General features: G+C 45.6%; 2 protein-coding genes across 6 annotated transcripts; one reads left to right on the top strand and one right to left on the bottom strand.

Annotated features, from left to right (window-relative positions):
* The first annotated feature begins 4,533 nt into the window (after window positions 1-4,533).
* LOC132388241 (NACHT, LRR and PYD domains-containing protein 12-like) lies at window positions 4,534-24,199 on the top strand. Of its 3 annotated transcripts, XM_059960587.1 has the most exons (9): window positions 4,534-4,682; window positions 7,772-7,864; window positions 8,437-8,603; window positions 9,515-9,686; window positions 9,783-9,848; window positions 21,179-22,916; window positions 23,510-23,596; window positions 23,753-23,920; window positions 24,057-24,199. In XM_059960587.1, exons 2-9 carry the CDS (start codon window positions 7,804-7,806, stop codon window positions 24,142-24,144), a joined length of 2,547 nt encoding a protein of 848 aa, XP_059816570.1. In that variant the 5' UTR covers window positions 4,534-4,682; window positions 7,772-7,803; the 3' UTR covers window positions 24,145-24,199. The 3 variants fall into 3 exon arrangements, 2 of the variants coding, with proteins under 2 accessions (XP_059816570.1, XP_059816569.1); XM_059960586.1 differs by lacking the exon at window positions 4,534-4,682 and having other exon boundaries at window positions 6,458-7,864; XR_009510192.1 differs by lacking the exons at window positions 4,534-4,682; window positions 24,057-24,199 and having other exon boundaries at window positions 6,448-7,864; window positions 21,179-22,908; window positions 23,753-23,812.
* Window positions 24,200-46,472: 22,273 nt separating this feature from the next.
* On the bottom strand, window positions 46,473-54,449 carry LOC132388240 (zinc finger protein 229-like). 3 transcript variants are annotated; one of them, XM_059960582.1, is made up of 2 exons: window positions 54,415-54,449; window positions 46,473-48,179 (listed from the first exon to the last, which is right to left on the bottom strand). In XM_059960582.1, exon 2 carries the CDS (start codon window positions 47,779-47,781, stop codon window positions 46,576-46,578), a length of 1,206 nt encoding a protein of 401 aa, XP_059816565.1. In that variant the 5' UTR covers window positions 47,782-48,179; window positions 54,415-54,449; the 3' UTR covers window positions 46,473-46,575. The 3 variants fall into 3 exon arrangements, with proteins under 3 accessions (XP_059816565.1, XP_059816566.1, XP_059816567.1); XM_059960583.1 differs by lacking the exon at window positions 54,415-54,449 and adding an exon at window positions 53,916-54,106; XM_059960584.1 differs by lacking the exon at window positions 54,415-54,449 and adding an exon at window positions 50,052-50,866.
* Between the last annotated feature and the right edge of the window lie 17,640 nt (window positions 54,450-72,089).

The raw sequence follows: 72,089 nt of genomic DNA on the forward strand, positions 1-72,089 counted from the left end.
TGACATTAAGGTAGAAGTGATGCAAAGTGGGCGCGATTTTAAATCAACTTCAGCAGGGAAGTCATGCTACGAGAAGAATAAACACCAGAGAGACTGCAACAGATGGTTGAGATTAGGAACAATTATCTAACCCAGTATTACAATTGCAAAGCAAGTGTGCGAAGAGCTGTTCAGGCAACAAGAGTTCCCTTTTACCAAAATTGCCGTTTCGGATGTAGATATTTTGTTTTCTCTTTGAGACTGTGTATATTGTGGGTGTTTCTGACTGATCTCCTGAAAGTCCTGTTGCAGCAAAGACTTTGATTCTGTTCATGGGTTCGATACATCGTGAATAGTTGGGGTGGCCAGTTACATAAAGCGGCAGCCGGCATAGTGGATGGAAAGCCATCATTTCACTACTTAGGGCAAAAGGCTTGGTGGACGAGAGGCGAATTTTTCATGGTATGTTTAAAAGAAAAGCTGTGGCAAACGCGAGATTCTGATCATTTTAATGAGGTCCTATCAAGCAAATAGGTATCCATATGGAAGCCTGAGTAGTTTATTTTACTATTCTGAAAGCGTCGTCTTTGAGACCGGCGTGATAGTGGTTACAGAGAAATGGTTGTAAGATGACCGGGTTGGGTGTTCATTATTACAGCATGTTAAAGAACAAGAGGCAGCACAGATGTTCAGTGGGAAACCCGAACAATCTTCATTGTTGATAGAGACGTAGCTGTAATGCAGAATATGTGTGATTTTATAATCAGACAATGGGAATAGTAAACACAAAAGAGTCTGCAGAACCATTTGCTGGAAAAACCCAAATCGTCGGACGCGATCTATGGAGAGGAATTTCTTGACGCGAAACGTCGTATGTTTATTTCTCTGCATAGATACTGCCCTACCTCCTAATTCGTCCAGTATTGTTATGGATTTTTCCCAGGGCTGAAAAGGCTAACATGAGAGGGCACAGGTTCAAGGTGCTGGGAAGTGGGTACAGAGGAGATATCAAGGGTAAGTTTTTTTTTACGCAGAGAGTGGTGAGAGCATGGGAAGGGCCTCTGGAGATGGTGGTGGAGGCGGATATGATAGGGTCTTTGAAGAGACACTTGGATAGGGACATGGATCTTATATAAATAGAAGGCTGTGTGTAACCATGGATAATTTCTAAAGGAAGTAGAGGTTCGGCACAAAATTCTTTGTCTGGGATATCACAGAGTCCTGGGATACACCAGTTTTAGATTCAAGTGCAATGGACCCGGGATCAAGTAGCACATGTTTATAAGATGTTGAGCTACTATTTATTTTCTAAGCTCAGATTTTTGCTTCTGGAGTTCCTTTGTTATTGCTGGAAATGTTTTCAGTACACTAGTGTCCACACAATTCACAAGAGTAATCTCAGGAATGAGAAGGTTTATGTACGGGAAGCATCTGATGACTCTGGGCCTGAACTCTAAGGAGTTCAGAAGTATAGAGGTGGACGGGATCTTATTTAAACCCACAGAATGCTGAACAGCCTGGAGTCAGGGAACATGGGGAGGATGTTTCCATCAGCCGGAGAGTCTGTTATCTGAGAGGACAACCTCAAAATGAAGAAGTTTCCCTTTAAATCAGAGATCAGAGAAACTTCGTCAGCAAAAGAGTGGTCGGCCTGTGGAGTTTGTTTGCAACAGATGGTGGTTGAAGCTGTCATTTGGTATAAAACTGGCAATATATTATTGATCGATAGAGTAGGAATCATGTTTTGTTAGCCAGAACAACTATAGGATTAATTCAATACAGCACGAGGCATGGCTAAAAGCAGCCTTTACAAGCTTAGATTCATCATTTCAAAATGGCTACAGTCTTAACCTTTGTCACAATGTAACTCAGAGTGTGTGCTGCTGACTTTGTTATTTCCTTTTTCAGTTACTGTTGTTGAGCCACTTCCTCCGTTTCCACGGTAACAAACCACAAGAACTGCAAGAAGTGTTCCACAATTTCATCGTTCTGTGTTCACTTCCTCTTTGCGTAGAGTCAGTAACCCCTGGAGCAACTTCAACGGAATGATAGTGGGAGGAAAGGATTCTGTAAGCATTAGCAGTGTGGAGTGAACATAGAAATATAGAAAACCTGCAAGCCCTTGGCTAACCCTGCTGTCCGAAACATGTACTTACTTCAAAAATTTCCCAGGGTTAGCCATAGTCCGCTATTTTTCTAAGATCCAAGAGCCTCTTAAAGGACCCTACTCTGTCCGCCTCCACCACCGTCGCCGGCAGCCCGTTCCACGTACACACCACTGTCTGCGTAAAAGGAAAAAAAAATGTAGCACTGACATTGCCTTGGTACCTACTTCCGAGCACCTTAAAGCTGTGCCCTCTCGTGTTGGTCATTTCAGCCGTGAGAAAACGCCTCTGCCTACTCGCACGATCATTGCCTCTCATCATCTTATACACCTCTATCAGGTCACGTCTCATCCTCCATCTCTCCGAGGAGAAATGGACAAGTTCACTCAACCTATTCTCAGAAGGCTTGCTCTCCAATCCAGACAACATTCTTATATATCCCCTCTGCCCCCTTTCTATAGTTTGCACATCGTTCGGTTAGCGAGGTGACCAGAACCGAGCACAATACTCCATGATGGGTCTTAACTGGGTCTTATATAGCTGTACCATTACCACTCAGCTCTTAAACTCAGTCCCACGGTTAATGAAGGCCAATGCACCGTAAGCCTTCCGTACCACTCAGCCAACCTATGCAGCAGCTTTGAGTGGCTTATGGACTTGGACCCCTGGATCACTGTGATGCTCCACACTTTCAATAGTCTGACCACTAATACTATATTCTACCATCATATTTGACCTAGCAAAATGAACTACCTAACACTTATCTGGGCTGAACTGCATCTGCCACTTCTCAGCCCAGCTTTGCATCCTATCGATGTCCCGCTGTAACCTCTGACGGATCCTCCACACTATCCACAATACCTCCAACCTAGGTGTCATTAGCAAATTTACTAACCTATCCCTCCACTTTCTCATCCAGGCCATTTCTAAAAATTGCTAAGTGAAGGGGTCCCAGAACAGAAGCACTAATCGTCGACTTGTATGCAGAATACGTCCCATCTGCAACCACTGTTTGCCTTCTGTGGATAAGTCAATTCTGGATACACAACGCAAGGTCTCCTTGGATCCCATGCCTCCTTACTTTCACAATAACCCTTGCATGGGGTACCTTATCAAATGCCTTGCTAAAATCCATATACACTACATATACTGCTCTACTTTCATCAATATGTTTAGTCACATCCTTAAACACTTCAATAGGGCTCGTAAGTCATGATCTTACTTTAACTATTCCTAATCATATTACGCTTCCACAAATGTTCATAAATCAGGATCTCACAGGATCTTCCCCATCAATTTCCCAACCAGTGAAATAAATATCGTTGGTGTATAATTTCCTGGGCTCTCTCAATTCACTTTCTTGAATAAGGGAACAACATCCGCGAAACTCCAATCAGTTAATATCTGTCCAGTAAAGATAAACAAAACCTGCTCTTACAGGTAATTTAAAGTAGAAAAGAGAGAATTCTGGAAACTTACAGCAGATCTGCAGCATCTTGGATAGCCCCAGATCTGAAACTGTGTCTTCACCATTTCCCCTTTCACAGATGTGGCCTGATCTACTGCGTTCCCAGCATTTTCCATTTTAAAATTTTACATTGAGTTTCTGCAACCCTGAGGGAAATGTCACAGCCAACTGTGCTGTGCAAGATCCCACACAGCAAGAAGATAGTGATCAAATGTCCACAGTTTAGCTGCTGGAGACAAGCTGAAGTGTATCCGCATCCTCCCACAATCTACAGACCGGTGAACCATCCTGAGCAACAGCGCAGGCAGAAGACCCTTAGGTTAGGTTCCCGTCCCACCTCAGTCTGTGAATCGAAAATGGCAGGAACACAACGTCAAATAGCCGGCAACAAGTCGTCTGTGTCTGGCTGATAATCAGACGTACGGGAACAGACAGAGGCCGGCAGACGTATGGAGACCGAAGGGATTGAAGAAATGAGGATCGGGCACAAACATGTGGCTGAGATTGAAGAGCTGCCGTCATCTTGTTGATGGTTTAAGGGACAGAATGGCCACCTCCTCCTGTTTCTCACTTGATGTTTCACTGTTCCTGTCCAGTGAGGCTCCGGAGGAATGTAAATAGAAACTAGTGTTTATAAACATAGAAGTGTTTTCAATTAAACCTGCATAACTCCTGTTGGAGTGGGAATTCTGTATCGGACCGGGATGAGAATTGATCCCGTAACTCTTAAGAACCGGGTGGTGGAGTGATCGGGACATGGAAGATGCAGAGGGAAAAAATGAAAATAGTAGTTGGTGTAAGTACGAAATAAGGTGTAAAATGCGGCAGGTAGGTCGGGCAGCGTGTAAAACCGGTTCAGATGGGAGACCCTCCTCCCGTCACATGATCCTGTTTCTCACTCCCATTTCATACGCCAATCTGCAGCACGTGAGGGTTCCACCGTCGAAGCTCCGCCCCCGCTCTCACAGTCCCCGGATGGGCGGTGGTTTTCTTTCCGTTCTCCGTTGAAGCGGATCATCGGCTGGGAGCCGGAGGACCGATCTCTGTCTGGGGAACAATTTGATCAAGTTCTCATCGGTCAGTATTGAGGCCGGTCACTCGGGGTGAACGCGACCGACAATTTCCCAACGGTGAGTACTGAGGCCGATCCCGGTGTGGGGGGGGGGAGGGGGGAGATGTTGGGCAGTGAGTCTCGTTCTACTTCCTGGACACAAACCGCAGGGGTCCGTCCGGGTTGTAGGTCCTTCACACTGAAACGCCTGACAGGAGCCGCCGCTCAGCCCCTGGTGTTCTGGTCCCAGGAGCGGGGTGAGGTGGTGATGCCGAGATTGAACCCATCCATTGAGATGTACCTGGGGAACTTTACTTCCAAAAACTGGCCAGTTATCGGCTCCAAGCTCCAGATGGATCGAAGCCTGGGGTCGATAATTGCTTTACATATTCCCATCACACAGAAAGCGGCCATTCGGCCAGCATTGATCGTATGGAGTGTATTACACCAGGGTCAGAATGAGCTGATAACCAACAAACATTTTAGCGTGTTGCTGGTATTTTACAATCAGTTACCATCTGTGCATAATATAAAGTGGGGGGATAAAGCTACAGTTGCAGGAAATTTAAAGTAAGAAGACGAAAATACTGGAAAAGCCGATCGACAGCATCTTGGACAGTTGTAGTTCAGATGTTGGATCTTCCACCATTTCGCCTTTCACGGATGAAACCTGATGTACGGAGTTCCCATATTTTTCTACTTTATAATTTCACATTTTCTTCCTGCTACACTGAGCGGAAGCATGGCAGACAGGTGTGCTGGGCAAGATCCCACACAGCAATGCCATTGTGATCAAACCTGCTCAGTTTAGTTGTTGGAAACAAGCTGAAGTGTATCTGCATCTTCTCACAATCTACAGACCGGTGAACCAGCCTGAGACCCGACCCCGGCAAAGGGTCCTTAGGTTCCAGTTCAACATCAGTTTGTGAATCGGAAATGGCAGGAACACCACGGCAAATCGCCGGCACCAAAACGTCTTTGGATGGGTCATAATATTGGGTTAGTGACTCTGAGGGTATGGAACTGGCAGTATGGAAGCTTCATTCCAGGTTGGCAATTCTACATCTGGATTGGAATTTTCTCAGTCTGCCGTGAAGCTGAAGCCCCGGTCGGCTGGACATTGATTGTGGGGAAATTGTCATCTGCACCACTCAGTGGGACATCATATCTGACAAGTATTCTGGAAACTTTTGAAAAGCTAACTGAAGAGAGATAAAATAGAGCAGTGATGTTATGTACCCGTGGGTATCTTATACCAGTCACGTGACCATGATGTAATTGAAACTATGCTGGAGATGAGGTAATGGTCTTGTGATGGGGGAGTGATGTCATTTTCCCCCCAGTGAGAGGTCATGTGATAGTTTCCCCCCCCCCAACCGGGTATTAAAGGAGAACCCCATCCTGTGACGTGGGCAGTTCGTGGTTGAAAATGGTAGTGACTCCACACTTCCGTTTATTCGGATGTTATGACGCAGATTCATTTAAAAGTGGAGTTTTACTTTCTGCCTTAAGTCAAAGGTTATTGCCGTCAGTTTTGCCATAATACTGCCAGTCCAGTCATTGGAGAGTGAAGATTTAAAGTTCGGTAAGTTAATGATCGAGGAAAGTTGATTTCGACGGTCAAGCAGGTTCGACCTTGTTTGATTCTCATTCAGAAGGAATTTGTCAGCTATGCCCATGATAACTCCTGTTCTGTCGGTAGAATAGAGGGTTGGGTAAAGTTTCGCCAAAGAATGCTCAGTGCCTTTAAGCCGTTTCATTTTCTTCATTATGAATCCTTCGAACAAATCATACTTTGTCTGGGAACAGCAGTAACACGACGTGAAAGAGAATTTAAATGGTTTCAAGAAGTGTCTCCTAAGCGACTGGGTAAAATTTTGGATTTTCGTATTACTACTTATGAGAACTGTCTTTGCTTTACCGTTTTAAGGACTGTTTTTCGGATTCTCGCTTTAAGAACTGTTCGAGCTGCCACATCGTAGCTGACTTCCGGTTGTTAGTCGTTTGTTTACTTTTTGTTTTTTTTTAGCAGTGTTTAATAAATGTTTTATTTGTTATAAAAAGCCTGTTTCAATCATATATTCATTGTTGCTGGATTGTAACATATTCATCTGAACTTTAGAAAAGTCTATAACAAGATCCCTCATGGCAGCTCACCTGGAAGGATAGGTCACGTGGGATTCTCGGGGAGCTGGTGAGCTGGATTCACACCGGGTTCAATGACAGAAAGCAGAGGGTGATGACTGAAGATGGATTTAACGAATGGATGTCCGTGACGAGTGGGAAGTGCATGTCAGTGTCGAGGCCTCGTTAATTAGATATTCATGACATTGGTTTGTAGATGAATGTACATGGCATGGTTAGAAAGTTTGATACTAAATTCAGGAGTCTGCTTCATATTGCAACAGGTTACAATGACTTTTCCCAACTTGCTGTTTCGGATGCATGGCGGGTCTACATTGTGCTTAACAAGGTACCATATACCTATCTGATAATAGACAGGTGATATGTCCAAAGGAATCTTGACCGAGTTTAGATGATAATCATGGTCTTAAAGTTCTGCCGGAGATAGCATAGTGGTTCAGAACAAGATGTCATGATGCTATGTGTGAGATTGCATTGTTCAGGATGTCAGAGTGATTATATATAGACTTAAACCATGGTATTGCCACTGTTGTCAATGCCAGGGGATGTAAAACTGAAAGGAGATGGTGAGAATCAGGTGTGACTGAGAAATCTGTATAATTCAGTGACGAGAGGAATGGATGTCTCATTAATCGGCAGAAATGTTTCAACCCACACTGCTGTAACAGCTGTCCATTACTCACCATAGCGCCACCAGTGGTAGGAGGACCAAAGCAGTGGGTGCTGTCTGCTCAACCTGCCTTGCCATTGCATTGACACATCACTCCCGGTCGAGGACACAAGATTGGCTCCGAAAAGGGAATTGTGTGCAATATAGCACGTAGGTACCCCGGAAGTCCCGGCACGTTGTACAATAGATGGAGAGCGCGGAAATCGATGGGCTCAGCTGGATCAGGCCCTGTCAAGGCTTCAGTGGACAGGCCCAAGATGTTTGGAAGTGTTTGCCTCAGTTTAAAAACAAAACAGTGTTCTACTGTAAACCCCAATTAATGTTTGACCCTCCTGTTATTTGTTTTGTTACAGAGAAACAAAAGCTGATCACACTTGTCCTCACAATGGGTCAATGCGCGGGCAGGGGAGGACTTCCAGTGCCTTCAACATCGGGAAAGGACACGGGTATGTTGGCGAATTATTTTAATTTATAAATACTCTGCTGATTCTGCGGCTGTATTTAGTTCAATATTGGGAATTCACAAAGTGTTTGTGAAAACTGATCAGAGAGATAAGAGAGAGAGTTAACATTTCTGGGTGAAATACAGTCAAACGTAGAAGGTGTACAATTACCGTCTGCTGCTGCTCCTCTAACAGATCGTGATGCACATTGAAATAGCGAGTTACTCTATAAGAAATGACATTCTGCAGATGCTGGAAGTTTTGGGCAATAAAAAGACACACGAAATATTGGCAGAACTCAGCAGGTCAGGCAGCATCCATGGAGAGGAACAAAGATTTGACATTTCGGATGAGGACCACAATGAATGGAAAGTAATGTGGCAATATCTAGAATTTCTGTTCCCTCATTTCCAGTCCGATGAAGGGCCTTGGCCCAAAACGTTGATTGCTTATTCTCCTCCATCCCCATATACATTTACTTCGCATTGTGTTTGGTGATCTTTAGGTTCCAAAGTGAAGTTACTGTCCAGTATGAGGTCAGTAATTTCTTTAATGCTCCTCATTTTCCTTCACAGGTCCGGGCTCAGTGATCAGCGAGCTCCTGGCAAGCTGGGACGATTTCCAGCTGCTGCAGTTGACGGACTTCTACCGGGACAGGCTGGAGCAGGCGATGGAAGGACGGGTTCCCGGAGTGAGCCTGGCGTTAAAGGCTGAGAAACAGTTCAGCAGAGAGGAACATCGGGTGAGTGGGAGGGGGAATGGGTTTGAATTTTCCCACATCACTGGACTGCTGGCCGTAGGATCTCTGACTCAACGGATATTAAATAAGATCAAAGAATAACTGGGAAATAAATACTCCACATGCGATCCGGAACATGTGAATCTGTACCAGAGATGGAAAGAGGTGAAAAGAACCCGCGGACTGGTAGGGAACTGCTCGATCTTCAGAGAGAGTTGAGCAAGTAACAGCATCAATGGCAAATATGACAGGAAGTTTCAATCTGTGAAAAATGTACAGAGTGACGGCAGGATGTCAGTGAGAACCGGGACATCATCAGTGAATGCCACAGGAGCCTGGGTGTGTTCAGTTCTGGGTGGAGATAATTCTGTTACAATCTGTAACTGCAAACAGTGTGAATCAGGGAACATTGCCATGTTGTAACGTGTAATCACTGAGAAAACCTCTACTGGAAAAGGGAAGCGAAAGGTGTCAGATGTCAGCCAGTAATCCGCTGTCATTTTAGACACTGGCGGACTGAGGAGATGAATCACATCATAAATTCTGCAACTTCTCTGAGGCTGTTCAGTCTGTTATATAAAATAAAATCCTCCAGTTTTATTTCTTCCTCTGTGATCGTTATTTTATGATTTCTGTTTTACACCGTCAAATCCGGTGAGGGATTATTTATGGAATTGGAGCCACGTCAATGAAGCGGTCATAGACCAGCCAGGATCTCATTGACTGGTGGACCAGGTGCACAGTGAATGTCCCTCCCTGTGCTCTGCACTCAGAGTGTACACTCCATGTCCAGACAGGATCGGCACCCGTCCGGGTGACTGCTCAGTCTGATCCCGTTACACAGCACATCATTTACTTCTCATTCTCTGTGTAAAACTGTCAGTCCCCAATATGTTCACCGTTACTCTTCACAGAAAATCTCTGATCTCGCTGATAAGGGAGAGCGGGCGGACAGTTCTAAATTCCTCCTGAGCCTGGTGATGGAGAAAGGCTCCCACGCCCGGAGGGTGATGTGGGAAACCTTTGTGAAAATGTGGAATGATGTTCCAATGTTGGACAAAATACTGAACGAAATACTGATATATGGTGAGAAAATATCAGAGATTAACTCAAATTTGGATTGAATAGAGCACACTTTAAAATCTTGCACATCATTCCCTCAATGTGTTTAAATTCAAACAGGTTGTGATCCCTCCCATCGATCAAATACCGCTCAAGGTTTAATCAAGGTTCTCAGTGAGCTAAAAGGTAAGTGAATGTGCATTGAACATTGAAGAGTATAAAACAGGAATAGGTCATTAGTCATATAATATTGTGCCGAACCAGCTGAGAGGTAAATCTACATAACCCAACTCTAATCTCTCCTTCCTGCACCATGTCCATACTCCTCCATCTTCCTTACATCCATGTGTCTACCCAAACGTCTCTTAAAAGCTTCTAATAATTTGTCTCTATCACCTTACCGGGCAGTGCGGTCCATGCAGCCACGGCTCTCTGATGAATAAAAAGCTCTCCCTCACATCATACTTCATTCTACAGCATCTCACCTTCAATACATTCCCTCTGGTAATAGACATTTCAACCGCGACAAACTGATGATCGCTGTCCACTCTATCTCTGCCTCTCATAATGTTCTCAACCTGTGTCAGAGCTCCCCTCGGTCTCCGACGATCCAGAGCAAGGAATCTAATTTCATCCAGCCTCTCATCATAGCACAAGCCCTCTGAACCAGGCAGCATCCCGGTAAACCTCTTCTGCTCCCTCTCTAAAGCCTCAACATCCCTCCGGTAGTGGGGCGGTATGCAATAGCCCAGAATGGGCTGCAGCAGAGTTCATTAAGTTGAAACTTGACCTCTGTTTCCACCAATGGTTGTAAGTTGCGTACGGCGGTTAGGTTGTTGAGCCACAGGGATCTGACCAGGTAAATATGGGCACTGTGACAGAGAACACAGTGAGACACATGGAAGCATGTTTCTTAGAGCAAATGTTTTCAAAGGTCATTTTGAGGAAAGAGGCAGAGAGCCTCGTGGAGAAAGGGAGAGGGGGATATGGAAAATGGAATTAAAAACTTATATTTCTTCACACAAGATGTCAAAATCTTCTCTTGACAGCCACTGCCCTCTCCTGAACAGACTCTTTCTTAACCGTTTTCTAAACTACCCCCAGCAGATTATCTTTTCTTAGAGTTGGGCGTCCACTGAAGTTCCAGTCACAGAATAGTAATAATAGCATCACTTTAATTAGAAAATCAGGTGACATCCTAACTGGTCTGTTCAACCACAGAGCAGAATATGAACACATTGTGTTCACATCTACACCCCCTAGTGCAAACACTGCTACGGTGTTAGAGAGGGTGAGATTGGGGGACATATTCCTCAGCTCTGTCCACAGAAGCTGAAATTCATGTCTGCCGGTGTTGTGCGCTGGACACTGTGGAAGGGTGAGAGATGGGAATTAGGACAGAGAAACCAAGGGTTATGGGATCGCAGCAAGGAAGGTGAAAATGACTGAAAATATCTCTAAATAATATTGCAATTAGTTAAACTATGACTGTCTGGATGGAAAGCTCAATACATCTATAGGCCCATCATGACTGTGAAAACGGAGCCCGGGGCAGTTCCTGGGCTCAAGAGATTGTGAGGCTTCATCACTGCAGACTGAGGTAGATCACTCAACTGCACATTTAACAGAGGAGAGAGCTTAGGAAAGACAAACATCACAAAACTTATTAATATTGCATCAGCCCATGTTTTACCTGATTATTCAAAGCTCTCAACAGAAATATAAGGAACCTCTGCCAGAACCCTGGTACTGTCTCTCTCAATTACAAGAACAAATTCCAAAGATGATAATTTAAATATGGGACCAGAGTGAGATGAATCAGGATGTTTACAAACTACTCACCTCTGTTAATGCTGTTCCAGTCCACATCATATCAATGAAACCCCTCAGTTTCTCTGCACCATGGGTTTGGTAAATCGCTACAAGCTTTTTGTTCACTATTCCTCATGTTGTTTGCCGAGGGAACAAACAAGACAGTGAAATTCCTACAGCCATTTCTGTACATGTAACAGAATCTCTCCATGACTATTGAAGAACACCATTTCTATCACTGTCATATTCTCTAAAGAAAATATGTCTACAATTAATGTTTTCCTACGCCCCCAATTACAGCCGAACACTTTGAATGGAGACCCCACACACCCCTGACAGGGTTCAGATACACTGCGAGACCCCACACATCTCTGACATGGTCCTGACACACTGTGTCACCATCACACCACTGATAAGGTCTTCTCACATTATGAGACCTCACAGATCGCTGGCAGGGTCCCGAAACTCTGTGAGACCCCATATATCGCGAACAGGGTCCTGACACACTTTGAGACCACACTCATCGCTGGCAGGTCCTGACACACAGCCAGACACCAGACAACCCTGACAGGTTCCGGGCATACTGTGGGACCACACACACCCCTGACAGGATCCTGACACATTGTGAATCCCCACCCACTAAAGACAGGGTCCTGACACACAGTGAGAACCCACAAACACCTGGCAGGGTCCAGACACATTGTGAATCCCCACCCACTAATGACAGGGTCCTGACACACTGTGAGACCACACACCCCTGACAGGGTCCTGACACATTGTGAATCCCCACCCACTAATGACAGGGTCCTGACACACAGTGAAAACCCACACACCCTGGCAGGGTCCTGACACATTGTGAATCCACACACACTAATGACAGGGTCCTGACATACTGTGAGACCACACACACCCCATGACAGTGTCCTGACACATTGTGAATCCCCACCCACTAATGACAGGGTCCTGACACACAGTGATACCACACACACCTGACAGGGTCCTGACACATTGTGAATCCCCACCCACTAATGACAGGGTCCTGACACACTGTGGGAACCCACAAACACCTGGCAGGGTCTTGACACACAGTGAGACCACACACACCACTGACAGGGTTCCGACGCAGACACCCCACACACCCCTCGCAGATTCCTGACACACTGTGAGAACCCACAAACACCTGGCAGGGTCCAGGCACATTGTGAATCCCCACCCACTAATGACAGGGTCCTGACGCACTGTGAGACCACACACCCCTGACAGGGTCCTGACACATTGTGAATCCCCACCCACTAATGACAGGGTCCTGACACACAGTGAAAACCCACACACCCTGGCAGGGTCCTGACACATTGTGAATCCACACACACTAATGACAGGGTCCTGACATACTGTGAGACCACACACACCCCATGACAGTGTCCTGACACATTGTGAATCCCCACCCACTAATGACAGGGTCCTGACACACAGTGATACCACACACACCTGACAGGGTCCTGACACATTGTGAATCCCCACCCACTAATGACAGGGTCCTGACACACTGTGGGAACCCACAAACACCTGGCAGGGTCTTGACACACAGTGAGACCACACACACCACTGACAGGGTTCCGACGCAGACACCCCACACACCCCTCGCAGATTCCTGACACACTGTGAGAACCCACAAACATCTGGCAGGGTCCTGACACACACTGAAACCCCACCCACATATGACAGGGTCCTGACATACTGTGAGACCCCACAAACACCTGACAGGGTCCTGACACACAGTGAGACACCAGACAACCCTGACAGGTTGCGGGCGTACTGTGGGACCACACACACCCCTGACAGGGTTCGGACACATTGTGAATCCCCACCCACTAATGACAGGGTCCTGACACACAGTGAGAACCCACAAACACCTGGCAGTGTCCTGACACATTGTGAATCCCACCCACTAATGACAGGGTCCTGACATACTGTGGGACCACACACACCCCTGACAGGGTCCTGACACATTGTGACTCCCCACCCCACTAATGACAGGGTCCTGACATACTGTGAGACCACACACACCCCTGACAGGGTCCTGACACATTGTGAATCCCCACCCACTAATGACAGGGTCCTGACATACTGTGAGACCACACGGACACCTGGCAGGGTCCTGACACATTGTGAATCCCCACCCACTAATGACAGGGTCCTGACACACTGTGAGACACCAGACAACCCTGACAGGCTCTTTGACACACTGTGAGACCCCACAAACACCTGGCAGGGTCCTGACACACTGTGGGACCACACACACCCCTGACAGGGTCCTGACATACTGTGAGACCACACGGACACTCAGCAAGTTGCTGATACATAGAGACACCCACGCACTCCTGACAGGATCCTGTCACGCTGTGAGACCCCACACGCAGCTGACAGGGTTCCGACACAGACACCCCACACACCCCTCGCAGATTCCTGACACACTGTGAGACCCCACAAACACCTGGCAGAGTCCTGACACACAGTGAGACCACACGGACACCCAGCAAGTTGCTGATACATAGAGAGACCCACGCACTCCTGACAGGATCCTGTCACGCTGTGAGACCCCACACACACCTGACAGGGTTCCGACACAGACACCCCACACACACCTCGCAGATTCCTGACACACTGTGAGACCCCACAAACACCTGACAGGGCCCTGACACACTGTGAGACCCCACAAACACCTGGCAGGGTCCTGACACACAGTGAGACCACACACACCCCTGACAGGGTCCTGACTTACTGTGAGACCCCACAACATCTGGCAGGGTCCTGACACATTTGTGAATCCCCACCCACTAATGACAGGGTCCTGACATACTGTGGGACCCCACACACCCCTGACAGGGTCCTGACACATTGTGAATCCCCACCCACTAATGACAGGGTCCTGACATACTGTGAGACCCCACAAACACCTGGCAGGGTCCTGACACACAGTGAAACCACACGGACACCCCTGACAGGGTCCGGACACACAGTAACACCACACACACCCCTGACAGGGTCCTGACACACTGTGAGACCACACGGACACCCAGCAAGTTGCTGATACATAGAGAGACCCACGCACTCCTGACAGGATCCTGTCTTGCTGTGAGACCCCACACACCCCTGACAGGGTCCTGACACATTGTGAATCCCCACCCACTAATGACAGGGTCCTGACACACAGTGAGACCACACACACCCTGGCAGGGTCCTGACACATTGTGAATCCCCACCCACTAATGACAGGGTCCTGACACACAGTGAAACCACACGGACACCCCTGACAGGGTCCGGACACACAGTAACACCACACACACCCCTGACAGGGTCCTGACACACTGTGAGACCACACGGACACCCAGCAAGTTGCTGATACATAGAGAGACCCACGCACTCCTGACAGGATCCTGTCTTGCTGTGAGACCCCACACACCCCAGACAGGGTCCTGACACATTGTGAATCCCCACCCACTAATGACAGGGTCCTGACACACAGTGAGACCACACACACCCTGGCAGGGTCCTGACACATTGTGAATCCCCACCCACTAATGACAGGGTCCTGACACACAGTGAGACCACACACACCCTGGCAGGGTCCTGACACATTGTGAATCCACACCCACTAATGACAGGGTCCTGACACACAGTGAGAACCCACACACCCTGGCAGGGTCCTGACACACTGTGAATCCCCACCCACTAATGACAGGGTCCTGACACATTGTGAATCCCCACCCACTAATGACAGGGTCCTGACACACTGTGAGACCACACGGACACCCAGCAAGTTGCTGATACATAGAGAGACCCACGCACTCCTGACAGGATCCTGTCACGCTGTGAGACCCCACACACCCCTGACAGGGTTCCGACACAGACACCCCACACACCCCTCGCAGATTCCTGACACACTGGGAGACCCCACACACACCTGACAGGGTTCCGACACAGACACCCCACACACCCCTCGCAGATTCCTGACACACTGGGAGACCCCACACACACCTGACAGGTTCCAGGTACACTAGGAGACCCCCACACACCTCTGAAAGCGTCCTGATACACTGAATCCCCACACACACCTGACTGGTTCCTGACACACTGTCAGACGGCTCATACCCCTGACAGGGTCCGGACACACTGTGAATCCCCGCCCACTAATGACAGGGTCCTGACATACTGTGGGACCTCACACACCTCAGACAGTGTCCCAACACACCGTGAGACACCACTCACCACTGACAGGGTCCTGACACATTGTGAAGCCCCTAAAACCACTGACAGGGCCTTGACACACTATGACACCCCACACACCCCTGACAGGGTCCAGACACGCCTTTAGACACCACAGAACCTTGGCAATGTCCTGATGCACTGTGAGTCTCCACACACCCCTGACAGGGTCCAGACACGCCGTTAGACACCACACAACCTTGGCAAGGTCCTGCTGCACTGTGAGTCTCCACACACCCCTGACAGGGTCCAGACACGCCGTTAGATACCACAGAACCTTGCCAAGGTCCTGATGCACTGTGAGTCTCCACACACCCCTGACAGGGTCCAGACACGCCTTTAGACACCACACAACCTTGGCAAGGTCCTGATGCACTGTGAGTCTCCACACACCCACGACAGGGTCCAGACACGCCGTTAGACACCATACAACCTTGGCAAGGTCCTGATGCACCGTGAGTCTCCACACACCCCTGACAGGGTCCGGACACGCCGTTAGACACCACAGAACCTTGGCAAGGTCCTGATGCACTGTGAGTCTCCACACACCCCTGACAGGGTCCAGACACGCTGTTAGACACCACACAACCTTGGCAAGGTCCTTATGCACTGTGAGTCTCCACACAGCTCTGACAGGTTCCCAGTACTCTGTGAGACCCTACACATCCCTAGCAAGTGTCCTGAGACACTGTGAGACCCCACACGTCCCTAACAGGTTCCCGGCACTCTGTGATAACCTACATGTCCCTGACACACTGAGATCAGATCTTATCAGGGAGATTATTGTAATGGTCCCTTATGAGGCAGCTAGGGACTGCATAATAGAATAGGATACGCAAAATAATGTAGCAGAAGTGAGAGGAAAGCTAGTTGATTTGGAAGCTTCTAAAATCTAACAATAGGTAACAAAAAGAAGCATAAAGAAGGGATGAAGACAAAAGAAATAAGTTATAGTCTATCACACAGAAAATGATGGAGAAACTCAGCACATCTATGGAGAAAGTACAGTAAACGTTTCGAGCTGAGAACATTCGATGGGACTGGAGATAAAACTCTGGGGAGTCGATTTGAAAGCTGGCGGGCGGGGTGGGAGGGGAGAGAGAAATTCCAAACGATAGGTGAAATTTGGAGGGGGAGGGATGAGCAAAGAGCTAGGAAGTTGGTTAGTAAAAGAGACAGAAGGCATGGAAGAAAGGAAAATAGTGGGTGGAGAGAGCAAAAGAGGGAGGCGTAGTTGATCTCGGTATGGTCTGTTGTCTCTCGATGAAACCAGTGCTGACTCGGATCCTGTTACTGCTATCCACATTTACCGTTATTTCATCTTTTATAATTGACTCCAGCATCTTCCCTACCACTGATGTCTGGCTAACTGGTCTATCATTCCCTGTTTTCTCTCTCCCCTCTTTGTTAAAAAGCGAGATAACTTTAGCTATCCTCCAATTCTCAGGAACCGATCCTGAATCTATAGAACATTGGAAAATAATTACCAATGCGTCCACGATTTCTAGAGCTACCTCCTTAAGTACCCTGGGTTGCAGACCATAAGGCCTTGGGGATTTATCAGCCTTCAGTCCCATCAAACTACCCAATACATTTTTCTGCATAATGTGCATTTCCTTCAGTCCCTCCATTATCCTATGTCCTCTGGCCACTATTATATTTGGGAGATTGTCTGTGTCTTCCCTAGTGAGGACAGATCCACAGTATCTGTTCAACTCGTCTGACGTTTGCTCACTCTTCATAGTAAATTCACCTGTTTCTGCCTTCAAGGGCCCAACTTTAGTTTTAACTAATGTTTTCCTCTTCACATACCTAAAGAAGCTTTTACTATCCTCCTTTATAGTCTCCGCATATTGTCTTTTTTTTAGTAATCTTTTATTGTTCTTTAAATGTTCCCAGTGCTCTGGCTTCCCGCTCATCTTTGCTATGTTATACTTCTTCTCTCTTATGTTTTATACTCTCCTTGACTTCCCTTGTTAGCCACGGTGAGAATCACTGATCCTGCCGCTCCCTCTCAAATTGTAGATTAAAACTTAACATATTATTGTCACAACCTCCTAATGGCTCCTTTACCTAGAGTTCCCTTATCAAATCCGGTTCATTACACAACACTAGATCCAGAATTGCCTTCTCCCTGTTAGGCTCCAGCACAAGCTGCTCTGAGAATCCATCTAGGAGGCACTCCACCAACTCCCTTTCTTGGGGTCCAGTACCAATCTGATTTTCCCAGTCTACCTGCACGTTGAAATCCCCCATTACAACTGTAGTATTACCTTTGCAACATGCTAATTTTAGATCTTTATTCAACTTGCACCCTATATCCAGGCTACTATTTGGGGGTCTGTAGATAACTCCCATTAGAATCTTTTTGCCCTTACAATTTCTCAGTTCTACCCATACTGACTCTGCATCTCCTGATTCTATGTCACTCCTTGCAAGGGACTGTATTTCATTCCTCACCAGCAGAGCCACCCCACCCCGTCTGCCCACCTGTCTGTCCTTCCGATAGGATGTATATCCTTGAATATTCATTTCCCTGCCCTGGTCCTCTTGCAGCCATGTCTCTGTTATTCCTACAACATCATACTTACCAACTTCCAACTGAAATTCAAGCTCATCTATATATAATATTTTTAATCCATTACTCCCCTTCTTGTCACATTGGTCCTATTGCACTTGGCCATACTCTCCGATCCCCTCCGGAGCTTTCTGCCCCGTAAATTCTGATGTCTTTCTTAACTTTTCTTATTCACTCTTTCCCTTTAACTCCATCCTTATATTTCCAGTTCGTCTCCTCCCCACACTTATTAGTTTAAACACACGCGTGTTGCAGTGGCAAACCTGCCTGCCAGAATGCTGGTCCCCTGACTGCTAAGGTGCAACCCGTCCCTTTTGTACAATTCATCCTTACCCCGAAACTGATCCCAGTGGTCTAAGAATCTAAAACCCACAGCTCTGCCAGTCGTCTGTCTCTTTGGCTTTGCTTCAGTGCCAATTTTTGACTCGCAGACCCGTCCACCTCTCAGACTGGCAGTGTCTTCTGTCCCAAGCTTCCAAGAGGGTGAACATGATTTCAAGAGGCACATCCCCCGGGGTCTCCTGTACTTCAAGCTTCCATCTCTTCCTCATCGTCGCCCCCGTTCTCTCCTCTGTTATCTTCGGATGTAACGATTTCACTGTAGGTCCTGTCCAGAAAACTCACGTTTTTCCTGGATGAACCTGAGGTCATCCAGTTGCCTCTCCAGTGCCCTAACACGGTCTTTCAGGATCTGAACCTGGACACGCTTTTCACAGTTGTAGCAGCCGGAAACACCATCAGTGTCCCTGACCACCCACATCAGGCAAGCATCACACTGAACCAATTTACCTGTCATCTCTTCACCACCTCTCACCCTCACCAACTGTGGCGTAGTCTCCTCCCTCAGCTTCCTCGCCAAAGACTCGCTCTTTCCTCACAAGGACCTTTCCTCAACAAGGCTGCTCCCCGAGTCAAAGCCGCAAAGCTCAACTCCTTTACTGGCCGCTCCACTTGAGCTACCCCTCTATTTATTTGTCTGAGTTTTTCAAGCTGCTTGGTCACCTGAGCTCGATTGCTCAATCAGCTGCTTTCTGCTGATTCTGAGCTATTCAAATCTTGAATTATCTAATTAACTGCTTTCTGTTAAGATATTCAAATCGTAATTGACTTGATTGCACAGTCAAACTGCCAAAATCTCTCAAGCCAAAGACTCGCAGTTCCCTCACAAGGCTCTACCCTCGACAAGGCCGCTCCATGAGTCAAAGCCCCAAAGCTCCAGACCTCTACTGGCAGCTTTGCACTGGCCGCTCCACTTGAGCTACCCCTCTATTTATTGGTATCAGTCTTTCAAAACCGCTTGGTCACTTGACCTTGGTTGCCCAATCAGTTGCTTCTGCTGGGCTCCTTTACTGACCGCATTTGTTGATGATACAAAAATTGGCGAAGGGGCAGATAGTGCTGAGGAAGCAATGCGATTGCAGCAAAACTTCGACGAATTGGAAGAGTGTCGCAAATGGATTACAATGTTGGGGAATGAATGGTAATGCATTTTGGCTAGAGAAACAATAGGGTGGACTATTATCTAAATGAGGAGAATGCTTAAACATCACAGTGTAATGAGACTTCATGCTGGCTGCTACCAAAATTCCTCGGTCTCTGCTCTCTTTAACTCCCGAGCTGTAAACAACATGGTTTTCAAACGTGTATTTAAAGCCATAGACCAGTGGTCTCTCCCGTTTCCACAGACGTTGGCTGACCTGTACTCACATCTACATTAGCGTCCTTCGACAGCTGTGATGCAGAGGGCAGGCCAACATGCTGCATAACTGTGGCTAACAGGACAACGGGTAGTCAAAACTGTCCAAACGTATCACCGGCACCCCCATCCCACCTCTCATCAGGGACGTATATACAGAACGGCTCTGGAAAAGGGCCAGCAGCGTTAGGAAGGATCCCACCTATCCTGCCTATGGGCTGTTTGCCCCGCCCCATGAGGGAGGAAGCTACATAGCATCCACAGCAGGACCACCAGACTCAAAATCAGTTACTTTCCTCAAGCAGTAAGACAGATCAACACATCCACAACTAACAACCGCACCCCACCACCAGAACGATTGAAAAAAAAATACTGAGTTTTCCATTGCATACACTATCTGAGTTTGAGCTTCATCAGAGCCAGAATAACAATTATTTCCTTCTCCTTTACACTCGTGTATATTCAATCTTGGATCTGTTGAGCATTTACAACACAGACTCTTTAAGAGACCCGGTACTGCAGATCTGCCGTCTCGAACCATTTTCTGGACGAACCCAGTGAGCTGAGCATCATCTGTGATGATGGAAGTGGGGGGTGGGTGGATTGTCTGTGGTTTGTGTCAAAATGCTGACTGTCTTAATCTCCTGAACAAGACATTGACATTTTCTCCCCCAGCCACCCAGCCACAGAGCAGATGCTGATCAGCGAATATACTTCTTTGCATTTTGAATCAGTGATGTTGAGAGGGGAGGGGGGAGCTGTGATTCCCCGACCTGTTCCTTTGACAGAATGCCAACGTCCCTTTTCTCTATCTCCACACACACCTCTTCAACAATGGGGATTAAAAGTTTCTTCCACATGAACAGTGATATCTGTGGCTGTAGTGAGAGGGTGTCCAGTACGGGACAGTCGGGGGTCAGTAAACTACCAGGGAAATTCTCATCTTCACAGCACAGTTAATATGGAAATATGATGACCATGTGTTTATCCAGACCAGGCCTCTCTGTTCAGTCAGGGGACTGTTATGCAAATTTACTTTACTGTACGGACATTCATTGATTAATTCAACTAATGCAATAGCTTTGGGCTCACTCTTGTGTGCTTAAATAATGAGTTCTGAGTTGAGACATCTAACAGTTTGAACACTGTCTGTTCCCATTGAAGATGTTCAACAGAAACACATGGAGACTCTGCGGGCACAAACTGAAACACTGAGAGTGAACACGATCCTGGTGAGGGAGAAGGTGAAGGTTTTCCACCTGGTTGATCGATACGCTGAGCTCATCGTCATTTCTGCTGTTCGAGATCGGAGACTGGTTGAACATGAGCTGCTGGCAAGACGCAGAGACCACGAGCGTTGGAGAGAGAAACATCTCCACGGAGAGATGGAAAAAATCCAGACTGATCAGTTATTCCAGAGCAGCTTTTCCCGAAGTAAATCCGAATCTGGGAGATCAGCAGCAGTGGCCGGAGTCGCGGGGATTGGGAAAACAACAATGGTACAAAAGATTGTTTATGACTGGGCCATGGGGAAGATATTCCAACAATTCCAGTTTGTCTTTAGTTTCAAATTCCGGGAGTTAAACTCCATTAACTGCAGAACAAACCTGAGGGAACTGATTCTGGATCAGTATCCTTACTTTGGGAATTTCCTGAGAGATGTCTGGAAGAACCCACAGGGATTGTTGTTCATATTCGATGGTTTGGATGAATTCAAACACAGAATCTATTTTGCAGACAAATGGAGAGATACAGAACCTAAGCACCAGTGTCCAGATCCCGAGTGCTGGTGTGAAGTGTCTGACATTGTGTACAGTTTAATCCAGGGCAAGCTGCTCCCAGGGTGTTCGGTGCTGGTGACCACACGCCCCACTGCGTTACATTTATTGGAAAAGGCAGATATCAGGGTCTGGGCAGAAATCCTGGGATTTGCTGGTGAGCAATGGAAGGAATATTTCATGAAGCATTTTGATGATCAGACGGTGGCGGCAGCTGTTTTCAAACACGTGAAGGAGAACGAGATCCTGTATACCATGAGCTACAACCCCTCCTACTGCTGGATCCTCGCACTTGCACTCGGCCCTTTCTTCACACAAAGAGGCAGGGACCCACAGCAAATTCCCAAGACCATCACCCAACTGTATTCCTACTATATTTACAGCATCCTGAAAAACCACAGCCGTGAGATGGAGAACCCCCGTGATGTGTTACTCAGGGTTGGTCAGATGGCCTTCAGAGGAGTGTCCGATAAGAGAACTGTGTTTACAGATGGAGATTTGAACAACTACAATCTGCAGCCATTCCAGTTTCTGTCTGGGTTCCTGATGGAGCTTTTGGGGAGAGAGGATTCTGCCCAGTGTGTGGTGTACACATTCCCACACCTCACCATCCAAGAGTTTGCAGCTGCAGTCGCACAATTCCTGACTATACATCCCGAGGATATCCTGAAATTCCTCACTGAAGCCCACAATACGACAGATGGGCGATTTGAGGTATTTCTCCGTTTTGTTGCTGGTCTCTCCTCCCCAATGACAGCTCGAGGTCTGGAGGAGTTTCTGGGTCCATTTCCTCATGAAACAACCTGCCGGGTGATGGACTGGGTGAAGGAGGAGGTTAAACGCCAGAGTGAAAACACATCGAGTGAAGCTGGTAAAAGGAGGCTCCTGAACACATTTCACTACCTGTTTGAGTCTCAGAATCGTGAACTGACTCAGACCGCACTGGGATCTGTGGAAGAACTTTCATTCAGTGGAATGACACTGATCCCAGTTGACTGCGCGGTCCTGTCTCATGTTGTCAAACTCTGTGATACAATAAAACGTCTCGACCTGTCGTACTGCCACATTTTGTGTGAAGGAATCCAGCAGCTGGGACCCTGGCTGCACAAGTTCCAGGTATTGAGGTAACTTAATTTTTCTCTCACTCTGAACTGTGAAATTGTTCCTTTGTGTTGTTTCAATGTAAAGGGATTTGGGTAAAACTATAGTGAATATGATTGTGAAGAATTGTGACAAATGCGATCCCCCTTCCTCCTGTGAGATGTCTCTTCCCCAACTCCGTTCCTGCTGTGGAATCTCTCTTCTCCATCCCGCTTCGTCCTGTGGGATCTCTCTTTCACATCCCCCTTCCTCCTTCATGTCCCGTCTTTCCATCCTTTTCCTCAGATGGTGTCATTTCCCACCGACATTTCTCTATTCACAAATCTTCCTCACTTTGGGACTTTACCCCTTCAACCCTGTCCCTTCCGATCCACTCACAAGTCAGGAACACTTTCCTAACCATCGCGCAATGAGACAGAATATGAGGAGTTTACAGGGTCACACCGACAGACTAAATTACTGACATCAGTGAATCCCCTGTAACTGGTCAGTGAGGGACATTGACAGTGATGGGAACACTGATCAGTGATTTACTGAAAGGTTCAATGTTTCCTGAAATAACCGAGTGAGAGAAATTCCTTCAGACCCATTCATTAATTTGTCTGTTTCTGTTTAGTCTTGAGCGGAATGACCTGGGAGATTCAGGAGTGAAACTGGTGTCTGCGGCTCTTGGGAACCCGGAGTGTAAAATACAGACACTGAAGTGAGTACCAGACTGTGGGAGATTGTGTTTACAGACACTGGGTGTCTGACACTGAACATTAATGTGATCAGTAATTGTGTTACTGATAAATTCTGGAAATTTGTACAGCCCCTGTCTCTCTGTGTCCTTCACCCTCACTCTATCTCTCATTTCCAGTCTGAACCATGTCGAACTTACAGATTCTGGTGCTGAGGATCTCGCCTCCGCTCTCAGTACAAACCGATCACTGATAGAGCTGGACCTGGGATGGAACCCGCTCACAGACCAGTCTGTCCCCGCTCTCCGCCGGCTCATACTGACCCACCCGAGTCTGGAGCAGATCATGTGAGTGTCTGTGTTAATGTTCAATGTGATAAAAATTTCATCAGATCCGCGGGTTTTCTGGTACCCCAGTACCCTGTTACTGACACGGTTATATAATCTGGTTTCTTTTTCATCTTTATTTTTCCATCCGTTTCAGGCTGGCGGTGAATAATTTCAGTGGGACTGGGGAGAATGAACTGGAGTCTCTACAGGAGTCTAGACCCGGACTGAGACTGTACCTGTAAACGTCTGAATGTGTGAATATACCCGTCCACAAGATGGAGACAATTTGGCCGATAACCCCCCACCCCCCTTTAACTCCCGCCCTTATCTTTCCGCACTCCAGAAGCAATTCGCAAGGGTTCAGAAATGACCCTGGATCTGCGGTGATCTGGGACACGGCCCTGAAGTGTGATTTGATAATCATCAGTTCCGTGATGCAGAGTGACAGTGAGAAACGGGACTGATTATTCAAACTGCCCCTGGTTGTCGCCGGTCAGTTAATTGTGTGTGACTGTGAGTGAGTCGGGAGCAACTCATTTATTCCCGCACGTCAGCAGCTCACAAATCGTTTAATTTACATTTGTCGATGAAATCAATAAACCGCTGTAACATCCTGTCTTCGTTTCGGACGAGTTTGATTTGAGGTTTCTGCTGTCCCCCTCACCCTGGGTGCCCAGGATCTCATCTCCACCCAGCCCCCTTGCTGGGAAACTCAACCGCTCCTTACACTCCACAAAGAAAGGGAGGGGGGACAGAGAGAGAGCTGGCCTTATTTGGCGGTCCTGCATTTCTTTCTACCATGACACTGCGAGGGGAATGCTAACTACACGGATATCTTAAGGACAAAGCAGGAGTTGAAAACGCCGGTATACGGAGCGGATTCTGTACATGGGAGAATATATTCTGTTAAATTATGCCAGCATTTCCCAGAGACAAACGTGTTGGTGGTTGCGCTTATAACTCATAGAACAACGAGTGGCACCCTTAACAGCCAATTGTATTCCTACAGCTAATTGAACTCCACAATATTTCAAAATCCAACTGTTCCTCAGGTGGATTCAACAGCGGCTTTGTCCGTCACTAAGGTTTAAAAGTCCACAGCACGGGCAGGAAATTCGCGCGCACACACACACACACACACACACACACACACACACACACACACACACACACACACACAATGTGGGAAGATGGTTTAAGAGATGGAGGGAACCGTGCACAGCTCTGAGCTTCATGTTATTGGAAATAAACATTATACTGGGAATCTGATCAAAATGAGGTAAGCACTGATGTGGTCCAGTGCTGATGAAGAACTACACAGCTTGTCGGTACAGCGAGTACATTTCATATCTGGTGGCACATAGTGGGACGTGTTGGGGTGGTTTTGGTGTCTGACCGACCAAAGTGGATCTGCTGAATATATATTAAAAAATCAATGACGTTAATTGAAAGTCTGCAGAAGGAAACTGGGAAGGTTCTCATGTGTCCCTGGATCACGTCCACACTGAGGGGAAACCGGTTCTACTTGCAGAGGAAACAGCAGGCGTGACTGTGAAAAGTGCCGAAAATGCTGGAAACATCGATTCCGGAATGCTTGTGGGAAGAGAGCCACAGTGAAAGTTTCAGGTTGGAAAATGGGAACTGTTCTGACCGCTGACAATACAAATGTGGAAAAGTTGTAAACAGAGCCGCTGACTGCTCACTTACTGGTCTCGTTGCACATTTTGGTAAAATTACGCAGAAGGATCTAAGTGAGCTAATGCCAATAGTATTAAAGTGTTTGTGTTACATGCCGACAGCTTTTGGACCCGAGACACCGGTGATGTAATTTGTTGGTTCAATAGCAGAATCAAAGGTGGGACTCCGTTACTGCAGATTGATCCCCTGTATAAATCATAGCTTGTTGCTGTATTCAGCCCAGAGTGTCTTGCCGAGCTGTGGAATTCAGGACAATAGCGTTCACTGCGTCACTCAAGTGGGATATACAGTAATGTGGCGGATAGAAGACATTTACTACCCTGTTATTTCAGCCGTTGGAATTCCCGGTAAGTCGCTATCACATCTGCAAACGGCAGAAACTGAGAGTTAATTCTGATATTCGGAAGTGTTTCTCTAGCTACGTGCTTCCACAGTTACCTGCCGTGTCCCCGTATTTCTGCCGTGGGCGGAACGCGCTGACAATATTACTCCCATTGCTTTGGAAGCGGGTCTAATGGAGCCGAGATGCTGCCTTTGACTGAATTCCTCTCTCCTGATTGGATATCATGGAATAATTGTGAATCGAATTGTCTGCACAGTAGGACACGGGCTATACTACATCTGTGAGAACCAGCCGTCCTTCTGTTACGTCCGTATAAATCGTCTGTGAATTGCGCGGCTTGGTTATGGAACAGAGAGAATAGCTCATTGATTTCCGACATGTGAGTAGAGGGAACTGCAGGTGTGGATTTAATTTCATTCCTGTGCTGTTCAGAGCCAGTGATGCTGTATTGAATGTCCATCCTTTACTGCGCCCGAGGAAGAATTTAAGCAGCTCTCCTCTCGTCGGCTTACGAATTCATTTTGATTTAACACTATTACAAAATTCGCGCAAGTTCTCTTCCACGCCGATAATACATGGCTTCTTATGTACTGGGGATTCTACGCTGTGAGCCAGAAAAAAACCCCCACAAAATCTAATCTAATTCTATCACACGGCTGCTCCGTTACCCTGACTAGTCAGTAATTTCTCTGCTTCTTTTCTTCTATTTTGCAGTTAACCAGTTGGCGATTGCTATCTTCTCCCGAGGTAAGCGCGGTCTCTCCAAATGTCTCAGACGGAACCTGCTGGGAATGGCAGCGGCCGATCTCCTGGTCGTTATCTCTGACCCTCCGCTGAAGTGGAAGGTTATGAAATACTTCTGGTCTTCCTTCCTCCATTGAACTCCCGTTTACAAGTTCGTCCCTTGCTTCCTTTGAGCAAGCACCTGAATCTCTGTCTGGCTGACAGTCGCCTTTACCAATGACAGTTTTGTGGTCATTTGTTGTGAAAAGTTGAAAAGAAAATATTGCATCGAATGAACGGTTGTTATAGTCATAGGCACGGTGAGTGTTCTGGGCTATTTAGAATGTATCCCTTTCTACTTTACATTAGATCCGTTGGTGCTAGTTAACGGAGTTTCCTATGGCTGTTTGACCAGAGCGAGATTCGTGGGTCGCCCTCGTGGGTCGCACTCAGATGATTCACCGTATTTTCATTCCTTGTCTCCCGTTTATTCTGATTTTATTGTTCAATGCTCTGACAGTTAGACGGATTTTTTCCGCCAATAAAGTCCGGATGGTGCTCCCCGGCAGCGACGGAAAGGATGACAGGACCCGGAAATGGAGAACCGAATGAAATCCGTCGTTTTACTATTCAGTATAACCGGTAGTTTTATATTTCTGTGGTTAACACTGGTGGTTTTTTGATATCTACGTACTGATTGCAAATATCCCTCGTTACAGGGACGCGGATCCGACTTATATCGCAGTATCCACGGCGACGATGCTGCAGATCCTCAGCTCCTGCACCAACACATGTATTTACTCAGAGCAATTTCAGAGAGGAGCTGCAGAACGCGGTGAAACACCCACTGAAACTGTTAACCAAATTCCTTAAATCGTAGATCGGCTTGCTGATTTCTGCAGGTGTTTTGTCAAACACCATGTTTCCTTCATAATTTATCCACTTGCCGATACGGTATGCAGAACCACGGGTAACAACTGAGCGCTCGGAAATACGCATGCATTTTGTGATGATATATTTCACTCGCTGCTTACCCAGTACAGGTGAAATGTGTCGTTCATCGAACGTGTAATATGTAATGGTCACCTCAGCAGTAATTCACCCCGATGAAGGGTCTATAGTCGGGTCACGCCCGTTTTATTGTAATAATGTCCATTACCTCTGACAGTGATTTAATCCGGGTTGGTCCAGTTAGGAAAAATCCTCTCCATTTCTACATTCTCTCCGTTGTTTCTGATTCATTCTTTTTAGTGATGCTCACGGTGTTTTACTCTCAATATCTTTCACGTTGTCCTCGTTTACTCCTTCCCCCACGTCCACTTCTCATCAAAATTTAATCTCATTGCAGACTAGTGAGTTTCATCGTGAGGGAAGATGAACGGGCTGAAACAGAGCGTGTATATTTTTCTTTTTTTTTACTCTATCTCCATCTCCGACCTGCTCCCTCGTTGTCCCTGCATATCTCCCACGCCTTTATCTCTGTTCATATCCCAAGGCCTCGTGACAATCTGTTTCTTTCCTTCGCCATCTATACTCTGTTTCACTCTTACCACACGTCCGGTTCCCTACAGAAAAAAATAAGTCTCATTCGGGAATATATATTTCTATTGATGATAAGTGCACGCTGAAATTTAATGAACTTCCAGAGCAACTGCAAAAAGTTATTTGTTTTGTTTCTCTCCCGAACGAACTGAGTTCTATCTGGAAGGTTTGCCGATGTTTGAAAAATAAAAGAATGATACTGGAAATCCGAATTAAAATTGTTTTTAATGATGTTGCACTACTTTCTTACGGAACATTACTCACTCTGTTGCATTTCCAGTTCCGTCTCACTACTGTCTGTCCTGCAACCGATTAGCGGTACACAACACTGGTGATTCTCCTCGCCCGGGGCTGACAGAAGTAAGAGTTGACACGACCGATATCTTTTCGAACGCACAATAGATTTATGCACCTCGCGCCAGTTACTACTAACTCGACGCTTTGTTATAAATAATGTTTCTAGTGAAACTTAAGGATTATACTTAAGGTGCAATGTAAATACATCAGATGTTTGCATGTCAGGATAAGCTGTCGTTGGTTAACATCTTAGTCCAGGTGTATTTTCAATTCCGTGTATGGCAGCGCAGAGTTGCTCTGTAAGTCTATTCCATCATACGTCAGGGAAACGGGAAATAACGTCAGTTATGTTGTCTCCTGTTGTTTGACTGCACCTGGATCCCTCTCCAAAATCAATATGCTGACAGACTAGCCCACGACGGCAGCCGAGCTTGTCCCTTTAACCACGTGCCCATGGTAGCGTTACATCCATTATTATCGTTTTCACCTCTATTCCTCTGCAAAATTGAACCGCGCTTTGTCCTGCAGGCGAAGTGGGTTCCACGGACGGCATTTCAGAACATCCGGACATTTCCAGTCAAGGGCTTACAAATTTCAAAAATTTGTCCAATAGCCCGAACTTCACACGGGGTCTATAGCCCAATTACCGTGGTGATGCCAATATATATATATATATTTGGATATGATGCAACAGAATCGACTTCTGAATTCGCTTCTCTTTATTTCTCCCCGTTTCCTGTTCGAATACGCAAATTAAAGTCATGTACTGTTTTGAGACCCCTCGATGTTTCGGAATCGACCCTAGAAATGGCCTCATTTTTCCTTCGATAGTTATTTGACTTGCCATTTGTCACCCTCCTGCCCCTCTGCTTCGTTTGCCTGAGCGTTATCAGGCGGGTTTGGGATGTTTGATTTTGTTGTATGGCTTCTGCTAACATTAAAACTTTGTCCAGACCTGATTCGGGCCTGAGCTCAGGCTCTCTAGGTGAGGATATAGACATTGAGACGCATCCCCTTTCTTTTGTTTGGACATCGTTTGGTCAGTCTGTCTATTTTTGTTGTTGTTGTTGTTCTGGAGGTTGATATCACTTATACCTCCAGAATTTATTGAACTCAAGTCAAGTTTACTCTCGTTTAACTACACACATGCTCACCGACAAACGAGACAACGATTCGTCGACCCAGAGTGTAGGGTACAGCAGCACACGCAACAGACAAACACTTATGAAAGCAAGAACATCCTCTGGTGAACTACGCACAAACAAACAAAGTGCATAAATCAAAACACATTACTGCATTATAAAATCATAATCCTACGTAGGATCTCCGTCTCCACTACCAGTTTCTTGTTTAAATTATTTGACTTTCTTTAACTAAAAAGACTCCAATAGGACCACCGTCCTTGTGTCCAACCACACAAACCACTAGTAAAACGAATCACATATCTAGTGCAGCATATCCACTTTTCAACCAGACCCTATCAGGAGGGAGATTAGCGGCACCAATGGAACTTCCAGGGATTTTGTTACTCGTTCAACTTTCGGGTTCTTCTTTCTCGTTTTCTTCTTTACCTTCACAGCGAAGACTCTCCCCGCATTCCTGATCAACGTCACTGTTGCTACTTCCCATCCTTCTTCAATCTACTGACCTGGTCCTGCAAAGGAAAGACAGTCAGTCGCAAGCAGAAGCACGAACGAAATTTCGTTCTGTTCACTTCTTGCAGTCTGATTTCTATCTATTGGTTTTGTTTACCTACCGGATAACATCTTGGGTGCGACTCGGATCCTTATTTCACACAATACTTCACGTAATACTGCTGTCTCTCCTACTTGGTTCCGCCGATCCCATCCTTGCTGGCCGGTGATGGGCCAGGTTCTGTAGGCACAAAACGGAACACCCAACGGGTGCCGAACTCGAATGTGCCTCTGAGACATAGTTACTCCATCGTTTCAATCCCGTTTTGTCGGGATCCTGCTGGACTACAGCAATTTGGCAGAGATATCTCAAAGTGAAGTGCGGTACCAGACTTTAATTGGCGAAACTTTTATATCATGCAGTGTGGAACTCTGTACAAGTAAAAGGCTTGCCTGTAGATCCATTAGCAGGGAAGCGTGCGAAACCGTAGAACAATAGAATTATGTCATAATGTTGTTTTCTTGATTTGTGGGTCATCCGTTTATACCCATCTGACTTGTGCAGCCGGGTTATCGTTCCAAGGAGTATTGGTGAGAAGATGCTATTCTCAAGTGGAAAACGCAGAGGTCTGCAATTTCACAAAACTGAAGCAACATACAGCATTGGAAACGTTATATTCGGAAATGTCGTCCACAAGGAGCGTGGTTGGAGATTAGAGAGAGACAGGGAGGTGGCGAAGAAGGTTATGAGGGAGGGAGAACGCCGATGCGGTTTAGCAGGAGTCGGGTCAGGGGAAGGAGTCACCGAGGCAGGTTGGATGATTCGGCAGCACTTTCCAATGGTGCCACTGCAGTCCCAGAATGCTGTGCGTGACGGAAAGCCCTCCAGACCCTCACGGTACATTTTTCACGGTTTTGACTCACTCTTCCCTACACATCCTCATCGAAGATTTACCACGTCCGCGCAGTCTTTCTGTCCCACGTCTCTCTGCCCAAGCCTGGTCTCTTTCCCTACCCCATCCGTCTCGGTCTCCCCCAGCTTCCGATCTTTTCAGTCATTCGAAATCTCTCTCAACACCCTGCCTCTATCTCTATACTGTCCCTCTCCTGCCACTATTATCCACTGTCCCTCCAGTCAATCTCTCTCCACATTGCTCTCTTGTACCTCACTCCATGGTTCTTTCTATCTCCATTCTTTCTAACCCCAAATCTCCCTCTCCCCACACTCGCTTTCTACCGTTTCCTTCTCTCCGTCTCCCTCTTCCCCTCTATCACTCTCTCTACCTATCTCTATCTCTCCCCCTTTCATCTTTCACCCCAATCTCGCCTTCCCACACATTCTTTCTTCTACCCCAGTCACGCTCAGGTTCTATATCTGTAATTAATTTAGATCACGTTTTAGAGATTTGTTGTCACTTTGACATTTTTCGGTTTATCATGTTAAGAATAAAATCCAAATTAAATCCACTGTGATACAAAGCTGCACAACAAAATGAAAACATTCAAGGAGGCGAATACTTTTCATGGGCACTGCATGGGTAATTGAAAGGAAGGTTTAATTCTTAAAATTGTTTATTCGTTGACATGGTGGCGGAAAAAAAGAGATGTGGATCTGGTTAGATAAGTATGCTGCTGCGAACCAGAAATGGATTCGTTCTGGATTGGAAAGCTCTGGAGCGAGCCTGGGCTCAGCTCTTTGGAGGATGAGAGCTGAGTTGATCGACTTATGCGCAATAGTAAAAGGCATAGACAGACTCAAACGCCTGTGTCTTTTTCCCAGTATGGAAAGAACAAAAAGGAGTGGGAAAATACGGCGGGAGGTTGGTTATAGGTTTTCTATACAAGGAAAAGGAGGTGCAAAGAAAGCGCTGCCAAACATCATGATAGAGGCTGATATATTGTGGCGATAAAACAGACATTGGCACATACAGGCTCTCAGTTTGATATATAATTTCCGTACTTCTGCTTTTCACAGTGAACGCGCCGACGATTGTCATACTATCACGGGGAAAGTGCGGACTCTCTAAAACAGTCATCCGCTATCTGCTGGCCATGTCAGCGGCTGACATAGCGGTCGTTTTCCTGGACGTTATATTGATGAAAATTCCGAAGGCTTTTCCGGATGAGTTCTCCTTCCTGTTTTACGTCCGCGTGTGTAGAACCCACGTCTTCTTAATGCAGGCCGCCACAGCTTGCTCTGTTTGGTTCACCGTCGCCTTCACCTTTGATCGATTTGAGGCCTTTTGCTTCCAGGATCTACTCCCTAAGTATTGTACCGGGAGAACGGCGGATGAGATTCTGACCTTTGCGCCTTCACTGAGTTGCTTAAAGTTCTTCATGGTCCAATATATATATATGTATATCTTCCCTTTAACATGCCTTTGCATGCAGAGTTGAGAATTACTTCTGTCACTATTTTGGACATTAAAGTGTGTTCTTCGTTCTGTCTTTTCAACTGTGACCCCATTCCTTGTTGTTGTCCTGCTCAATGCTTTCACCATCACGAACCATTTAGTGGTCAGCAGAGCCCACAGCAGACTCCGGGCTCCAAGTAGTAGTCAAACTTACAGCGACCCCGTAAACCTCAGAAAATCCTTGGTTTTACTGCTGGGCGTCTCGGCAGATTTCATCCTGTATGGGAATGGTATGGGGTGATGGCTGTCTGGAACAGGATGGTTCCTGCAGTGGACGTCCCACGTTGTTTGCATATACCTTCATTTTTCAAGGAACTGTGCTGCATGCTGCAACATCTGAGCTCTTCACCTCGTCAGTCAGACAGAGCTCAGTGAACAGCTGAAGGAGATGCTACATTCTCTATACTTTGAAAAGGATTCGACACTGATGGTCTATGAAACCAGCGTCCTTCACTTCTGTTTTCAGGAAGGCAGTCGAAATGTTGCTCATTGATCATCGGTGTTGCTCGAAGTTCGCCCTGGATGGACGGACACAACTGTAGTTACAACCCTTCATGTCCCTCACCCTTCCCTGAGGATCCTGACCAACCTCATCCATTGCCTCTCCAGCTTTGTTCAGTTCGTTAAGGAGGTTTAAACACTCGGTAACCTCTCGGATACACCACATAGTGTAGACTACAACCACAAACATAATACCAAATGTTAGCCCCAGAAACGTACCAAACAACAAAGTATAGAAGACACTGAATAACAAACAATGCTGCTGTTCAAACACATTGAAAGTTTCAATGTTATAACGCACCACAACCTAATAAACATACTAATAACATACAACCCGTCAATGGGATAGTCACAAATCGGAGCAATGAAATTGACAAATAAATTTGTAGACTAAAGAATCTTGAGTTTTTAACTCAACTTCATTATTGAAAGGCAGTGAGGCATCAATGGCTCAAAAACATGGAAATAACACATTTGACTCGCACTCACAATAAAAGTACTAAAAGCGACACAAACCAACTGCCAGAGGAACTCCACAGGTCGGGCGGCATCCATGGAAGTGAATAAACAGCCAAAGTGCCGGGCCGAGACCTTTCTCCAGGACCGGAAACGAAGTGGTGAGACGCCAGAACAAAAAGGTAACAGAGGAGGAGAAGGGAAGCTGGACGGTGATAGGTCAAGCCTGGTGGACGGGGAAACTAAAGGGATGGAGAGGAAGGAACCTGACTGGACTGGGGAATGGACCATAGGAGAAAGGGAAGCTGGAGAGAACCGATGCGGAAGTGATAGGCAGGTGAGAAGAGGTAAAAGGCCAGATTGAGGAACAGAATAAAAAGGGGAAGGGTGATCATTCTTTCCACGGGAAGGAGAATCGATATTCATGCCATCAGGATTGAGGCTACCCAGACAACATAGACTGGAAGTGGTTGCTGCTCCATCCTGGGGATGGTCTCATCGTGGAAGGAGAGAAAGCTGCGGAACAGGAATAGGAATCGGAATCGGAGGTTTTGCCTGGGGGAAGGTCTGTTTTTGGTCGCTGGAGCTGAGCTGCTCGACGAAAAGGTCCCCGATGAATGATGGGTCTCGCCAATATAGAGAAGGCTGCCTCGGGAACACTGGACACACAGACTACCCCAGTGGATTCATAGGTAGATTGTTGCCTCACCTGGAAGGGCTGTTTGGAGACAAAGACTGGTGCTGAGGTAGGACGTGGATGGGCAGCTGTAGCGCTATGGCCTCTTGCAGGGATAAACACCGGGAGGGAGATGAATAGTGAGGTTCGGAATGAAAACGGAATAATGGAGGAAGTGATCCCTGTGGGAAGTGGAGAGCGTTTGTGTGGCGGTGATGGGGAGGTAAAGATATTTTTTTTCTGCGATCTCCTTGGAAATGGCTGAATTTACAAATTATGATTTTTGGGTGCGGAACGTCATGGCATGGTAGATAAGAGCAACTTCATCACTGTTAACGTGGTGGAAGACCTGGTGAGCGCCTACAGGCTGATCCCACTTTTAAAGCGATGCTACCAACAAAGATATCAATACCTCCCAACTCATTTCGCCGCTTCCCGCAGGGATCACTCCCTCCATAATCTCGTTTCTTTCAGCCCTCCACCCCTAACATCCTCACGGCGCTTATCCCTGCAAACCCCCCAAGTGCTACACCCACACATTCATCTCCTCTCCAACCATTAGTCCAGGCCCAAACGCGTTCCCTCCAGGTAAGCAACATTTCACCTGTGGATCTGCTGTGGTCATCTGTTGTGTCTGGTGCCCTTGGTGCGGCCTTCTCTACATTGGTGAGACCAGTGATAAACGGAACCTCATTTCCTCGAGCACCATCGCGGCAGCGTGAAAAGCGGTGCTTCCCAGCGTCCCAACATTTTAATTCTGATTCCCATTTCCAATCCGACATTTTCAGTCCATTGCTTCCTCTTGTGCCGTGCTGAGCCTTGCCTCAAGACGGGGCAGCCACAACATATTTTCCGTCTAGGTAGTCTCCAACCTGGTGTTATGAATGACGATCAAAAAATATCCCTCCCTCTCCCATCTTCTTCTGTTCACCTCGCTGGGTTCATGCCTATTTTCACCTGCCTATCACTTCCTAACTGCTTCTGTTTTTCCTGTACTCCACTGTCCGCTCTGATCAGATTCCTTCCACTCCAGCCCTTCGCCTTTCACCTGGTTTCCTCTATCACCTTTCCCCTCCTTACGCCATTTTTTTCTGGCGTCTCCCTCGTTAATCTCCAGACCTGAAAAAGGTCTCAACGGATACGTCAACCGTTTATCCATTTCCATAAATGCTGCCCGCCCTGCTGACTTCCTCCAGCGTGTGTTCTCTCTCTCTCTCACTCTCACTCTCACCCTCACCCTCACCCTCACTCATATTTGGTTTCCAGCATCTGCTGAATTAGTTATGTTTCAAATATCTGTTTCAAAATTTGAAATGGATGGAGACGCACGAATAAATTAATCATTCAGAAATAATTCTCACCCTTCGTGTTTTCAGAGATTCCCTTGTCGGAAAAAATGTGAAAGGAAGCAAATCAACTCTAATCAGAATTTCTAATTCACCCCAAAAATAAACACAAACAAGTATCACGTCTGATTTTCTGCTCCTAATAGGGGTGGATTTTATACGAACGAGAAACACACTGTAATAACACATCACTTCACAACGGTGGTGCACCTCAAAATAACGCAGAAGCTGTGACACTTTACCAATTCAGACCATTTCAGCTTCAGGAATGTTAATAAAATATCAGCAAATGTATAGAAAGTTATAATCACTGTCACAAAGAGCAGGACCAACAGCTCCGAATGCAAACAGATGGAGACAAGATCAAAGGCCTACAGCACCACAGGCTGATAAAATGTCTGCGATTATAAAATATTTTAGTCGGGCTTTGACCAGGACAGTAATAAAACCTCCCCGAACCAGTGTTATGTGTTTGTGTTATGTTGAATTGCCAACACATTTGAATCTTTCTCATTCATTCCCGTGCTGAGAACTTGGATCAGATTCCCACATGATGGATGGTTCTCTTCCTGCCACTGTCGAGAGTAGCGCTGCACTCAATGTGGATAGCCGATTTAGAAAGCAAATCATTTCTGGAGTGATATCTGGAATACGAGGGAGTGTTTTCCACAATTAGAAATTGCAGCCAATTTTCCAGATGGAGTGTAGGGAAATATTTTGCAACAATAACAGTGAATGATGAGCAAATCAGCATGAGTTTCGCGTGTAGAGGTTATCATTCGAGGGAACAATTAATACTAACTCTCTCCACTTCTGATCTCTCTGTGAGGATTGGCATGTGTTTCTTCGTCTTACCCTTCCTCAAGTTCACAATCAGCTCTTGCGTCTTACTGATGTTGAGTGCTAGGTTTTGACTGTGACACCACTCCACCAGTTGGCATATCTCACTCCTGTACGCCCTTGCATCACCACCTGAGATTCTACCAACAATGCTTGTATCGTCAGAAAATTTGTAGATGTTGTTTGAGCTATGCCTAGCCACACAGTCATGTGCATACGGGGAATAGTGCAGTGGGCTAAACGCACACCCCTGAGTAGTGCCAGTGTTGATCGTCAGCGAGGAGATATTCTCACCAATCCACAGATTATGGTCTTCCAGTTAGGAAGAGGGCACAGCATCAGGATAGAGGGGAGTCCATTCAAAACAGTGATGCAGAGAAATTTCTTTAGCCAGAGGGTGGTAATTCGGTGGAATTTGTTGCCTCATGCAGCTGCAGAAGCCACGTTATTGATTATATTTAAGGCAGAGATTGTTAGATCCTTGACTTGACATGGCATCAATGATTACGGGGAGATGGCTGGGAACTGGGGTTGAGGAGAAGACAAAAAAAGATCAGACATAATTGAATGGCCGAGCAGACTCGATCAGGCAGAGGACCTAATTCTGCTGTTATTCTTTTTGGCCATTATGATATTAGATGTAATTATGATATGAAGTACAGAGCAGCAAACATAAATGAGAGGGCATCTCAGAAAAATGAATTATCACTCTGGGGAAAAACGCTAACCAGTGTAATCAGTATGTCCCTGATGGAAGCCATCCCAGTGATCTGAGCAGACAAGGTGTTGACAAAGAAACATCGAGTGCCCGACTCAGAGTTAGGGACAACTACCCAGAATCCGAGGGAATTACAGGAAAAACTGGTTGACATTAAAAAAAAATCAACAATACATAAAATACAACCAGGGTAGTAAGTGCAGAAAATGCCAAGAGAAACCAGACACAATCCAAGACATTCCAGGATCCTGCAGCAGTTTCACTCAATCTTAGCAAATAACATTCAACAAAATCTTGCTTTAAGAGTCTCCATCACTTCATAAAGACACCATAAATTCAAGCCTGATCCAGTTTTAGCGTCAAAATTTTACAAATTATACGATAATCAAAACATTATTTCAGATAGGGCAATCCATAATAACCACCTGAATAAAATATTACAGGATAAACAAGCAGGAACAGCTCCTTCAGTCGATAAAACTATTCCCAACATACACGTTCCTGAACCAGTGGAGCACCTCACCACATGTATTGCTTGTGTCATCAGTCAGACAAACAAAAGATTTTCTCTGTCAATCAGCTTCCAAATGTTTCCACTCTGTTGCAGCCACGTCCCACTGCTGATTCCCTTCTCCTCGTCATATGTTCTTACCCCGACCATTGTCCAGAGCCCCAAACTTTGCCCTGTGCAGACCTGCCTCTGGTTTCTAACTCTGCTACGTTGCACATCCAATTGATGGTTTCCCATTCTGCTTTCAGTCTTTAGACTAAGAACCTTTTAGGAGCAGGAAAATGACCCATAATGTGAAAATCAGCCATGAATAAGGAAATTAACTACCAATGCCATTCTCCATCAGCCCAGAGATTTGAAGGGTGAAGAAGATCTCAGACAGAACTGCAGTCAGCTCGACTTCTTCAGTCTGCAGGAAATTCAAGGGAAACGTCTTCACCCACAGAGAGGTGACTGTTTGGAACTCATCACCACAGAGAGATCGAGAGGGGAACAGGGGAAGATTTAAAAGGACCGTCATGGAACTGAATCATTGGCAGGATCAGTTGGCCTGAGTTAACTCTCTACTGTACACTAGGTGTGTTATAAATTCACTAAGTACTGATGACAAACTTCAAAACAGAAGTGGTTTATTTGTATCAGATCCAGAATATTAAACTCCAGTCCCATTAAAGGTGAATGTGGAGCAGAAGAAACTCCTCCCATGCCCAGTGACCAGGGTGCTGTACTGGGTGTGGTGAGCAGCAGCAATAATTGCAGAGTTCAGCACTGACAGTCAATCTCAAAATTGCATTCAGCAATGGTGATGGACAAATATCCAGCATGCAGTTTATTGAAAGTTTCTCCCAGTGTGAACCCGGCAGTGTGTCACAAGGTTAGATAACTGAGTGAAACATTTACCACATTTCCCACATTTACTACAGGCGAACGGCCTCTCGCCAGTGTGAACACTCTGGTGACTCTGTAGTGGGATGATTGAGTGAATCTCTTCCCACAGTCTGAGCAGGTGAATGGCTTCTCCCCGGTGTGAACTCGCTGGTGTCTCTGTAGGTGGCATGACTGAGTGAATGTCTTCCCACAGTCTGAGCAGGTGAACGGCGTCTCCCCAGTGTGAACTCGTTTGTGAATTTGTGGGTCGGATGACCGACTGAATGTCTTCCCACAGACTGAGCAGGTGAACGGCCTCTCCCCAGTGTGAACTGATTGGTGTCTCCGTAGGTCAGGTGGTCCATGGAATCCCTTCCCACAATCAGAACAGGTGAACGGTTTCTCCCCTGTATGAACACGGTGATGTACCTGGAGATCAAATGACTGAGTGAATCTCTTCCCACAGTCTGAGCAGGTGAATGGCCTCTCCACAGTGTGAACTCGCTGATGTACCTTCAGTTTAGATGAGAAAGTGAATCCCTTCCCACAGTCTGAGCAAGTGAACGGCCGCTCCCCGGTGTGAATTTGCTGATGAGCCATTAGGTCAGATGATCGAGTGAATCCTTCCCCACAAATTCAGCAGATGACCAGCCTCTGCCCAGTCTGAAATGACTGTAAGTCCACAAGTGGGAAGATCGACTGAATCCCTTCTCACACACAGAACAGGTGAATGGCCTTGCCCCAGTGTGAACTTGCTGATGTACCTTCAATTGAGATGACCAACTGAATCCATTCCCACTGTCTGAGCAGGAGAACATCTTCTCCCCTTTTTTAAATTGGCATGCATGCCAGTCGGTCAGATGACCGAGTGAATCCCTGCCCATGATCTGAACAGCAAGGCTGGTTGAATGAATCCCTTGCTCCACTTCTTAAATATCTGGACAGAGACAGCAAATCTGGTGTGCTGTGTTTGAGATTCCTGTAGACAAATTCCTTCAAATTTCTAACCTGTAATAAGATTTACAAAAACCATCAATGGATGAAAGACAACATTACATATGAGATCACTTCAGTTGCTCACATGTGATCTGTTACTGTGAGGTTCAACCCAAGTTGGAGAGAGAAATCACCTTTTGACTGGACACAGTGCTGGTATCTGGAATTACCAACGAATTCCCTGATGCTCTTCCTCTCTCTGAGAATGGGGCATTTCAGCCATCTCCAATCTGTGACCTGGCTCAGTTGACTCTCTCCACTGGTATTATTCCCTGTTCCCACTGAGCTGCATGGGTGCCTGGCCCCACAGTAACTGAAATACTCTCACACAAATAGCCTTTGTTGACGTACAGCTGGGATTTTCTTTTATGTACTGTTAATTTAACGTGCCACAATTTTAACACCATGTAAATATCTCCTACTCAGATGTATGGTTGGTCTGCACATCTGTTAAAAGGAAATTGAGTGAATGTTATTATTATTTAAGGTTCTTGTCATAGACATGGAAAAGTACAACACAGAAACAGGCCCTTTGGCCCATCTAGTTTGTGTTGAACTATTTAAACTGTCTATCCCCGTACACCTACCATCCAGGTACCTACACAAACTTCTTAGATATTGAAAATGAGCTCGCATGTAACTGTTGGGCAGTCTGTTCATTCCTCACCTGGATGACAGTCTGCATGAAGAAGTTTCCCCTCATGTCCCCATTAATGTTTCACCTTTCACCCTTAACCCATGGCCTCTGGCTTTAGTCCCACCCCATCTCAGTGGAAAAAGCCAGCTTGAATTTACCCTGTATTTAACCCTCATAATTGTGGTATACCTCCATCAAATCTCCCCTTAATCTTCTACATTCCAAGGAATAAAGTACTGACCTGTTCAGTCTCTCCTTGTAACCCAAGTGCTCCAGACCTGCCAACATCCTTGTGAATTTTCTCTGAACTCTCTGAACTTCTTTTACATCTTTCATGTAGGCAGGTGACCAAAACCGCACACAATACTCCAAACTAGGCCTCACCAATATCTTGTACAAAGTCAACATAACGTCCATCTCCTGTACTCAGTACTTCGGTTTATGAAGGCCAATGTGACGAAATCTTTCATTCCGTCCCTATCGAACTGTGACACCACTTTCAGTGAGATATAGACCTGTTTTCCCAAATCCCTTTCTTCTACAACACTCCTCAGTGCCCGACCAGTCACTGTGTAAGACATACCCTGGTAGGTCCTACCAAAGTGCAACAACTCACACTTGTCTGCATTAAATTCCATTTTCCATTTCTCAAACCATCTTTCCACCTGGTCCATTTGCACTGCCAGCCATGATAGTCTTCCTCGCAGTCCGCTGAATCCCCAGTCTTGGCTTCAACCACAAATTTGCTGATCCATTTAAACACACTATCATCCAGATTACTGATATAGATGACAAACAACAACAGATCCATAACTGATCCCTCTGGCACACCACTAGTCACAGCCTCCAGTCAGAGAGGCAACCATCAGCTACCACATTCTGGCTTCTCCCAAGGACAGGGTCTCATCCAATTTAATATCTCATCTTGAATGCTGCATGTCTGAAACTTCTTGACCAACCTCCAATGTGAGACTTTGTCAAGTGCCTTGCTAAAGTCCATGCAGACAACATCTAGTGCCTTGCCTTCATCCACTTTCCTGATAACTTCCTCAAGAAACTCTATTATTGGATAGACATGACCTACCATGCACAAACACATGCTCTCTATCCTTCATAAGTCCACATCTATCCAAATACTTATTTATCCGGTTCCTGCACATACGTTAGAATAACTTTCCCCTTACTGATGTCAAGCTCACCAAGATACAATTTCCTAGTTGATTTTCAGAGCCTTTCTTGAACAGTGGTACAATATTGGCCGTCCTACAATTCTCCACTACCTCACCGGATACTAAGGACGATTTAAATATCTGTGTTTGGGCCCCAACAATTTCTGCACTTATCTTCCGCAGATTCCTGGGGAACAACTTATCAGGCCCTGGGGATTTACCCATGTTAATTTGCCTTAAGACAGCAAACACCTCCATCTCTGTAATCTGTACAGGGTCCAAGAAGTTGATGTTGATTTGCGTCACTTCTACAGACTCTGTGTCCATCTCCTGAGTAAATACAAATGCAGAAAAAATCTCCCCCATCTATTTTGTCTCCTCATATGGATTACCATTCTGATCCTGCAGAGGATTAATATTTTTTCTTTGCAATCTTTTTGCTCTTAACATACCTACAGAATCCCTGAGGATTCTCCTTCACCTTGTCTGATGGGGCAACCTCATGCCTTCTTTTATTTCTTTCACAAGTGTTCACTTGAATTTCCTGTACTTCATAAGTACCCCATTTGTTCCTATCCACCTGTACCTGGTATGCACCTCCTTTTTATTGATCTGGGAGATGGAAGCCAAAGGGGTGATAGAGCTGCGTGGTGGGAGGTGGGGCATGGGGGGGGTAAACTAAAATTGCAGGGGGAATAACAGAACAGATAGTGGTGGGGTAGTGCAGACAGGTGTTGTTCAGACCTCAGACAAGGTCAGGAATGAAAAACGTTGAGCATGATGCAGTGAATATGCTCAGCCCTGTATATTTCAATACAAGGAACACCGTAGGAAAGGTGGATGTGTTCAGGGCATGGATCAACACCTAGAATTATGAGACTAGGATCTGGCAACTGTGGACTGGGACAGGCTGCTTTATGGCAAAGGTATGCTTGGTAATTGAGAGGCCTTCAAAGTGAAATTTTGTAAGTACAAAGCGGGTATGTGCTTCTTAGAATAAAAGGTACAGATAGAAACTGCAGGGAACCTTGGATTTCAAGAAATATTGAGACCCTGGTGAAGCACAAAATGGAGTTGTATAACAGGGATAGAAAGGTAGGTTCTTATGGAGTATAAACAATGCAAGAGAACAAATAAGATATAAATCAGGATGGCTAAAAGAAGGAATGAGTTTGCTGTTGCAAAAAAGATGAAGGATAATCCTCAGGGATTCCAGAGACAGATTAAGAGCAAAAGGATTGCAAGGCACAAAGTTGATCCTCTGGAAGACTGGAATGGCAATCCACGTGTGGAACCAAAGCAGATGGGGAGATGTTAAATATTTTTTCATCTCTATTTACTCAGGAGATGGACACAGGGTCTATGGGAGTGTGGAAAAGGACATGACGTGGTGCTCCCTTGGACCCTACAGGAGGCAAGTGCAGAAGTTGTCGGGCCCCTAGCAGAGATAACCAAATCATCCTTAGTGAACGGGGGGGGGGGGGGGCGGTTATCAGAGGGTTGTAGGATAGCCAAAGTTATTTCACTGTTCAACATAAAACATTGAAATCCACAGCATATTCCAAGCCATTCAGCCCACAATGTTGTGCCAACCACGGAATTTACTCTAGAAACTGCCTAGAGTTTCCCTAGCACCTAGTCCTCTATTTTCTAAGCCCCATGTACCTGTCTAAGTGGCTGATAAAAGACCCTATTGTATCTGCCTCAACCACCGTTGCTGGCAGTGCATTCCACCCACCCACCACTCTCTATGCAAAAACTTACCCCTGACTTTCCCTCTGTATCTATTTCCAAGCACCTTAAAATTATGCCCCCTCCTGTTAGCCATTTCAGCCCTGGGAAAAGCCTCTGACTATCCACACAAATAATGCCCCTCATCATCTTATGTACCTAAACAAGGCACTAAGCATAAACAAGGAAACTATACATTGTTTTCAGGATTTGTTGGAAGTATGCAAAATAATGAGGGTACAGATAGGGTCACTGCAAGGAGGTTTTTTCCACTGATGTTGGGTGGGATGACAACCAGAGGTCAAGTGGGTGTTACGAAGTACTGACCATGCAGGCTGCCCAAACATTTGCTTCTGGCCCTTTTCCTTTTTAGATAGTTTGAAATTGTAAAAGATGGAGATTAAAAAAAAACATCCTTGCTTAAACCATTAAAGAAATTTCTTATCTTTAACTTTATGCCTTTTGGAATTCAGGTCATCTTTTACTCGTTTAGCCATTCACAGTAAAAGAAATTTTGACCAGGGGTGCTCAAACTTCTGCATGCCAGTGTATATATCCTGTTTCTTCCAAATTACTTCCGGAAATTCCAGCCATTGCTGCTCTGTTTTCATCCTTGCCTGTGTTCTTCTCAAATCAATTTTGACCATATATTCTCTCAAGTCTCTCTAACTCTCTTTATTCCACATCTACTCCTCTGATGTCAGGCTGAATTTGATCACATTAAGATCACTTGCCCTTAGTGTTCTTTGAACGTAAGTGACGTAATAATTTCTGGATCATGACAACACGCAATCCAGAATAACTGATCCCCAAATGGGCTCAACCATGAGCTGTTCTAAAAAAGCATCCTATAGGCATTCTGGGAGTTCCTCATCTTGAGACCAACACCAACCCAATTTTCCTTATCACTTGCATGACAGCCCCTGTTGTAACGTTGCCCTTTTGGTACACATTTTCTATCTCCCATTGTAACTTGTGGACCACATACTTACTACTGTTTGGAGGTCTCTATACAATTCCCATCAGGGATCATTCTTTTACGTTTCCAGTTCCTTTATTCTACCCACAGATTCTACACCTTCCAACCCTATGCCAATATTAAATTTTACCAACACAGCCACACAACCCCACTACCAGCTTGTTCTTTCAAGAAACATAATTATCTGTGAAACAAGACGACCTGCAGATGCTAGAAATCTAGAGAACTACACACAAAGTGTTGGAGGAACTCAGCATGTCAGGCAACGTCTATGGATGGGAATCAACATTTTGGGCCAAGAAAGTTTATCGAGACTCTTGATACCCACGAATCTGGAATATCAACAAGCAAGTAGTGCAAAATAGAGAAAGTCTTTGACAGAATTTAGTTCAAGACTTAAAAATCTTGGCAAACAGAGCTCAATAGTTAACAAATACAACAAAGGTAATAAACACTTTCATCAATACCCACACTGACATTTTTTTAATAAAAACATCTTGGCCCAATTTCAATCAGTGGAGTTTACAAAGATAAATAAGAACTTTAGAAAAGTCTATTCACACTCAGACACCAGTGAATCTGCAGATGCTGGAAATAAATAAAAGCACAAAATGCTGGCAGAACTCAGCAGGCCAGACAGCATCTATGGGAGGAGGTAGTGACAATGATTCGGGCTGAACCCCTTCATCAGGAGTGACACATTTAGGTTAACACCACCTTGGACAGAAGGAGGAAGAAGAAAAACACACATGAAAAAAATCAGACGACAGTCAGATAAAACTTGTAAGTATATACTTTCATCAAAAATGAACAGGATTTAGCACTCCATGTGTGCATATGCAATCATGATAAGAAATACAGACCAGAAAACTTCAATGAGAGGCCATATCAGAAAAATAAATCATCACTCTGGAAGAAAACATTAAACAGTGGAATGAGTATGACCCTCCATGGGAGACATCTCAACGATCTGAGCAGATGAGATGGTGACAAGGAAGCACCATGCACCTGACTGAGAGTTGGAGACCTCTTCACAGAAACCCAAGGGTTTCTTGCAGAAATACAGGGCAAGGTGGTTAACAAAAGGAAGAAAAAAACAAAAATACATGACATACAAACAAACAAAGCAGTAAGTGCAGAAAATGCCAAGAGAAACCAGACACAATCCAACACATTCCAGGATCCCGCAGCAGTTTAATTCATTCTGATTACCTACAAAGGTACAATCAAGTGGCAAATATCATTCATCAAAATCTTGCTTTAAAATACAAACTCATCAATGCCCACCATAACTTAATAAAGGCACAATGAATTCAAGCCTGACCCAGTTTTAGAGTCAAAGTCTTACAAACGTCTGTACAAATTATATGATAATCAATACATTATTTCAGAGAGGATAATCCATGATAGCCATCTGGATATAATATTACTGGATAAACAAGCAGGAACAAGTCCCTCAATGGATAAAACCATTCCCAACACACATGTACCTCAACCAGTGGAGAACCTCACCACAGGCATTGTTTGTGTCATCAGTCAATCGACTGATTGTCTCTGTCAATCAGCTTCCAAATGTTGCTACTCTGACATTTGTTGCCACACCCCGCTGCTGATTCCCTTCTCCTCATCATAAGTTCTTAAACCGACCATCGGCCAGAGCCCCAAATTCTGCCCTGTGCAGACCCACCTCTGGTATCTGACCCTGCTCAGTTAAACATCCAACTGATGTTTTCCCATTCTGTTTTCGGCCTTCAGAGGACAGTGATGTTCTCTAAAAACCCTTTAGCAGCAGGGAAAATGACCCATAATGTGGAAATTAGTCGTGATTATGGAGATTAACAACCGATATCATTCTTCCTCAGCCCAGAGATTTGAGGGGTGAAGAACATCTCAGACAGAACTGTAATCAGCTCGACTTCTTCAGTCTGCAGAAAATTCAAGGGAAACATTTTCACCCACAGATGATGACTGTTTGGAACCCATCACCAGAGGGAGATTGAGAGATGAGCAACAGGGGGGGCCGGATTTAAATAGACTGTCATGGAAATGAATAAGTGGCAGGGTCCAGCTGGCCTGAGTTGATTCTCTACTGTACACTAGGCGTGTTATAAATGCACTAAGTACCAGAGACAGAGTTTAAAATAGAATTGATTTATTTGTCTCAGATCCAGTTCCATTAAAGGTGAATGTGCAGCAGAAGAAACTCCTCCCAGTGACCAGGGTGCAGAACTGTGTGTGGTGAATAGCAGCAATAATTGCAGAGTTCAGCACCGACAGTCACTCTCGAAATTGCATTGTGCAACAGCGATGGACAAATATCCAGCATGCAGCTTATTGAAACTTTCTCCCCAGTGTGAACCCAGTAGTGTGTCACAAGGTTAGATGACTGAGTGAATCCCTTCTCACATTCACAGCAGGTAAACTGCCTCTCCCCAGTGTGAACCCAATGATGCACATTTGATGGAGATGGCTGAGAAAACACTTCCCAATGTCTCAGCAGGTGATCGGCCTTTACCCGAAGTGAACTTGCTGGTGTCTCTGTAGATTGGATGACTGAGTGAATCCCTTCCCACGTTCTGAGCAGGTGAACGGTCTCTACCCACTGTGAACTCGCTGGTGTGCTAATAGTGAGGATGACCGAGTGAATCCCTTCCCACATTCACAGCAGGTGAACGGCTTCACCCCAGTGTGAACTCGCTGATGTCTATGAAGGTTTGATGATTGATGGAACCCCTTCCCACAGACTGAGCAGGTGAATGGTCTCTCCCCAGTGTGAACTCGCTGGTGTATCTGTAGATCAGATAACCGAGCGAATCCCTTCCCACATTCACAGCAGGTGAACGGCTTCACCCCAGTGTGAACTGACTGGTGTCTCTGTAGGTTGGATGACTGAGTGAATCCCTTCCCACATTCTGAGCAGGTGAACGGCCACACCCCACTGTGAACTGACTGATGTACCAGTAGTTCAGATGACTGAGTGAATCCTTTCCCACATTCTGCGCAGGTGAATGGCCACTCCCCAGTGTGAACTGACTGGTGTGCCAATAGTGAGGATGACCGACTGAATCCCTTCCCACAGTCTGAGCAGGTGAACTGCTTCACCCCAGTGTGAAATTGCTGGTGTCTATGAAAGTTGGATGATTTATGGAATCCCTTCCCACAGACTGAGCAGGTAAACGGCCTCTCGCCAGTGTGAACTCGCTGGTGTATCTGTAGATCAGATGACCGAGCAAATCCCTTCCCACATTCACAGCAGGTGAATGGCCTCTCCCCGGTGTGAACTCGCCCGTGTGTCAGCAGATCAGATGACCGAGTGAATCCCTTCCCACAGTCTGAGCAGGTGAATGGCCACTCCCCACTGTGAACTGACTGGTGTCTCTGTAGGGTGGATGACTGTGTGAATCTCTTCCCACAGTCTGAGCAGGTGAAAGGCTTCTCCCCAGTGTGAACTTGCTGGTGTCTCTGTAGGTGTGATGACTGTGCGAATCTCTTCCCACAGACTGAGCAGGTGAACGGCCTCTCCCTGGTGTGAACTGACTGGTGTCTCTGTAGGGTGGAAGAGTGAATGAATCTCTTCCCACAATCTGAGCAGGTGAAATCCCTCTCTGCAGTGTGAACTAACCGATGTAGCAGTAGGTGAGATGACCGAGTGAATCCCTTTCCGCAGTCTGAGCAGGTGAATGGCCTCTCCCCAGTATGAACTCGTTGATGTACCTTCAACTTAGATGATTCAGTGAATCTCTTCCCGTAGTCCAAGCAGGTGAACGGCCGCTCCCCGGTGTGAACTCGCTGATGAGCCATTACCGAGAGAATCCTTCCCCACAAATTCAGCAGATGACCAGCCTCTGCCCAGTGTGAACTGACTGGTTTGTCCACAGGTGGGATGACCGACTGAATCCCTTCTCACCCACAGAACAGGTGAATGGCCTTGTCCCAGTGTGAATTTGCTGATGTACCTTCAGTTGTGATGACCAACTGAATCCATTCCCACTGTCTGAGCAGGTGAATGGCCACTCCCCCGTGTAAAATAACAGGTGTGCCAGTCGGTTAGATGACTGAGTGAATTCCTCCCCACAGTCTGAGCAGGAAGGATGGTTGATTGAATCCCTTGTTGCACTTCTTAAATATCTAGACAGAGACAGCAAAAACTGCTGTGTTGTGTTTGAATTTCCATTAACAAATCCCTTGTCATTTTTAACCTGTAAAAAAGATTTACAAAATCCATCAATGGGTGAAGAACATTTCAGATGAGATCACTTGCGTTGCCAAGGTGTGATCTGATAATCACATTGTTACAGTGAGGTGCAACCCAAGCTGGAGAGAGAAATCATCTTCTAACTGGGCGCAGAGCTGGTATCTGGAATGACCATCAAACTCTCTGATGCCCTTCCTGTCTCTATGAGAATGGGGCATTTCTGTCATCTCCAATCTGTGACCTGGCTCAGTTCGACTTTCTCCGTTGGTATTATTCCCTGTTCCCACTGAGCTGCATGGGGGCCTGGCCCCACAGTAAATGAAACACTCACACAAATACCGTTGTTAACGTGCAGCTGGGATTTTCTTTTACGTACTGTTAATCTAAAGTGCCGCAGTTTCAACGCCATGTAAATATCTCCTACACAGATGCATAGTTGTTCTGCACAGCTGTTAAAATACTAATATTTGCTCTAATTCCTTATTTCAGGTTCTTGTCACAGCCATAGAAAAGTACAACACAGAAACAGACTTCTTGGCCCATCCAGTTTGTGTAGAACTATTTAAACTGTCGACTCCCATACACCTACCATCCAGGTACCTATACAAAGCTCTGAAATGTTTAAATCGAGCTTGCATGTACCAGCTGGGTTGTTGGCTCGTTCCACACCCAGATGACCAACTGTGTGAAGGAGTTTCTCATCGTGTTCTCCTTAACGTTTCACCTTTCACCCTTAACCTATGGCCTCTAGTTGAAGTCCCACCCCATCTCAGTGGTAAAAGCCAGCTTGTATTTACCCTATCTATACCCCTCATAATTTTGGTATACTTTTCTCAAATCTCCCCTCAATCTTCTCCGTTTCAAGGAATAAAGCACAGACCTGTTTAATCGCTCCTTATAACCCAAGTCCTCCAGACATGGAAACATCCTTCTGAATTTTCTCTCGACTCTTTCAACCTCTTTTACACCTTCCTGTAGATTGGTGACCAAAACTGCACACAATACTCTAAATTTGGCCTCACCAATAACAATTGGTTTATGAAGGCCAATGTGGCAAAATCTTTCTTTCTATTCCCATTGATCTGTGACATCATTTTCAGTGAGTTATGGGCCTGTATTCCCAAATCACTTTTGTCTCGAGCACTCCTCAGAGCCCGACCAGTCACTGTGTCAGACATAGGTCCTACCAAATACAACACTTCCCTCTTGTCTCCATTAAATTCCATTTTCCGTTTCTCAACCCAGTTTTCCAGCTAGTCCAGATCACACGGCAAGCCATGACAGTCTTCCTCGCTGTCCACTACACCTCCAGACTTGGTGTCATCCACAAATTTGCTGATTCAGTTAACCATGTTATCATCCAGATTACTGATATAGATGACAAACAACAACAGATCCAGCACTGATCCCTGTGGCAATCACTAGTCACAGGCCTCTGGTCAGACAGGCAACCATCTGCAACCACACCCTGGCTTCTCCCAAAGACAGTGTCTCATCTAGTTTACTAACTCATCTTGAATGCTGAGTGACTGAACCCTCTTGATCCACCTCCCATATGAGACTTCGTCAAGTGCCTTGCTAAAGTTCATGTAGACCACATACAGTGCCTTGTTTTCATCCACTTTCCTAATAACTTCCTCGAGAGACTGTATAAGATTGGTTAGACATGACCTACGACGCACAACCCCATGCTGCCCATCCTTAATCAGTCCACATCTATCCAAATACTTATACATCTGGTTCCTGCGCATACGTTCCAATAACTTTCCTATTACTGATGTCAAGCTCACCAACGTACAATTTCCTTGTTTATTTTTAGAGCCTTTCTTGAACAGCGGAACAACATTGGCTGTCCTGCAATCCTCCAGTACCTCACCTGTCACTGATGATGATTTAAATATCTGTGCTTGGGGCCCGACAATTTCTGCACGTCCTCCACAGAGTCCCAGGGAACAACTTGTCAGACCCTGGGGATTTGCCTTCGGACAACAAACATCTCCACCTCTGTAATCTGTACAGGGTCCATGAAGTTGATGCTGCTTTGCTTCACTTCTATAGACTCTGTGACCACCTCCTGAGTAAATACGGATGCAAAAAAAAATTTAAATCTCCCCCATATATTTTGTCTCCTCATATGGATTACCATTCTGATCTTCTATAGGATTAATTTTTTTCTCTTGCAAACTTTTTGGTCTTATCTGCATATCTGCAGAATCCCTGAGGATTTCCCTTCAGCTTCTCTGAAGGGTCAACCTCATGCCTTCTTTTATTTCTTTCATAAGTGTTCAGTTGAATTTCCTGTATTTCATAAGTAGCCCATTTGTTCCTATCTGCCTGTACCTGGTATGCACCTCCTTTTTATTGATCTGGGAGAGGAAAGCCAAAGGGGTGACAGAGCTGCATGGTGGGAGATGGGGGTAAGGGGAGTGTTTAAACTAAAGTTGCAGGGGGAATGGGAGCCTGAATAACAGAACAGATAGTGGAGGGGTTCTGGATACAGATGTTGTTCAGACCACAGACAAAGTCAGGAATGAAAAAAGTTGAACATGTTGTAGTGAATATGCTGAACACTGTATATTTCAATACAAGGTGCATCGTAGGAAAGGCTGATGTGTTCAGGGACGGATCAACAACTGGAATTCTGGCACCTGTGGACTGCGACAGGCTGCTTTATGGCAAAGGTGTGCTTGGTAAGTGGGGGGCCTTCGGAGTGAAATTTTGAAAGTACAAAACGGGTATGTGCTTCTTAGAATAAAAGGTACAGATAGAAACTGAAGAGAACCTTGGATTTCAAGAAATATTGAGACCCTGGTGGAGCACAAAACGGAGTTATATAACAGGGATAGGCAGGTAGGTTCTTATGGAGTATAAGCAATGCAAGAGAACAAATAATAAATAAATCAGGATGGCTAAAAGAAGGAATGAGTTTGCTGTTGCAAAAAAGATGAAGGATAATCCTCAGGGATTCCAGAGATAGATTAAGAGCAAAAGGATTGCAAGGCACAAAGTTGGTCCTCTGGAAGACTGGAATGGCAATCCACGTGTAGAACCAAAGCAGATGGGGAGATGTTGAATATTTTTTCATCTCTATTTACTCAGGAGATGGACACAGGGTCTATGGGAGTGTGGAAAAGGACATGACATGGTGCTCCCTCTGACCCTACAGGAGGCAAGTGCAGAAGTTGCCGGGCCCCTAGCAGAGATAACCAGATCATCCTTGGTGAACGGGGGGTGGTTATCAGAGGATTATAAGATAGCCAAAGTTATTTCACTGTTCAACATAAAACATTGAAATCCACAGCATATTCCAAGCCATTCAGCCCACAATGTTGTGCCAATGACATAATTTACTCAAGAAACTGCCGAGAGTTTCCCTAGCGCATAGCCCTCTATTTTTCTATGCTCCATGTACCTGTCTAAGAGGATGTTAAAAGACCCTACTGTATCTGCCTCGACCACTGCTACTGGCAGTGCATTCCACACACCCACCACTCTCTGTGTAACGACTTACCCCTGACTTTCCCTCGTATCTATTTCCAAGCTCCTTAAAACTATGCCATTTCAGCCCTGGGAAAAGCCTCCGACAATCCACACAATCAATGCCCCTCACCATCTTATTCACCTAAACAAGGCTCTAAGCATAAACAAACAAACTATACATTGTTTTGAGGATTTGTTGGAAGAATGCAAAATAATGAGGGTACAGATAGGGTAAATGCAAGGAGGTTTTTTCCACTGAAGTTGGGTGGGATGACAACCAGAGGTGATGGGTGATTGGGGAAGGTGAAAATTTAACGGGAACATGTGGAAAACCTCTTCACCGAATCAATTGTGAGAGTGTGGAATGGGATGCCAGCACACTGGTGTATGTGAGCTCGATTTCACTATTTAAGAGAAGTTTGGATAGGAACCTGGATGGTAGGGGTGTGGGGGGGCTATCATCCCAGTGCAGGTCATTACATCAGACAGCTTAAATGTTTTCAGCATTGTCTAGATGGGACATATGGTCTGTTTCTGCACTGAACTTCTCCAGGTTTCTATGACAGAGAAGCTGGACAAAATTAATTGGAAGGAGAAACTGGTAGGAATGTCGATGGAGCAGCAATGGCTGGAGTTTCCGGGAACAATTCTGGAGGTGCATGGTAGATACATCCCAATGAAGCATTAGAATGGCAGGAAGTCAGAACAATGGATGAAATGAGAAGCCAAAGCCAACATGAAAGCCAAAGAGAGGGTATATAATAGAGCGAAAAATATTGGGATGCTTTTACAAACTAACAGGTCTGAACAACATCTGTCTGGTGTCAAGAAAACAACCTCTTCCTCAATGTTGCAAAAATAAAAGAGCTGGTTGTGGTTTACAGAAGGAATGGAGACAGGGTAATCCCCTTTGCTGTTGAGAGGGTGAACAGCTGTACCGACGAAGAAGGGCCCAAAGGATATTGAGGACCCAATTCACCACAACCACAAACTGTTCCTGCTGCTACCATCCAGGAAACGGTACCACAGCAAAAGGACCAGCAGGCTCCAGGACATCATCTTCCACCAGGCCATCAGACTGATTAATTGATTTCTATGTTATATAGACTGTCCTAAGTGCAAACTATTTATATGAATTACAGATTGCACATTTAGATGGAGAAGTAACCAAAAGATTTCTACTCCTCATGTATATGAAGAATGTATGTAATAAAATCAATTCAATTTACCCTTTCCACTATCTGCTCTCTCATTCTGGCTCCCATTCCCCCTACAACTTATTTTAAACACATCATCTCCACCCCCCGACACTAGCTGTAGTAAGCCTTACCACAAGGATATTAGTCCCCTTCTTGTTCTGTTCCCCTAACTAACGAATCCTCTATCAACCCTTTGCATTACCTCTGCCAGGTAATCCACCCCTCCCCCCCAAACAGTTTCTAAAGTGGTCTACCTGTTGTTGTGGGGTTGACCACAAGCGTACTCTGTGAGGGCTGTTTCACCTCATTTCCCTTCCTGACTCTCACCCAGTTTCCTGTGTCCTGCACCTTGGGTGTATCACCACTCTTCATGTCATATTGATCACCTCCTCCAATTCCTGGATGATCCGGAATTCATCCATTTCCAGCTCCAACTCCTTAAGTGCAGGGTTACAAGCTGCAGCTGGATGTGCATCTTGTAGGTGAGGGTGTCAGGGACACTGGAGGTCTCCCCACCTTCCCACCAATGTCCCCTCTAACTTGTAATGACCAATGTGCACATGAAGCCTGTATTGTGCATTTTAGTTAATCCAGTGTCAACATGTGCACAGTGAATTTCATATAGAGAGGTATTCATTTTAACAGCTAGCAAATCACTGTCGGTAACAAGTTTGATCTCCTCTGGGTCTAATCAAGTTCAGCTGCACTGTCACACAACCTATGTAACAGGCCTGTAACAGGTAATGAAGGATTTTCTCACCAGAGCTTTTGCACTTTGTCCATATGTGGATTGCTTGCTAAATTACACTTCAAAAAGTAACATTTCCAAGTATCACTCCACTTTTTCCCACTTGTAAATTCTCCAGCAACTTTTGCATCTCCACAATAGACACAGATAATACCAGTTTATGTATTGTACATAAATATTTCCCGGAACCCTCCCCTAGGTGAACTCATTGATGGCAATGCCTATGAATCTGAAGGGAAGGGGATTAGACTGTCTCATTGGAGACATCTGGCACATTTGTGATGAAGGGCAAAAAGCTGTTTGATATAATTACCTTCCCAGAGAGAATGAGTCAAAACATGTTCTCAAGGGTAGAAAAGTTCAGACCAGGAGGAGGTGGAACAAAGCCACACACACAAAATGCTGGAGGAACTCAGCAGGCCAGGCACCATCTATGGAAAAGAGTCCTAATGCTGAGTTCCTCCGGCATTTTGTGCGTGTTGCTTGGATTTCGAGCATCTGCAGATTTTCTCCTGTTTGGGATTGGAGGTAAAACAAATGTGATTTTATCAACAGCTTATGTAAAAGATTGTTGTGCCCTATCTCTGAGTTCCCAACCCTCACATTCAGATAGCTGGAGCTCTGTCTGAGAGATCCATCGGTTCCCATTCCCTCCTCAGCCGGAAGCTCCCCGGGACCCGTGTACGGATCGTGGGGCTGAGAAAGAGGGACGAGAGCAGGACTGTTCCGGGAATGAGGGTCAGAGTGACTAGACTCACTGCAATTGTCCCTCAGTTGGTGTTTTTAAGGCTGAACCGGAGAATCGTTCTTACCTGCGCCGAGTTCCGGAGGCCTTTTGTAAACTGCGCATGCGCAACATTCGCATCTTTGACGTCTGCGCATTCAATCGGGGCTTCAGAGCCGGCGAATTTATTATTGCAGCGCTTTCTGGGTAATCACGGTGCCATTAAAAGTTTCTGCAGACACCAGTTACATGTCCATATCATTTTTTTTTTGGTGTAGAAAACTCAGCAGCTCTTTTAACACAGAAAACAGCTCCCATAAAGAATACAATTAATATCAGCGAACTTTTTGCGTGTTTATTGCCAAAGTAGAACCTTCTTAAAAATGCAGATATGAAACACAAGACATTCTGCTGTTGCTGGAAATGTAGACACATACACATAAAATGCAGGAGGAAATCTGCAATTCGTGCAGCAGCTAAGCATAGTCCAGGCATGCTGAAGGGACTTGTCCAAAATGTTGTCTATTTATTCCTCTCCACATTTGCTTCCTGATTTGTTGAGTTCCACCAGTATTTTGCAGAAATAAACCACCTTTTTTTTCAATCAACCAGTTTCTAAATGTTTCTGATCTATCATTTGTAGCCACATCCTGTTGGTCTGATTCCTCGTCTTCCTCCTCTTTGTAAACTCCAGGCCCCATCTCTTTCTTGAGCCAGAAAGCCATGACTCAGGCTGGCAACTCTTTGGTTTCTGATTTTGCTCCATCGAAGATTCACTCCTTACTCCGCTATCAGACTTGAGAGGTGAATTGCACCAACCCAGCTGTCTAAGACACAGTCCTTTGAAGTTAGTGAAAATCACCCAAAACGTTGAAAAGAGCAAGGCTGACAAGTGAAGTCAGAGCCAAAGTAAAAACAAAAGACGGTGTACAAGGAAGCCAGAGCTAGTGGGAAGGTAGAGGATTGGAGGCTTTTAAAAACTTGCAGAAGACATCCAGGAAGGTCATTCAGAAAGAACTGATGAATGATGCGAGGAAGCATGGGACTAATATCAAAGAGGATACTGAAAGCTTTTTTTAAGTATATAAAAGGTAAAAGAGAGTCAAGGGTAGATATAGGACCAATACAGAATGATGCTGGAGATATTGTAATGAGAAATGCAGAGATGGCAGTGGAACTGATTGAGCAGTTTGCATCAGTCTTCACAGTGGAAGATTTCTACAGTATATCAGATATTCAAGAGTATTAGGGAAGTGAAGTCTGTGCAGTGACAATTACGACTGAGAAGCTGCTGAGGAAGATAATGGTCTGAGTGTAGATAAATCTCCTGGACCTGATGGAATGCTCCCTCAGGTTCTGAAGGATGTAACTGGAGAGACTGCAGAGGCCTTAACGATGATCTTTCAAGAAACGACAGATTCTGGCATTGTACCGGATGACTGGTAAATTGCAAATGTTATCCGCAATTTCAGAAGAGAGGGAGGCAGAAGAAAGGAACCTATAGTCCTGTTAGCCTGGCATCAGTGGTTGGGAAGTTGTTGGAAGCGATTGTTAGGGATGAGATTATGGAGTATCTGAGACACATAACAAGAGATGCCAAAGCCAGCATGGATTCCTGAAAGGAAAACCCTGCCTGAGAAACCTACTGCAATTTTTCCAGGATATTACAAGCCAGGTAGACAAAGGACATGAAATAGATATAGTGTACTTGGATTTTCAGAAATCCTTTGACAAGGTGCTGCACATGAGGCCGCTTAGCAACAAGAGGTCATGGAATTACAGGGAAGTTACTGGCGTGGTTGAACATTGCTAGGTCAGCAGAAGAGTGGAAATAAATATATCGTTTTCTGACTGGCTGCCAGTTACCAGTGGAGTTCCACAGGGGTCAATTTTGGGATCGCTGCTTTTTACGATGTATGTCTATGATTTGGACTACAGTATTAATGGATTTGTGGATAAAATTGCCAATGATACAAAGATAGGTGGAGGATCGGGTAGTGTTGAGGAAACAGAAAGATTGCAGAGAGACTCAGATAGTTTAGGGGAACGAGCAAAGAAATGGCAAGTGAAATATAAAGTTGGAAAGTGGATGGTCATGCACTCTGGTGGAAGAAATAAACGGGCAGAGTATTATTTAGATGGGGAGATTCTTCAAAATACAGAGAGGCAAATGGACTTGGGAGTCCTTGTGCAGGATACCCTTAAGTTAATTTCCAGTTTGAGTCGGTGGTGAAGGCAGCAAATGCAATGTTGGCATTCATTACCCGACGTACAGGCTATAAGAGCAGGAATGTGATGTTGAGGCTCTACAAGACACTCGGGAGACAACACTTCGAGAATTGTGTGCAGTTTTGGGATCTTTATTTTAGAAACGATACACTGATGTTGGAGAGGTTCAGAGAAGATTCATGAGAATGATTCCAGGAATGAAAGGGTTACCGTATGAGGAGCGTCTGACAGCTCTTGCACTGTATTCTCTGGAGTTCAAGAGAATGAGGGGGAGTCTCATAGAGGCATTCAGAATGTTAAAAGTCCTGAACAGATTAGATATGGTAAAGTTAATAACCAAAACCTTATAACAATTACGGCACGAAAGCAGGCCATCTCCGTCCTTCAAGTCCGTGCCGAACGCATACTCTCACCTAGTCCCACCGACCCGCACTCAGCCCATAACCCTCCATTCCTTTCCTGTCCAAATACCTATCCAATTTAACTTTAAATGTCAATATCGAACCTGCCTCTACCACTTCTACTGGAAGCGTGTTCCGCACAGCTACCACTTTCTGAGTAAAGAAATTCCCCTACTGTTACCCTTAAACTTTTCAAATCATGTCCTCTTATTTGAATCTCCCCTACTCTCAATGGAAAACCCCTATCCATGTCAAGTCGATTTATTCCCTTCATAATTTTAAATACCTCTATCAAGTTCCCCTCAACCTTCTGCGCTCCAAAGAATAAAGACCTAACTTGTTTAACCTTTCTCTGTATCTTAGGTGCTGAAACCCAGGGAACATTCTAGTAAATCTTCTCAGTACTCTGTCTACTTTGTTGACATCTTTCCTATAATTCGTTGACGAGAACGGGACACAATACTCCGAATTCGGCCTTACCAATGCCTTGTACAATTTTAACATTACATCACAACTCCTATACTCAATGCTCTGATTTATAAAGGCTAGCATACCAAAAGCTTTCTTCACCACCCTATCCACATGAGATATCACCGTCAGGGAACTATGCACCATTATTCCTAGATCACTCTGTTCTACTGCATTCTTCAAAGCTCTACCATTTACCATGTATGTCCTATTTGGATTATCCCTACCAAAATATAGCACTTCGCAATTATCAGCATTAAACTCCATCTGTCATCGTTCAGCCCACTCTTATAACTGGCCTAAATCTCTGTGCAAGCATTGAAAACCTACTTCATTATCCACAACGCCACCTACCTTAGTATTCATCTGCATGGCAGGGGATTAATTAATTTCCCATGGTAGGGGATTCTTGAATAAGAGAGCACGACTTCAGAATTTGAGGACGTCCATTTAGAACTGAGATGCGGACAAATCACTCTCGTCAGTGGATGGTAAATCTCTGGAATTTGTTGCTACGGGCAGCCATGGAGGCCAAGTCAGTGCTTGTATTTAAGGAAGAGATAGAAAGGTTCTTGATTAGTCAGGGCATCAAAGGGTATGGGGTGATTCAGGGGAGTGGAGATGACTAGAAGAATTTGATCAGCCCACTGTTGAATGGTGGAGAAGACTGGATGGCTCAAATGGCCTACTTCTGCTCCTATATCTGATGGTCTTATGGATTCACTCATCCATGTGTCTCCATCTTTTTCCGATTTTCAAAATGTATGTACATTTCAATATCTTAAACTCATGGATTCCTGTAGATGCTGGAAATCCAATGAAACACACACACAGAAAATGCTGGAGGAACTCAGGTCGAGCAGCATTTATGAAATTAATCAACAGTCGATATATCGGGCCGAGACCTTTCTTCAGTTCTGGAAAGTTACGGGGAAGACACCAGAATAAAAGGTCATGGGGAGGGGAAAAGTGACAGATGAAGCCCGGTGAGTATGAAAGGTAACGGGCTGGAGAGGAAGCAATCTGGTAAGAAGAGGCAGTGGAGCAATAGCGATAGAGTTCCTCTTGTCCTGCCCTACCAGACAATGACACTCTGCAATCAACATACTCTGCTCATGCAAGCGGGCAGTTCGCTCCACCTTGTCCATGGAGTTTCACAGCATCGATGTGTGTAGTGAGGTCCACGATGTCCGATGCCGCCATTTCTGTCCACGCCAATCTCTTTAATTCTTTCATGCGACAGCAATGAATTTTCCTGTGATGGGGAAATATCTCTGTCTATCTGTGCTTCTCTCCATCTATCTATTTTTCTATCTTCCATCTAAGTTTCTGTCAATTTCTCCATTGACATCTCCATTCTCCATTGACATCTGTCAATGTCAACACACACACACACACACACACACACACACACACACACACACACACACACACACACACACACACCACGGAATTTCAATTTCTTTGTCCCAGTGGAACTTCATTTTTTTGGTCTTTTTGATATATTCTGTGCTTATCTTTTCACTGCTCACCGCACTTCAGGTACTCAGGAGTATTTATTGAAATTCATGCAGAAGCACCAACTGGATTTTAGTGAGAATTTTGATAATGTTCCCCAGGTTAGGCCGGGTCACGGTGGCAGGAAGCAGAGATCCAGGGGAACTTGGCTTTGTGGATACTGAGATGACCTGTCCACAGAGGCAGAGGGTGCTGGTAGAGTGAGAAGCGGATTCTCTCTGGAAGCCGGTACCCAGGAGTGTTCTGAACAGATCTGTTCCGACAACCCTGTTCGTTGTGATTTTTAATTCACTCGGAAAGTGATGCGTATGTGGATGCGGGTTCATTTGCAGCATTGAAGTGAAGTTTGTGTGGGTACATGGATGAGGGAAGTATTGACATCTAGAGTCTGTGTGCATGTGGACGGGTCCAGGCAGAAAATGGCACAGACTAGATGGGCCGAAAGCCCTGATTCTGTGCTGTAAGATAATTAATTACATTGCGCGTCCTACACAAGTGCATTTCGCAGATTTAAATTATTCCAATGAAATGTTCTAAAAAAAACCCTGCAAATACAAGAAACACTCAATGGATGAAGAACATCGGTGGAGACGAACGAAGTTAGTGCTTCAGCTTCAACACCTTGTGTCGGAATGGCTTCAAACAATTTCTGATGTGATTTCCGGTCTCCAGCATCCCGAGTGTTTATTTAATTTCCAACTGCTCACAGACAGACGACAGTGAGTGGGAATTCCCAAACACGGTGAGGACACTGAACCCGAGGTAGATAACCAACGATGGAACAGCTCATTCCAGGTACTCACTGCCTCTGTGTATTGAGATTACCTCGCATGTCTATTCCATCTGTCTGCTCTTTTCTATCTGTGGCCATTCAGCCCCTCTAACCATTAACAAGATGGCGGCTTTCATTTCATTGCACTCTCTATAACAAATACTCTCTAACCACTTTGTTCATCCTCTAAGGAATTAATCTTCTGAAGCCCCGTGTTGCCCCAACCCCTCACCTCCCACCCCTGTCAGTATCTCCACCTTCCCACCTCACCCTCACCTGGATCCACCTCTCACTCCTCAGCTCTTGCCCCATCCCCACCCCTCACCTCTTTTCTCTGACTATTTCCCTTCCACTCTCAGTCCAGAGGGAGGATCTCGGCCCGAAATGTTGACGGTCCATTTCCCTCCACAGATGCTGCCCGACCCACTGAGTTCCTCCGGCAGTTTGTTCTTTGGTCTGTATAACCCGTGTTAGTATGGGGAGCGGGATTTTACACCATATTCCAGGTACAGTCTCAACAAAACACAAATAATTGTCACTTTTCCCGGATCATTGGCCCCGCTTGCAGGGCAACAGTCTGCCGGTGTTTGCCCCCCAATGTGGTGAATCCCTCTGCTCGCCACCACCGTGGGCTCAGACATTTCCACAGATGAGCCCCTCCTGTCCCCACCGGGACAAACATCCTGTCCGCCCCCTCTCACACCATCTTCATCCTTTCAATAAAATCCCCCTCTCCCTCCCTTCCCGTGGAACCGGCATCAAACCGACGGGCCGAGCGGTCTCCTCCTACCTCTCAGAGATACATCAGACTCCGGCCGTAGGAGACGCTTCAAAAACGCCCCGACTTCCCTCGGAGTGAAATGGAAATAAATCAGAAAGCGGACATTTACTTTGAGATTTGTTCCGCCCTGACGAAAGATCGACTCCTGAGCGGGAAACGCCCACTCCGCTGGTCCGCTTCTACTACTGGCTGTAACGAGTGATTGACATTCCTGCACACCAATGGGAATAGCGCAGCTCTTGAAGCTCTGTATTTCAGCTGTGGTGGAGGGGTGGGTGGTCACGTGATTGGTCGCTCAGCCGTTAAACCGATAAAGCTCGAGCTCTCCAGCGCGTGGGTGACGTAGACACCGCGCACGCGAGGGCAAGTCCCGGTGTGGGGAGCCCATATGTGACGTCAGTCGCGTGGGGGAAGGCGGAGCTGTGTGACGTCACTCAAGGCGGAGCGCTGGCATTTAAAAACACCTGAATGGACGTTTCTGATGATTCCAGTGGGACAACAACATTTATCACGGGTTTCATCACTGAATCCAGTGTTGTGAGATGTAATGTTCCCTGTTATGTGTCCGGCTGTGCCGTGTTGTTGGTGGAATGGGCAGCGTGGTGTTTCTCTCGATTCGGGTCACAACACCAGAATTGCCAGCGGGGTCCACACACACTGTATTAGTCAACAGAAATCCTCTCGTCCCTGCAGTCTTTGTCTCCTGGTAAACTCAACACCCTGACAATGTGGACCATAGACACCCCTTTCTCTTTAAAGTCAGTTATTCATTCAGACAGTTGATCCCTGAGAGGAATTATATTTATTGGTCATTAAAGTTTCCCAGTCTAGTTTGGACGGATACGAAGTGGAGTTCGGGGTGTCACAGTGAAAGGGCCGGACGGCCGAACTCTCTCCGTTGTCCAAACATCCTTCCAGGTGAGGCGACAGTTTTCATGTGCATCTTCCGGGGACGCCTATTGCGTCCGCTGCTCCCGATGTGGCCGACTCTACATTGGTGACACCAGCTCCTCCGCAGTTGTGCGGGGCAGGGTTGTTTTTTGGGGGGCGGTTCGATGTTATTGTTCCCTTTTGTGCGGTGGGCTTTGGGTGTTCATGATCGGGATGTCATTCTTTTTGATGCGGGGGGTAGGGTGGGAGTTATATTTTTCTCTCTGAACGACTTTCATGCTCTTTCTTTGGTTTGTGGTTCTCTGAAAAAAAACGTAAGAGTAGTTTATGGATACCTGCTTTGTTAATAAACTGACCTTTGAACTATCCGCGCCCAGCAGGACCTCCCGGTGTCCAAACATTTTCATTCCGATTCCTATTCCTATTCCCGTTCCGACGTGTCAACCCATCGCCTCCTCTTCTGCCGAGTTAAGTTCTGCCTCAGTGTCCAGGATCTACACCTTATATTCCTTCTGGGTTGCTCCTCCCCCCAACCTGTGGGCATGAGTATCGATTTCTCCTTCCGGTGAACTGATCGCCCTCCCTCCCACTCCCTCACTTCCTCTCCGACTTTTCACGCCCTATCACGTGCTTAGCACGTCTCTCTGGGTCCACTGCTCCGATTCTCCACTCTCTTCTCCTATTAGATTCTATTTTCTTTTGTTCTTGAGCTTTCCCACCTACCTGGCTTCAACCTGTCACCTTCTAGCCAACCATTTTCTCGCCCGCCTCGATCTTATTTAGCTATTTCCCCCATTCCATCTCAATCTTGAAGGAAGGTTCAGCTGGAAACGTCGACTGTCGACTCTTTTCGATAGATGCTGCCGGGCCTGCTGAGTTCCGCCAGCATTTTGTTTGCGTTGAGCTGGATTTCCTGCATCTGCAGACTTCCTCCCGCCTCCGGGCACTGGGGGCGCTGTATGGACCTCAGGCCACTGGTGGCCATGTGTACCTCCGACCACTGGTGGTGCTGTGGAGAACATCCTGATAAACGCATGCGCACTGCCGAAAGCAGCTGTCGTTGGCGTTTCACCGACTCGAGCGGGGGTGGGTGGGGGCGGGTTTGTGTCAATCTGAGCCGGTTGGATTGGGAAAGGGCCGGGCCCGAGCTCTGCCGGACGGCTGGAGCAGGGGTGCAGTGCCAATCTTTTAGCTGCTGGAGCTGTACGAGGGGTGATTGATAAGTTCGCGGCCTAATGTTACACAGCTCTCGGTACCTGAACGTGCAGTTCAACTCTTTGAGTGATTATACAGAAAGTTTGAAGCTAATCAGTTTTGTGCTGTTTCTGTTACAGATAATTGAAAATTGCTAGGTTTTGTAAAATTAACTCCTTTCACCTTAGGCCGCGAACGTATCAATCACCCCTAGTATGTCACACCGAATTTGTGTATTTGTGTACCTGCTCCTTTCATGTACCGGGCAACTTCCTTGTCCCGTTGATGTCATGAGCAGGTACACAAATTGGGGGGGGGGGGGGGGTTGTATGTGTGTGTGTATATAGAGTTTTTTATAATGCCAAGCAGTAAACCAAGATGAAAGAAATATATATGATTTCCAGAGCTCCACAGAAATCCAGTGATGAATAAGGCATTAACAAGATTACAGGCCATCACTGCATTTCGGTATATAACTGGTACAATAAAACATGTAACACTTAATTTAATAACTAGACAAAGTTTTGCATGGTTGCATTCACTAATTATCATAAAATATAATGAACAACCAAGTGAAATAACGTTGTTTGCTTAGAAGCCATAAGGTCGTTAGTGAGAAAAATTTACTTGTGTATTAGCGAGTAATCCACGGACCACCACAGTCATGGCTCCAGGATTTCACCAAAAAACTATCGAATATCTTATCTTAATGTTATTGGTAGTATTTTCCTCACCAGCCACCAACCCCTCTCCCTAACCCCAGTTTCCTTAAAATTCCCTCTATTTAATATGCGGCCGCTGTTAAATTCCCCGCTTGTTTATTTTGACTTATTTTCTAACAGAAGTGCTGGAGTGGTGCTCCGGTGAGCTCCGGCAGCACTGCAACCCTGTTTAGATCCAAGTAAAATGGACCCAGGGATCAAGCTGCCCCGGTTTATGAGGTGTTGAGCGAGTATTTCTGGTCTGGGATCTAGTGTTTTTTACAGAGGTGCTGGAGTGGCGCTCCGGTGAGGTCCGGAGGTGCTCTGCACCCCTGTTTAGATCCAAGTAACATGGACCCGGGGGTCAAGCTGCCCCGGTTTATGAGCTGTTGAGCGAGTATTTCTGGTCTGGGATCTAGTGTTTTTTACAGAGGTGCTGGAGTGGTGCTCCGGTGAGCTCCGGCAGCACTGCAACCCTGTTTAGATCCAAGTAACATGGACCCGGGATCAAGCTGCCCCGGTTTATGAGCTGTTGAGCGAGTATTTCTGGTCTGGGATCTAGTGTTTTTTTTTTTCTGGATTTCCTTTGGAAGTGTTGCTGCTACTCTGAGGAGAAAATGAGTTTGGATTCCATCCTGTTCTGTGTTTGAACCAGTAGAAATAGACATGGGGGTTCAGTGTTCGAACTGTGTTTGGAAATACCTCCTCACTGTCTCCTGTCTGTCAGACAGTAGAAATCAAACAAAAACTCAAGTTGCTGGAAATCTGCACTAAAAATGAAAAGTTCTGAATCCATTCTGTCAAATGATTGTGAACCTGAATCGTTAAATTTGTTGCTCTCCCCACAGCAGTTCCTTACCTTTTGAGTGACTCTAGTGAATTCAGTTTCTTTTTATTCTATTCACTCTGGAATGGTTCAAATTTCCTGATGGTCTGTTATACTTGGGAATGTGTTCAGTGCAGTTGTTACTAACAAGTTTCACTTGAATAATCTCAGGGATGATGGGCTTTATGTATGAGGAGCATTTGATGGTTGTGGACCTGTGCTCAATGGAGTTCAGAGGGACGGTGGGAATTGTGGAGGGATGTATTGTTAAGTAAACCTACTGAATGCTGAAAAGCCTGGATACAGTGGACATGGAGAGGATGTTTCCATTAGACAGAGAATCTGTGCCCTGACAGCACAGGCTCAGAATAAAGATGCTTACCTTTAAAATTGAGTTGACAAAAATTTCTTCATCCAAAAGATGTCTGATCTGTGGAATTTGTTGCCACAGATGGTGGTTGAGGCTGCCATTTGGGTATATTTATGGCAGAGATGAATATACTCATGATTGCTAAGTAGCCTCAGGGTTACAGCAGGAAGGCAGGGATATGGTGTTGGAATAAATCTCAGCCATGGTTGAGTGGTGGAGCAGACTTGATGGATGGAATCACCTAATTCTGTTCCTGCATCTTACATCTTACCATGACAGAATGATGACCCCTTCCTATCCCACATCAGGTTTTGTGATGTGTCAGGGACAATTACAGATTTGTTCACTGAGATCATTATATTTGTCTTCAATATTTAGATTTCAGTGAGCAGAAATATTTTGTTATCCTTTGTATTGTTCACGTGCTTCATTATTTTTCATGTTAAAGTTAGACCTGCGGTGAGAGATTTATTGGAAGAAAAGCCCACAACTGGAAGCAAACCATGACTGAAGACGAGGGAACAGCAGCAAGTGAACCAGCACGAGGACTGAGAGCACCGACTGGAGAGAAACCCTTTTGACTCAGGGTTTCCATTGATTCAGTCAGGAGCAAGTCTGGCGAGTCTCATTTACTCAGACACTGGTACTTTAGACATTACATGCCATATAAGCTGACCCCCATTTTCAAGGTTAAAAAAGTGACTTTTTCATGTTACCTTTGTATAAGCTGACCCCTTTTGTAGAGGTTTTTGATTTAACCAGTAACAAGCACAAGATTTCACGTGCCTGTAATCTGCTTTGCAGTATCTGGAACCTGGAAATTTTGTGAACCGGTACCTGCTGACAAAACAGGCTTACACAGTGAAGAGCATTATAAGCAAATTCTTAATAAATAAATCAGGGAGGGAAGTTTTGGATGAGGTCTCTAATGCTAAAGAAGCCTCTGAAATGTAACCCCCGCGAAACCATTTAGCACCCATCGTAATCTCGTTAAAACATAACACGGGGTGGCGGGATCAGTACGTGTACTCAGTATTGAGTTTGCAACCGCCATGTACAAAAGATTAAAACGAATGTGATGTGATGCTGGCTTCAAGCTGAAGGTTGTTGATTTTGCTAAAGGAACGAATAATTCTGCAGCTGCTAAGAGGTTTAGTGTAAATGAGAGAGAGTGAGAGAGTGGAGAAAGGCAGAGGACACGTTGAGGGAAATGACAAAGACGAAATGTGCAAACTGCAGGAAAACATGTTAGTGGCCAGAACTGGAAGAAAATGTTTTAGAGTGGGTGAATCACCAGCGATCATGCGGATACATTGATACCGGAGAAATGATTCGAGTTCAAGCGTTGAAGTGGGCCGAAAACACCGTGAGGTCAGCGAAAATTTCAAAGCTACGCGAAGTTGGTGCAGCCGATTTATGAATAGACACGATCTTGTGTTGAGACAAAAAACAAAGATTGCTCAGAAAATTCCCGCGAGGTGTTGTTGTTTACGTTCAAAATCGCTGCCGGTTGCTTGACATGGGTTAAAGAGGTGTGGCGTCGACGTTCCGAAGGTTTCGGGAAGGAAAAGTCGCTACTTGTCTGGGACGTGTTCAATGCGCACTTGTCAGGTGAGACAAAAGCAGCACTGAAAGCTGAAAACACGGACATTGTAGTCATCCCCGGTGGTTTGATCTCCATTCTCCAGCCACTAGATGTGAGTTTAAACAAACCAAAGAAATCATGCGTTGAGAGTGGATCGAATTTGACTCAGAAACAACCAATAAATACGACCTGTCTTCCCTGTATTCGTTTTTCCAAAGTTGGCACCCTCTGGATAAGCTGACCCCCTAAGTTTAGGACCAAAATTTAGGGCCAAATTCTCGGCTTATACACTGGAATTTACAGTGTCTGCTCAGGAGTATCAGTTAAGTCTGTCAGACCCAGTTACAATAATGTACTGTCAGTGTCCGAGCTCTTTAAAGTCACTCACATTCCCTCAGTGTTTGCTCATTTGAAGAACTTGCATCTTCTGAAGTAGTTTTTGGTCAGTTCTGAGTGTGGAGAGGGAAAGAGGGGTGTTTATATTTACTATCCTGCAAAAGGAGGTAATTGTTTGCAATTACTTGCTGCAGACTCACTGCCCATACCCTATACATTCTCAACCATATTATTGACATAGATGACAAGTAGCAATGGGTGTCACACTGGGGAGCTCTTGGAGGCACGGTCCTTGAATCCAATAAACAGCCTCCCATCATCACCAACACACACAAAATGCTGGTGGAACACAGCAGGCCAGACAGCATCTATAAGGAGAAACACTGTCGACGTCTGGTGCTTCCCCCCTCCCCCTTTCTTTCTCCCTCGGCCTCCCGTCCCATGATCCTCTCCCTTCTTCAGCTCCGTATCAATTTTGCCAATCACCTTTCCAGCTCTTAGCTTTATCCCACCCTTTCCGGTCTTCTCCTATCATTTTGTATTCCTGCTCCCCCCAATACTTTCAAATCTCTTAGTATCTTTCCTTTCAGTTAGTCGTGACGAAGGATCTTGGCCCAAAACGTCGATGGTGCTTCTCCCTATAGTTGCTGCCTGGCCTGCTGTGTTCCACCAGCATTTTGTGTGTGTTGTTTGAATTTCCAGCATCTGCAGATTTCCTCGTGTTTGCTCCCATCATCACCATCTGCTTCCTACCATCGAGCTGTCCCCAGACTCTGGGCTCTGTGACAAACACAATGGTAGCAGCAAAATTAGACAGTGATTAATATAAAGAGAGATTTGTTGCTTCCTGAAAGCTGTCTGATGCAATGGACCAGATCCGTCCTTGCTTACAACTAAATCTGCCCTAGGACGCATCCTCCCGGGTCACACTGTGTCCGATAACCCACATCCTTAACCTCCCTCCACCCCGTCGGTAGCCTCACAACTTTCCCACCACTTACCCCACACCCGTACATGTAGACAGGTCCTCGTCACCGACATCCACTCTCACAGCTTGGGGAACCACAACGAACTGATCCTACATTCCCGGCCCAGACGGTGCAGCCGCCTGGCTCGGTCCTGGACCTTTTCCACTGCAAACACCCTTCGATTTACACAAACCCGAGATCAGCCCCTCCCTCATCGCTGCTCAACCAGGCTCAGAGCTCGTTAAGAAGCCTCATGTGGCACCTCGTCAAAGGTCTGAAAATCCAGGTACTCAATATCTACCAATTCTCCTTTGTCCACCCTGCTTATTATTTCTCAAAGCATTCCACCAAATTTATCAGGCAACCCTTTGTTGCCTGTTCCAATGGGGGTGATCCTGAGGCTGAGGCAGGATCCTCGAGTGTGGCACAAGGTTGGCCAAGTAGCAACAACCACTACAACCCTCATCCCCCCTCGAGAACCCGTCTGGTAGGGTGTGGTTCCATGCTGCTGCCCTGTTCTTTCTCCCGGCAGCCAGGGGTAGGCCCTATTTCCACAACCCCAGTAAGTTCCATTTAGTGGTCCAGGGGTATCATAAGCTTGACTCTTGGTACAGTTACTACTTCCCACTTGATAGGGTGCACTCTCATTCTGGTTACACCAACAAGTAGTACTAGCCACTGCTGGAGATCCCCGGTCATAGCTTGGAGGGGTCTTGTGTAGGAGATCTACGTCTCCAACCCTCAAAGCAACACCGTCCCCAGTCTACTCTTCCAGACCTGGATATGGTGCAATTGACAATGCTACCATTACGGCTATCAGAAAACACCGGAACTGAATTTACTGCGCTAGTATTCAGGGGCACCACTGACAGGGGGATCATAGTCTGACCCTGTTGGGGAATTTCATCACATACCCAACATGCTCCCCGCTCTACGTGTTAGTGTAGGTGTGGTAGAGGGACAGGACAGGGGCAGGTCCCCTTACATTATTCATTATTCAGTCTTATCAGTTCCGCCAGTAACGTGTTTACAGTCCGTTCGATGTATCCACCGGAGCTACCCTTCTACTATCACTGCAGGAGGTTTTATCAGTAGTTCTTGTACAGTCCTCTCCACCTCGGTCCCAACTTCTTACCATCCCAGTTCTTGAGCAGGACAAAATCTCTAGGCTGGATGGTGAAGTAGTCACCTTTAGTTGGGGTTTCGTCCTCTCGATAGGCCTGTCGTACCTGTGAATGCAAGCTTTGGAGAGTTTTTGTTAATTTCCATAAGTATTTTCCCATCTCCTCCCCCAAGGTATGAAAATCCAATGTTGCAGGTAAGCTCTCAGGGAGGAGCGGCAGACAAGGTCGGGGTCCCCATGGGGTTCTCATGGGCTTCCTGTAGATAATTTCTGCCGGTGATAGCCCCGTCTTACTTGATGGTGTGATTCTCATATGGGATAGGACTAAGGGTAAAACCTTCAAACAGATCAATCCAGTTTCTTGTCTATGTTTTGCCAACTTATCTCTCAAAGTACCATTGGCTTGTTCCACTATGCCTCTGCGTTCAGATGATGGGTGCAGTGTAACTGCTGTTTTATAGCAAGTTCTTTACAGATTTCCTCATTTATTTTGGCCCATTGTCCTGGCTTATTTCTGGAAGTCCACAGTGAGGAGTTATTTAGCAATATTTTCACAACAGTCATCGTGGTATTATGAGTTGTAGGAACAGCTCAGCCTTCTGGGCGGAGACGGCCGTTTCAAAAGAGGCCTGCTCAATTACACTGGCATGCAAAAGTTTGGGCACCCCTGGTCAAAATTTCTGTTACTGTGAATAGTTAAACGAGTAAAATTTGATCTGATTTCCAAAAATGGTGACACATTTCTTTAATATTTTAAGCAAGAAAGCTTTTTCATTTCCATCTTTTACAGTTTCAAAATAACAAAAAAGGCAAAGGGCCCAAAGCAAAGGTTTGGGCACCCTGCATGGTCAGTATTTAGTAACACCCCCTTTGGCAAGTATCACCGCTTGTAAATGCTTTTTGTTGCCAGCTAACAGTCTTTCAATTCTTGTTTGAGGGATTTTCGCCCATTCTTCCTTTGCAAAAGGATTCTAGTTCTGAGGATCCTTGAGCTGTCTTACATGCATTGATCTTTTGAGGTCTATCCACAGATTCTCGATGATGTTTAGGTCAGGGGAATGTGAGAACCATGGCAAAACCTTCAGCTTGCACCTCTTGAGGTAGTTCATTGTGGATTTTGAGTTATGTTTAGGATCATTATCTTTTTGTAAAAGCCATCCTCATTTCATCTTCGGCTTTTTTATGGACAGTATGATGTTTGCTTCCAGAATTTGCTGGTGTTTTATTTAATTAATTCTTCTCTTTACCAGTAAAAGGTTCTTGCAATTAAGGGAAGTACAGTTCTCATACCAGGCAGTGATGCAGCCAGTCAGGATGCTCTGAATTGTGTTCCTTTAGAAAGTCCTTAGGATTTGGGTCCCATTCCCAAACTTCTTCAACCGTCTGAGGTGAAAGAGGCACTGTTGTGTTTTTATCACAACACAGCCAGTATATGCAGACCATGTGAGATCCTTGGTGATGTTTATTCCATGGAATTTAAAGTTGTTCACCCTCTCAATCCCAGATCCATTGATGTCAGTAGGGGTTAGCCTGTCTCCATTCGTTCTGTCCAGATTCCACATGAGCTGAGGACAGGGATTTATGATACTCTAGCCATTATTGGGACTTGGTTGCACCCAAAAGTCTGAGCGATTTAGAGGAACAAATTTGTAGAGAGATCGCAGACCATGCCAAGAAACAAAGGTTGATTTAGTAAGCGATTTTAACTTTCCATATATTGATTGGGATTCCCATACTGTAAAAGACTAGATGCAGCAGAGTTTGTCAAATGTGCCCTTAATCAGTACCTAGAATTCCTGACGTATAAGTGTGCAATAAGCTGTTAGGAAATGACCCATGGCTGGTGACAGCAATTAGAGATCATAATGCCATGAAATTGAAAGTAAATAAGGAAAAAGAGAGTCCTGGTTCATGGGTTGAGATTCTCAATTGGAGAAAGGTCAATTTTGATGGTATCAGAAAGGATCTGACAAGTGTGGTTTGGGACGGCTGTTTTCTGGCAAAGGAGTACTTGGTAAGTGGGAGCCTTCAAAAGTGAAATTTTGACTGTGTGGAGTTTGTATGTGTCTGTCAAAATAAAAGTTGAAAGGCAACTGGTGCAGGGAACCTTGGTTTTCAAGAGATATTGAGGCCCTGGATATTTTGTTCCTCTAAATACCTCAGACTGTTTGGTGCTGCCAAGACTCGCTAATGACTGACTCAGTAATCATCATTCTATGTCCTCAACTCATCTGACTTGTTTTGTAGTCAACTTCTGTTGGTTTCTCAAAGCTTCCCAATAGTTTTTGCTCTTTTGTTTGCCCTCCCTTTGGCTTTTATGGTGGCTTTGGCTCATTTCAGCTTTGGTTGTGTCCTCCTGCCTTTCCAATGCTTCCACTTCGTTGGGATGTATCGATCACTCAGCTCCCGAATTGCTCCCAGAAACTCCAGCCATTGCTGCTCCGTTGTCACTCTTACCTTTCCCCTTCCAAACAAGTTCGACCAGCTTCTCTGTCATAGAAACATGGAGAAGTTCAGTATGGAAACAGACTATTTGCCCCATCTAGTCAATGCTGAAAATATATTCAAGCTGTCTAATGCATCTACCTGCACTGGGACCATCGCCCTCCAAACACCTACCATCTAGGCTCCCAGCCAAACTTCTTCGAAACGGTGAATCCGAGCTGGCGTGCACCACTTGTGCTGGCATTTCACTCTGCACTCTCAGGGCCAATTCATTGAAGAGATTTTCCACATGTTCCCCATAAATTTTCACCTCCCCACTTACCCATAACCTCTGGTTGTTGTCGCACTTAACATCATTTGAAAAGCCTGTTTGTATTTACCCATCTATTCCCTTATATTTTGTCTACACTGAAACATAGAAAACCTACAGCACGATACATGCCTTTTGGCCCACAAAGCCGTGCCAAACATATCCTTACCTTAGAATTACCTAGGCTTACCCATAGCCCTCTAATTTTCTAAGCTCCATGTATCCATCCAGGACTCTCTTAAAGGACCCTTTCATTTCCACCTCCACCACCGCCGCTGGCAGCCAATTCCACACACTCACCACTCTCTGTGTAAAAAAAAAACTAACTTCTATACTTCTAACAAATCCTCAAAGCAAAGTATATTTTCCTTGTTTATGTTTGGAGCCTTTTTTTAGGTGGATAAGATGATGAGTGGCATTGATTGTGTGGATAGCCAGAGGCTTTTTCCCAGGGATGAAATAACTAACACAAGGGGGCATAGTTTTAAAGTGCTTGGAAATGGGTACCGAGGGGATATCAGGGGTAAGTTTTTCACACCGAGAATGGTGCATGCATGGAAGGTACTGCTAGCAGCAGTGGTAAAGGTGGATAAAATAGGGTTTTTTAACAGCCTCTTAGTTAGGAACATGGAGCTTAGAGAAATAGAGGGCTATGCACTGGGGAAATTTTACGCAGTTTGTAGAGTACGTTACATGGTTAGCACAACATTGTGGGCCGAATGACTGTAGATATCTATGCTCTATGTTGAACAGCAAAATAACTTTTCTTCTTTAATTGGTACAGGGTCCATGATTTTAATGCCGCTTTTTCACACTCCCTTAGACGCTTTGTCCATCTCCTGAGT

The sequence above is a fragment of the Hypanus sabinus genome, unplaced genomic scaffold, assembly GCF_030144855.1.
Source record: "Hypanus sabinus isolate sHypSab1 unplaced genomic scaffold, sHypSab1.hap1 scaffold_282, whole genome shotgun sequence".
NCBI lineage: Eukaryota > Metazoa > Chordata > Chondrichthyes > Myliobatiformes > Dasyatidae > Hypanus > Hypanus sabinus.

What these genes read in the sequence shown, in the direction of transcription:
- LOC132388241 (XM_059960586.1), top strand. Translation starts at nt 7,606, where the DNA reads ATGGAGAGCGCGGAAATCGATGGGCTCAGCTGGATCAGGCCCTGTCAA. An exon ending in TCAGCAGAGAGGAACATCGG is followed by an intron (nt 8,604 to 9,514) that starts GTGAGTGGGAGG and finishes TACTCTTCACAG; the next exon opens with AAAATCTCTGATCTCGCTGA. An exon ending in TGTAAAATACAGACACTGAA is followed by an intron (nt 23,597 to 23,752) that starts GTGAGTACCAGA and finishes TCTCATTTCCAG; the next exon opens with TCTGAACCATGTCGAACTTA.
- LOC132388240 (XM_059960582.1), bottom strand. Translation starts at nt 47,781, where the DNA reads ATGGCTCATCAGCGAGTTCACACCGGGGAGCGGCCGTTCACCTGCTTG.